The following is a 72,089-nucleotide window of genomic DNA, read 5'->3' on the forward strand; positions in this document are numbered from 1 at the left end:
GAGGAGCTATGGAGGAGGAGGAAGCCTTGGATGCTTGGTTGCATGTTCTCTCTCTCTCTCTCTCTCTCTCTCTCTCTCTCTCTCTCTCTCTCTCTCTCTCTCTCTCTCTCTCTCTCTCTCTCTCTCTCTCTCTCTCTCTCTCTCTCTCTCTCTTCTTTTTCTCACGCCCAAGAAGGCTATGGCACTGTCAAGAAGGGGGATTCTTCTCTCTTGATAGACATGCTTGGATGTCTTTGTATGCTCCGTAGCGAGGACGAGACATGACCATGGGCAACTTCCCTTGCAGAGCCGCACGGACATGGCTGCGGGAATGCTCGCTTGCAAGGAAGAGAGGTTCGCAGTCAAACTGCACAGAATCGCTCGCAGTTAGGCTCAATGGGTTCACGCTATGATGGGGAAGGTTTTTGGACACAGGGCTTTATGCCCTCGCGGTTTGCAGACCCGCCATGGACCAAGTCTTGCTTCCCTGCGCTGCAGCCCGCCATCGCTATGTAAGTTTTTTAGCATTAACCCTAAGAAAGGGTGCATGCCCACCCCGGGCACACACTCCTCCATATTTCGGCCCCTTGGTTATGCCAAGCTCAGAGAACCGAGGTCGATGACCTCCCGAGTTTCATGACTATGTCCCAGCAGCATAACCTGCATATGCAATGGTGGCCGTTCATAGCAAGGAGTACAACCAAAAACTCCGATGATAGAATTCACAGATGAAGTAGAAGGTATAAGACATAGTTGTGCCATGCAAGAGCATCTAGGTAGGCATGCAATCCTATTGGTGCAACTCGAGCAAGGCCCTCTGCAGCAGCAGGAAGTAAGGCATCTAAACACGATCAGGTATGTTGAGGTTAGTTTTTCACCATGACATATGCAGCAGACCATCCGACATCACATAAGGCATCGATAGTGAACAAAGTGCTTCACCTCTGATAGAGACAAACGGATTGTCAGGTTTGCAATTTCAACTTCTTGCAATTTTCATCATTGTATGTATCTAATTGTATTGCAAGACTATGTTCTTATGTTGATATCGGCCATGGTGTCTGAAGAAATTATCTACGGGTCTAGTAGGACCAAGGTCAACATATTACGTCAATATTGGTACTCATTACTATGATTTGGACTAAGCAGCATGGCGTCGATAGAGCTAACCTCTACACATGTTTTTATGAGGTACGATTGTCTAGTAATACACCCACCTCAAGCATGGCATGTGCCTTATAAGGCATCAGTGATTGGCAAGGCCGATCATTATTTCAATTCTAAGCAGCAGGTAACTCGAAATGGTGAAGTCGAATCCACTATTGACCATGTCTATTGAACCAAACATTAGTATCCAAAAAATCACTTCTTGATTTTCTTCCGACGGGTGACTCATTAAATTCTTCCAGCGGCGGCAAGCTTCGTCGGTAAGTATACTTAAGAAGGTACGCAGTTGATTTTTTATTATGAAGCGTCTGCTTGATAGCTACGATATGCGATAGACATGTAGACACTTTAGGCCTGCACATCACAAGAATGGCTTGTGAAAATTACTATAAGCACCACAAATTTGATTGGTTTAAAGATTATCTCAAGGAGACATGCATCACCTTTTCTTGCACCTGTTGAAGGAAGCGTTGCTCGGCCTGGTTGACTCTTAGTCACAATTTTTATACGTTGACGGAGGATTCTTATACAGCACAAAGATATTTATGTGCAGCAAGGCTTCAATCTCCGACTCTTAAATTGAGATTTTTACGGTTTGGGGTATGCTATGAGCACATGATTTTGGGGATATTTAAGGCCAACCTTCTCTCACACAATGGAAAGCTTTGAGCGAGTTTTTCTTCCCACATCTCAAGACAACTGGTTACATCAGGATGACCAAGTTAGACTATTCAGTATTGTTTATTTTTTCCATCTTTATACATTTACATTGGAAACTAATGCTTTTATACAAAGCAAAGTTCTTTGACATTTTTTCATGAAGCAAGGTGTTAGAAGCTGGACACACCCTACGGAAAATGACTGCTCGGTAGATTATTATTTTTTGTAATTATTCATTTATTGAGGAAACCAGACATTTTACCTTGTAAATATTGGGGCTTGCAGAAGTTTCCAGATTGTATCCCAGTTTTGACATTTAGATTGAGTAGATGGTTAAATTGGAACATTAGGGTTTGAGAATTGTAAGGTATTTATACCACTTTTTGACCTTAATGAAAAACCCTTTGTCATTTTAAAAAGTTTGAAGTCTATGAGTGAGCGTACTATGTATGAGAGAGAGTGAGATTCATCTTGACGCTACGTGCGCACCGGTGGTCGAAATCGAGTGCGAAGAAGTGCAGCGTGTTGCCCCCGACAAGAGCTACGCACCAATACCTACATTGCACGTGTACGGTCCGGTTTTGCAAGCTCTATCTACGAGATTCATCTGGTGATTCGGTGAGCATACGTTGTCCGATTTTGCATTGCAGCATATCCAAGTGTTCGCATTGAGTAGAGCTACACATTAGGCACTTTAGATTTTGGAAACGAAGACCTGAAAATTTCGGCCAGACATCCTACGTGATTTTGCACCGGGTGTTTTGGGTTGGGGTTTTGGTTCATAAACCTTAGGGAGAGCGACCTATTGGTGTTAGTAGGGTCTCCTTCAAGTTCTGTGGTGTTTCGAGATTGTTTGATGGGTGTTCGGCTCTAAAAAGTGTTGTGGGAAGTTTCCTCTTATGCACTCTTGAAGGCTATGACTTAGACATTGGGCAGAGACCTCTATAGGAATTAGTTAGGAGTCAGTTGAGTGTAGGTTGACACCCTATGCTTGCTTCCACGTGTCTGCAAATCGAGCTTTGTCCTTAGCTGAAAAATCTTGTTAGGTGAGTTCTCGTTGTGTTAACGTCCGTCGCAGCGTATCCTTCCAACATTGGCGCCACTGCTTGGGACGAAAACCTTAGGTAGGTGATCGAGACTAGTCCTTGAGGAGAGGGATTCTTCGGCTTTACAAGAGTCTCGTTTTACATTTAGTTAGGATCAGAGGGTGGAGGACTCTCTAGGTCTTAGAGGGAGTCTAGGGAGCGTGTGTTTGGCCTAGATCCTTTGATTTAGGTAGACTGAGATAGTTTTAGGTATTAGAGCTGAGTTGATGAGTAGGAGTTGCAGTGGTAGAAGTGGTGAGAGGAGAGCTTGAGAGTCCGGAGAGGCCAGGAAGCAACCAAAACACCATTATCACCATTTCACATGAGGAGTAGGAGTAGAGTAAGTAGGACATCATGATTTAGGATCTAGAGCACTTCATGTATGTATACTTGCTTGTTAGATTCATCACAAGGTTGCCAAAGATGCAAAGGTGTGTTTGAAAGCTAAAGTGAAGTCCAAAAGTTTCTGTGAGTGTTTTTGATAGACGTGCAGAGCATCAGGAGCATTTCTGTCAGGAAAAAAATTAATTTTAAGCCAAGAGACATCCTACGCGTAGGATGTCTACAGGCTAATGTGGTGGGAATTTTGGAATTTTGAGTTGACCAGTGTGTTCAGAAGGTAGGTTTAACCCTATTTTCACCTGGAAAGTGGAAATGTGACCATATCTTGACAGGATAAGGCCAGATGGACTGAAATTGCCAGACATCCTACCCAAATTGTGCCAAGGCATTATTTTAAGACCAAAACCATAGGATGGCGCATGAACATGATCTCTATGATATATTGAGTGACTGAGAGAGGTTTCATCTCATTTGGGTGAGAAAATTGGGTTCTAAGCAGACTTTAGCACTTTTGACTGAAAAAGGCTAGAACAGCTAAAATTGGGGACTTTTGAAATCCAAACCAAAATCTAAGCATACCACTGGATTGTTGACATCAAGGGGAAGCTGTGGGTCAAGTTTGGGGTCAAACAGGCCAAAAAGACATCCTATGCGTAGGTCATCTGTGTGATTTTGCACTCCAAACTTAATTTTGAGCATACCAAAGTGATCAGCACCTCAAGTAGAGTCCGTGATTTGCATTTGAAGCAATTCAGAGCAAAAAGACATCCTACGTGTAGGATGTCTAAAGAAAGAAATTGAAGCCAGAAACTGACTATAGGTATAGCAAGGTGAGGCAAGCCTCCTAGTCAATTTTGGTCCAAATTGGAGTTGAGTAGACTAATCAGACCAACAGCAAGCTGTCAGAACAGATTTCTGATCCATTGACCAGCTTATAGGTGTCCAAATCAAAAAGTAAAAACAGATGTGGACTCAGGACATCAAGGGGAATCTATAGTGCAAAAATCCAGGCAAAACAGAGCAAGAGACATCCTATGCGTGGATGTCTACTCGAGCTTAGTGAAGAGAAAATTTGATTGAGCTTATACAGTGAGGTTCCATTTGGATTAAGGGTTTCATAACTTCTTTGAGAAGTGAATTTGGACCTTGTTTAACCTTTTTGACGGAGTAAAGACTGAATTAAGACTTTTCACGTAAATTAACCAACATCCGAGGGAAGTATAGTTCCAGATTAGCAGACCTAATCCAGAACATCGGCAATGTATAAAATACAGTAGTGGTTAAGGTTAACTCTCCAATTATACTAATCATTACTAAGATAACCTCTAGTGGATTAAATGCTTTGATTCGATTGCCGAAATTAAACGCTTGTGTACAAGTATATTCAGCACAGCAAAGCAAGAAGTTGTGCGGAGGCTGATCCTTTGCCAGGTGAGTGGTTTGATTTGTGATAAATTGCATTGCTAATTTTGATGAATTTAAGATCAGGAAGATATATTTTTAGAGACCAAAAGGTGGCAGGTGACCAAGGTAGCTTAGTGTCCACCGAGGAGAGTGTAACTCAGGCAAGGCTAGATCCACTAGCACCGATTATTGAGGAGGGTAGTGATAATGACACTTCATCACACAAATCCTTCTTCATGCTGGGTAGTCAACAGCCACAAGGTTTCACCTATGACGGACCAATGCCAGGAGGAATAAATCCTTTGAATGATTCCAAGTTCACTGTGATCTTCTTAGAAGGAACAAACTCAAGGGGAGCCCTAGTCTATTCTGACTATCCAGGACGTAATTGTATTTGTATTGAAGAAATTCCAGCTCAGAGACTGGAGATAATTCGAGTCTATGATGATGGAGATAGATTCTGAGACGAAAAGGGAAACCACTATCTGATAGTTAGTAACCCTGAAGATTACAATAGATATGGAGATAACGTGGCGAAGGGGAAAATGGTTTCAGAAACTCAAGAACCGCCTCCAAACATCGATCGACCTGGAGCAATTTTTATGTATGATAAGAAAACAACCATGGTTTCAACTTATAATGAGAATGTGGGGATTTACAAGCATGAGAGCGAGGGAATAGTCTCTTACTTTCGCTGCAAAGAACCCTATTCAACTTATAATGAGAATGTGGGGATTTACAAGTGAGGGAATAGTCTCTTACTTTCACTGCAAAGAACCCTATCCAAACGAGTTAAGCAAAGACAAGGTTCTTTATTTCTCTTATGAAATTGCTATGGGGAAGGATATTGTTTTTGTTGATAGGTATGGGCGAGAATACCAACGTATTCTCCCAGAGGAGGTAGAAAAGGTAACAGTTCCAGGAGCATCAACATATGCCCCCGATGAAGTGCCAAGAGCCACCTACACCCCTAGCAAGTCGACAAATCCCTTTTCAGAGGAGTATGACGCGACCTCACATTCTACCTGACCGCAAACATTTAACAACCAAAACCAACCAGTAACCCAGCCATCATTGAAGGCATGGCTTCGACAAAGTGCAACATTAGAGGAAGACCGAAATCAAGATGGTTACCAAGTTGCATGAGGGCTAAGGGATTTACAAGAACCACCACTCTATTCAAGGTATCAAGGAGAAAGTAAGCCAAAGACACAAGGGTCAACAGAGCCTGGAAGACCACTCATAGAATGAGTTCGAAGAGATGAACCATCTCTTGCAAGAACTGCTAGAAATTATGGCTTAGGAGCACCATTGGGAGAGGAACCAGCCTACTACAAAAGATCAGAGGAGGTATATAGATTGGGACGAGTAGATCCAATGATGAGATTTGTAGACCATCGTAGAATTAGACCTTCTCAAGTGCAAAAATGGGTAAACAAGAAATACACAGGAAACAGAGATCCCAGAGATCATGTAGCTGCCTTTGTGCGTGTAATTAGAGCGGAAGAGGTTTTAGACTTCCCTACCCAATTTGGAGGGTTTGGACTAACCTTAGAGGATGATGTAGCTACTTGGTTTGACTCTATGGAGTGTAGAGACTTTGAGTCTATGGAGGAGGTGTTTGACGAATTTATCGAGGAATTCTCACAAAGGGGGATAGCTCATAATACCGTCTCACAAATCCATAAATTCAAACAGAAAGACGGAGAATCTGTGCAAAAGGCAGCCCTAAGACTAAAAAGATATGTTAAGTTCTGCCCTGTGGAAGAACTGCCAACTCAGTCCAGACTGATGCTTATATTTATCCAAGGACTAAGGAATGCACATCTCTAGAAGGACTTACACAAGAAGAGGATCACGACGTTAAATGAGTTAACTAAGGAGACTCTTTACCTTGTGGACAATTGTGCGGTCTACAAAGAGAGTGAGTTCAAGGATCTTGACGACGATTCATCCTCACAACAAAGTGGAAGCAAGTCTTCTAAGACGACACCGAAAGGAGAAGTAGCTATAAACTTGGAGAAGCTTGTAGAGGAAGTGCTAAAAAAGATTAACTTGTATGCCAAACCCTAGGCTAAATAGCCCAAGTGGTGTGCTATTGAACAAAAATGGATAAACCATGGGACGGAGGAATGTTATTATAACAAGGGATATGTGAGAGAGAGAGCTTATGCTCCCCAAGCTCAGGTAGCTTCTCCTCAAGTTCCACCGATGCCTAGGTATCAAGTAGGCAACCTACCAGGACCTGTAGGTGTAGAAAGACCACAACCAATGTTGGGGCAACAACCATCCCTACCAAGATTACGACCAGTTGGGATAAGGTACACACCAACCGTAACCGAATCAGAAGAGAAGGCTTTGGTGCCTATGCATGCATATTATGAAGATCCCAATGGATATGTGGAAAATCCTGTCTATTATCCACCGGAAGAACCCTCAACACCACAACCTTGGAGCATGATAGGAGGTGCAGGACCACCAAAAGCTGCACAGGCAGTAGGAGAAGGAAGATATAGCTTGGATGAATGAACATTGTTGTTCATAGCCAACGGAGGCATGAGCGGACAGAGACATGCATACCAACAAAGAGGAGCTCAAGGAGCACCTCAACAGCCTAAAGGACCCTGCTACAAGTGTGGTGGAGACCATTGGCTAAGAGACTACCCTCATGATGAAATCATTAGAGTCAACGCATATTGCACCGAGTGTGGAGTTACTCATTTGATTCCTGATTGCCCTAAGAACCCGAGCAAAGGAGCAAAAACTACCTTGAACATGCTGGAAGTAGTACCTTCCAGTGGAGGGTCAGAAATTGAGACAATCGTACCTATTCAGGCAGTGACACAAGCCCAAGCTCAAAGAATGACGAACGAACCCATAATTGAAGAACCAAAAACTAATGTCCCAAGTTCAAAAACATGAAATCAGAGAAGCACGTGGAAAGCTAGAAAGGCGCGTATGAAAGCCAATAAAGAATGAGAGTAAACGGCTCTGTCCAAGGAGTTAAAACACACAAAAGAGGATCTAGCTAGCCTAAGCTCACACACTGCGGCAACCATAGCACCCAAGGAAATAGAAAAACCCAAAAGTGCAGGATCAGGAGGATCTGTATTGGTGGCAGACAAGGTCAATGAGCAGTTAGATGCACTTCTCAAAGCTTATGAAGCCAGACTAAAAAGGAACCAAACCCAAGAGCAAAGATGGATGACTTATCCATATGCTGAAATAGAAAAATAGAGGTTGGAAATGTGTAGAAAGATGATTGAAACAACTCAATCTTTGATAGAAAACCCGCTTGGTAAACCTTCAAATTGGCATGAAGTACCGGCTCCAACCCCTATCAAACCAATTTTAGAGGAACAAGTAGAAATGAAGGAAAGACTTACGAATGCCTATGAGTCTAGGGGAGAGCCTATCATAGTGCAAAATACAACATACAAGGCAAGTGATGGGTTCCAGCCTAAAACATTGGTAGAAATGGGTAAGGATTGTAACGGTCTAGATGATCCGTGGAAGCAAATCCGTGAGGCCAACGAAGCTAACATGGCAAATTCCCACATGAACAACACGAGAAAAGAGAAAAATGAGATCTTACCTCCTATTGAAGAATTTGAGGAAAGATCACAAATGAACTTTGATATACATTCACAAGGGGGAGACCAGGGATCAATAAGTTCGGGGCACAGCCAACCAGACTCGCTTAAAACTCTACCCTCTTACCTAGGAGAGTATGAAGCCAAGTCTGAGGTGAGAGAAATCCCATCTCAAAGACTTTCTTCTAAAAAAGTGATGGATTCACAAGGGTTGATTGAGTTATTGTCCACCCTAGTGGCATGCACAATCACATTAGCCGAACTCCTAAGGTTACGACCAAACATCTGGACCACAGTAGGCAAATGCCTAAAACAATTTGAAGTGAGACCCCACCTCGAAGCTTCAGGAAGGGATCAAAGAATTGGACATGCCTCAACTAAACACTAGGCCAGTACCATTAAACAAGATTGGAGAGTATTGTGAGGTAGAAGATGGAAACACCATGCTACCGGTAGAATTCCAAGGAGTAGTTTCCAAAGCTATTCTTGACAGAGCGGAGCAGGAGTTGCTATCGCCACCAAGGAAATTTGGAAAAAATAGGGAAAACCAGCTTTGAGAGCTACCAGAGTGAAATTGCAATTGGCAGATGGGTTCATGGAGAAGCCTCTAGGACTCTTAGAAAACGTGATTGTCACCTCATGCGGAATCAAGTATGAGCATACATTTGCAATAGTCAATTTTGACAAAAAGAACAATTATGAGATCATCTTGGGAAGACCATTCATGAGACAATTGAAGATGGTCCAGGACTGGGGTTAGGACCACATATACCTCAGACATGACGAGACAACAACCAAAATACACATGAAAGACCATAGTTACAAAGACCTAGTCATTCATGCTTCTGCACATGGTTGCAATTGCGACTAGGTGTTTTGGTGCTAGAATGACAGGAGCATATGTTTGAAAGAAGTCACCGTGCATGGATGCACTGGCACATGGTTGCAATTGTGGCTAGGTGTGTCATTGCAAAAACGCAAGATGACTATGTTTTATGTTGCTTCTCGTTGAGGCAGTCCGGGGGGCGGACAACAAGAAGAGTGGTCTCTAAGCACCCTTCTAGGCTCCCGTGCTGCTCAATTGCGTTGGGGTTGGAAAAAACAACAAACACACACACAAACCCGCAACCTAACCCTACACAAATTTGGGGCACCACCTAGTTTTGGATGCGAACTAGGACGCGTAAAGACAGAGAGAGAGAGAGAGAGAGAGAGAGAGAGAGAGAGAGAGAGAGAGAGAGAGAGAGAGAGAGAGAGAGAGAGAGAGAGAGATAGACAGAGAGATAGTACTCAGGATGCTTTGAAATGTATCGGCAATGATAAAGAAAACACAATTATATATGTAAGAAAGAGAGAGAAGGGGGAGGGGGTGCTTTTTGCATTAATACCTTCTTACAAATCTGTCATGACCAATCAAAGTGAGATTAGTATTTGTTCAACATAGCTTGAGTAAATTACACCACAACACATCACAAGAAAAGACACCCCAATCAGTGTCTTAAGGCCAGAGGAGTCCTCTCCACCCTGTCGCCCTCTTACAGTATGTGGGATTTATGGCTAAATTGATGACAACACCCAGAGACAAGTTGTCAAGAACTTAACGAAAACACCAAGACACTTACACATCATTGTTGTTCATTACTTCACGTTGGAAGAGAGACAAAGTATCCAAGCTTAGTCCAAATCCACCCTCCTTGATTCAGCAAATGTTGGGCTTACACTAGTAGGAGAAATGATAGATTTCCTACTCTCAATTGAATGATCACTCTCTCTTACAATGTCATAGAGCTCCCTTGCTAATCACCCCTAATACAATACATGCATATGCATAAGACAATAAGATTCCACTCAAGAGCTCCTTCTAGAGAGGTTGAGCTTGGCTTCTCAAGCTATAGCATAGTGCTCTTGCTTATGGCTCCCCCCTTTTGTGCTAGCTACACCCTCCTTTTATAGAAATTTTGGGGGCTAGGGTTACTCCTCTAACCATGGTTGGGTTAGATTTTCAGCACTTCTCTAATTTCTTTTGCTTGGAATTATCAAGAAGTTGGTGTGGATAGATGAAGAAGAGAGAGAGGAGAGAAGTGGAGGTGATAGGACTTTTCATAGTAGGTTAGTGTTAGTAAATTAGTAGAGTTAGTATTTTGATTTACAAATGGAATTGGATATTTACAATGGGAGTATCTAAGTAGGATACAAATAAGGAAGAAAAAACTCTTAATAGGTAAGGAAATATGGATTTCTTACAATGTTGATGCTCCAAGTGTCTTGAGTAGGGTCAATTTTGACACTTGTTGACGGTCCACTAGCTTTGATGGTACGTTTTTTCTCCACTCTTGACCTCCCTTGGGAGCCAAGGTAAGTGAACATGAGTAATCAATCACCATGATGCTATCTTTCAAGAGATGAGGCTGAATTTTGCGGTTTTTTGATAGATATAGGTCACTAGGAAAAGTTTGGACTAAAAAATGGGCCTTGTAAGAATTGTTGATGTGGCATAGCTTTCAAAAAGTGGGGATTGGTAAATTTTTTTCAGATAAGATCCAAACTTGTCAGAGGTTGGATATTTAGAATCTACTCTTCAAATGCTATCTATTGATATATAGCATGCATGTATCAGACATTTCCTTCATGTAGATCTAGAAAAAGGTGATTTTAGATTACCGTTACGGTAACAAAACCTGGCTGATTGGAAAAAAATGGCATAACTTTCATAGAAGTCATCCAGCCTTTTTGGACCTTGGCTCTTTAGAATCCATTTTTCAAGAACTGTCCAATGATAGGTCATATCATGGGGTTCTAAGCAATATTTAGAGGGGTCTACCGGGTTGCTTTCTTTTGTACAACTTTGATGATGTGGCACTCAAGGCCCAAAAATGAGTTCAAAATTTTTCTAATGAATATGGATGAGGAAAAATGAGACTAGGTGGTCAATTTTGGAATGGAAGTGTGTGTAGGAGACATGAGTTCACCATGGTTTCTCTTATTCTTCAAGGTTGAGAAGAAGGTGAGTAGGGTGCAGAGAGGAGTGGTGAGAGAGGTGGGGATGATGAGTGGAGAAGTGTGTGTGAAAGAGGAAGTGTGGCTGCATAGCATGGGCAAACTAGGGTCCACCAATAAAAGCATAGCTCAGAGCTCGTAGCTCAAAAAAGTATGAAAAAATTTGAGGTAAAATTTCAACCCACGAGCTACAACTTTTGTTTGTATCACCTTTTCAAATTCAAGGAGCATGTGATCTTTAAAAATTCAGCAAAACCGACTGTCTTTTTCCACTGCACAAAGTCCTTGTGAGGTCCTTCTTTGGATGATTCTTTTGAATACCTCCAAAAGTGAGCCCCCCATAGTGCATGCATGCATGCCACATATCCTTGACATTATTTGGTAGGTCTATAATTGAAGATATTGTTGACATCATGATATAAGTGAATAGTACAACTAAGAAAATCAAATATTGAGGGGTCTAAAAAAATATGTACATGTCAAGTATAAATAATATAGGTGGAAAAAATATAAAGGGGTCAAAATAAATCTCCCTCATTATAATTCTACCATAAAAAGATGAAAAGGGGTCAGAACTAGTTTTTTTGGATTTTTGTTGGGATGGAGTTACACAAAAAATTAAGAGAATCTTGCATGAAATTATTTTTATATGGAACAAAGAGTATGCAAAATGGTAAGAAAAAATATAGTAATGGTGAGTCAATGTACATAGCATAAATAACACACCATAGGTAGAAATATTTAAATAAATTCCAAAATAATTATGAAAAATCCTTTTATTTAGGCCCTATATACAATGAAATATTTACACACAAATGGACCATAATATACTTTTTTTTTTTGGCTCAACTAACCCAGTGACTAGCTAATTGAGGGTGTTTAAGAAGATATGGGAAAAGTCCCTTAACTCACACACACCTATATATAGTGAAAGGGTGAGGGTAACCAGAGTGTTTGAGTGATTTGATAGGGTGAGGTAACTCGCTATGGAAATTACAGAGAGCCAAAAAACGGCTATCATTAGCCCTCCCCCAGGATGATGGTATATTCATGTACCATCATAAAGCATCTTATCCCAAGATTGTTTGGCCCCTTGGAATTTTGGTTTGAGTTACACTCATGCTTCACGGAACAATACTTACATGAGATAGCTGCCTTTTGACAGATCCTTTGGTAGAAGGCGACTCAAATAAGGCTTCAAGCGATACCCGTTTACCTTCCTGCTGGAGTGCTCTTTCCCATTCAAGTCCATAAGTTGATAGTAACTTGAATTGAAAGCCTTCTTGACTATGTATGGCCCTTCCCATCTAGTTTCAAACTTGGCATCAAAACGATTATCGAGTCGATTGTCATACCTTAGCACAAGATCTCCTTCATTGATGCCTTTGTCCTTCAGTTTCTTGTCAAGCTTTTCCTTCGTCTGTGTGGCTTTGCTCTTGTAGCACTTGTATGCTGCTTCTCTTTTCCACTCAAGCTCAGCTAAGGTAAGAAGTCAATCCATCCATGCTTCTTGATCATCTTGTGTTGCTTTGCCATGAAGTCGCATTGTTGGAATGTTGAGCTCAATTGGTTGTAAAGCCTCTTGACCATAGACCAAGTGAAATGGTGTGAACTCCGTGGCTTCCCTATATGTGGTTCGATACGCCCACAAGGCACCATCCAAGAAGTCATCCCACAACTTTGTCTTATTTTTCACCATCTTTCTAATGATGCCTCCAATGACACCATTAGCTTTTTCTACCAAACCATTTGATTCGGGATAGTAGGGTGTACTATGATGATGTATAATGTGAAGTTCTTCACAGACTTCTATGAGCAAGCCTTTTCTAAACCCTGGACCATTATCAGAAACAATCTCCAAAGGTGTACCAAATCTACAACAAATGTGAGTGTAGAAAAATTTGTTCATTGTCCTCTCATTTACCTTTGCCACACTTTGTGCTTCCACCCACCGAGTCATATAGTCTACAGCCACTAGAATGTAGAGTTTACCATTTTTTGTCCTAGGCAGAGGACCCATAGCATCAATGCCCCACTTTTCAAAGGGTCCATTTGCAAGCACGATTTGCCTTGGACCATAGACCAATCTTCTATTCCCATTTACCTGACAATTGTGACAACTTTTACACCAATGTTGGACATCCACATGCAGACTTGGCTAAACATACTTCTGCATGGCCAAACATACCCTGCAAGCAAAATCTTCTTCACAGTTAACTCTTGGGCAAAATGACCACTACATGCCTCTTCATGCAAACCTTTTAGAATGGTTGGAATCTCCTTGATAGTTGGTACTCTTCAGCACACTTTATCCTTCCCTCTTTGATAGAGGGATCCTTCTAGGCAGAGATACGTGCTTGCCTTCTTCATGAGTCTCCTCTTCTGAGCCTTCGTGAAGTCTTGTGGAAACTCACCCTCCAAAATGTAGCTAATAATGGGAGTCAATGACTCCAATCCATGGTATCTTGGTTGCTTGACAGTTGCTGCCACCATGATGACCTGCACTTCTTTCTCAACACATGTAACTGCTTGCTGTGCAAGTAAATCGACATCTTCATTCTGTTTCCTAGGAATATGATATAGTTGCACTTATTCAAATTGATTAAACAATCTACGAATGGCATGAACTTTTGTCCTTAGGATTTCATTCTTGCATGCCTAAATGCCTAAAATTTGCTTCACAATGAGAAGTGCATCCCCTTTTACCATGAGACGTTGTATACCTTGGCCAATGTATATCTTTAACCCATGAAGTAGTGTGTCGTATTCTGCTTCATTGCTGGTAGTTGAACCTGGTAGATTTACCGTCTCTTTCATGACCACCTCCCCACTTGGGTTGAGCAACACTAGCCCTCCCCCTGCTTTTCTTGTGGCTCGTCGAAAAGCTCCATCAAAGAACAAGGTAAAAACATTAGGAATACTTTTAGGTGGTGGCAATGGTAGGGTCTTTACTTCAGGCACCTTAATCTCCTTCTCATATACCCTATAAGTAAGGATCCCTGCCAATTGTGCACACACACTATCTTCTACCTTGAAAGAGTATTGGAACTCTTGCAATTCCATAATCCACTTTGAGATCCTAGTGCTAAGATTCATTTGAGATGACACCCAAGGAAACAATTTTTTTGCAGTGAGAATTACAAAAGGTTTTGGTAGAAAGTAGGATCTAAACTTTCTCACCGCAAACATGAGAGAAAGCATCATGAGTTCTGCCTCCGTGTAGCCTGTCTCCAAAGCATTCATGACCCTACTAGCAAAGTAGATGGGTCGCATCCTGGTACTGTGGGAATGTTGTTGTAATAAAACTACACCAATTGTTTCCTTCCCAACACTAGAGCTAACAAAGAATGTGTACTCCCAACAAGGAGGCATGAGTGTTGGTAGCTCTAACAAAATGAATTTAATGTTACAAAAGTACTCTTCAAGCTCATAAGACCATGCAAATTCTACTTGTTGTGTCAACTTTTGCAAAGGATGAAGCAACTCCGAAGCTAAGTGAATAAAGCGTGGCATATACCTAACCTTTTGAATAAATGAGATGACCTCTTTGAGATTCTTGGGTGATGGGAGCTCAATAAGAGACTTTTCCTTTGAAGGATCCACCTCAATGCCTTTATAGGAAACCTTGTGACCAAGCAAGATCACTTCATCATCACCTATGTGACACTTGTCGGGGTTGAGTTGACCTCCCATGTCGTAGAGCTTCTTTAAACCTTCTTCTACCCTTTGTAGATGCAATGATTTTGAGCTATAAATGCAAAAATCATCAATGAGCACCTTTATTGACTTTCCAAAGAATGCTTGAAACACCATGTTCATGAAACGTTGGAATGTTGCTGGAGCATTTGTCAAACCAAATGGCATGACTCTAAAAGCATAACAACCCCAAGGAGTGATAAAGGTTGTTTTCAATTGATCTTCCAATGCGATACCTATTTGAAAGTAACCTGAGTAGCCATCACACACAGTGTACTTCTCATGACCAGCTACCTCATTTAGTATCTCATCCTGAAATGGGAGGGGAAAGTGATCTCTTTTTGTTGCCTCATTGAGTGGACGGTAATCCACACACACCCTCCACTTGCCGTTTTTCTTAGGAGTGACAACAATGAGAGAGACCCACTTTGAATTCTCCACTGGATAAATGAAACCTGTTGCTAGAAGCTTTCTTACCTCCTTGAGTAAAGCCTGCTCCTTGATGACTCCTAGCCTTCGTAGCTTCTGAGTCTTAGGTGTGGCGTCTGGCTTCAACTCAATCTTGTGTTGAACAACATCTACTCCACGCACATCGGTGTAGTCTTTAGAAAAAAGCCTCGGAAATTTCCTTAGGACACATTTGAACTCCTCTCTTTCGTCCTTTGTAAGTGTTGTAGACAACATACCTTCTAACATTCCTTCATCTTGCACATTTTGGTTCTCTTGAGTACCTACCTCTTCCAAACCTCGAGAAGAGGTCTCCTAGTTGTTTGGATTAAACCTTACCCCCATGACTTCGATGGAAGACTCCTCTTCAGTAATGGTGCCGCTACTTTCTTCTTCTGAAGTGTTATCAGTCCAATCTTATTCCGTCTCACTTTGAGATGATTCTTCATTGAGCTCCTCTTGGCGTTGCTCCTTCATGTCGAAGACAACCTTCTTATGATTGTCATTCCTGCAAATTAGCTTTACACTCTCCCAATCCTGCAAAGCTCGCATTTTCATTGGCCGTGGTCTTCCTAGGATAAATGGGTAACCATTTCCTTTGGTAGACATGACATAGAAATCCAATGCCTTCTTAATGCCAAAGGCCTCCACAAAAACATTTTTACAAATGCCTATGCACCTAGCCTTGCTATTGTTTGCCATCTTGACTTTAATTTCAGGTGTCTCATAGATGTGGATGCCTAGTCTTTGCATGAGCCCCTCTGTCATGATGCAAATTTGTGCACCCCCATCCACTAGACCTTTCCTAACCAATCTTCCTTTGATGTAACAATCTAGCATAGTTGTAATATCCTCGTTCATTTCAGCATGTGCAATTTTTACAATAGGAACACTCTCTTTTACCTTTCTCCTAGTGCTAATTGCCTTTGTTAAATCCGTGCTAACTTGTGGGCATAATGCAAGAAACTGAGGCCATGAGATATCAGGACCCTTACCTCGCATGTCTTCCAACAGGTTGTATGGAGCCATACCATGTCCAAGAGGGAAGTCTTGAAGATTGATATGACGTCGAGTCGTCTTAGATTACTTGGTCTCCTTTGCCTTCTTGCCTCGTTCATGGTCACTCTGTGATGTGACACCTTCTTTCTCTTTACCTTTTCCTCGGCCACGCTTAATGCCATTTTCTTCCATGTCAACCTCATTTGAGTTTGTCACCTATACCACATGCACATTTGGAGATGGCAAAGGTGGAACTCCTTCTACCCCTTGTGGAGGTGGTATTGGTCCATTTGGTCTTTGTAGAATCCTTGGTTGTTGACCAGTTCCTTCACCTGCATTCATCACTGGGTAATTCAAGTTAGGTCTCCTTGGCTCCCCACGGGGCCAAGGAAAATTATACATCCCATGTCCATACTCTCCGCAATTCCAACATTGCAAGACTCTCCTAGGTCATGGATCTCTCTCTTCAGACTTCTTTGCTTGTCCCTTTGGACCTACAGCTTGTGCAAGGTGAATTGATAGGCTGCTTAAAGATTCATTTAACTTCTCAATCACTTCCGCCGTTACCTTAGGAAGCTCCCTAGATGTTGATGCTTGTGACTTACCTTTGGGTCTAAGACCTTCTATTGGAACCTCTCTCCTTAGGCACTTGAGTTTCCTATACTTATTGGAAGCTCTAATTTCAGCTGCATCATAGGTTGCAGGTGCATCCACCTCCACCTTTACCTTAAGATCAGGAAAGAGTCCAGCTATGAATCTCTCCTTCTTTAGAAATTATGCACCATCACCAGGGTTAGCAACATTTTGCATCCATAGAGCCCAAAGACGTAGAAACTCTTGCTTGTACAAGTAGTAGTCAGCTAAATCTTTTCGCTTATGAGAAACAATGTCTTGCCATTGTTTTTGAGTGTTTTGGGGATCAAAGAAGTATCTCTTGAAATGATTCAAAAATTCTGTGTAATTCCCCTTAACTTCCTCACGCAAAGAGTCAAACCAAGTGCTAGCATCTTTCCTAAGGACCACCTCAAACATTTCTATGCGCTCTTGATCAGTTACTATCCTCTTGATACAGCAAGACATCTTGAAATTTGCTAAAAATAATTCTGCATCCTCTCCAGGCTCTCCAAAGAAAAGAGGGTATCTGAACATTTGGCGTTGGCTTTCCATTATTATGAAATATTACAACACGAGTTGCAACAAGGGATACAATAGAAATTTAGAACCACTCGCCTGCAAATGAAGAAGTAAGAAAGTACCACTCTAGGTTTTCTTCTTCAGCTATCCAAGCTTCAATGAGGTCTCGATTTGTTTGATCAAAACAAAAGGGTAGACTATTTATGAGCTATAAGAAGGGTTGAAATTATTCAAAGCTAAGGCGATATACAGAAATATCTAAAACTTCATTTTCTGCATCTAGAAGAACAACCACATCCCAAGTAATGAATTGCACTTGCTCTACAATTCCCAATGCACAAGCGGTTTGTACAAAAACTAGATTTTCATACTCGTCGAAGGCCGTGAGAAAGTAGCAATTGACTAGGAGCTCCTTCCTTCGAATTCCACATAGTCGGAATGAGGCAACCTTCTCACAAATTCATAAAGAACATCCTCCTCAAGTCCAATCAAGCTTGCAAGATTTAAAGACTCCACTTGTGCTACAAAACTCCTGGACAAAAACTCCTTAGGATTATGGTTAAATCATTCATAAGAATCAAGAGATTTACAATGTCTCTATGAACAAAGTGTCATAGAAAGTAGAGAAGGATGAGAATTTATAAAAATTTGCAATCTTCTCTATGCTCTCTTTATTAAGACAAGCCCTAAATAGCTCCCTATCTCCTTTGTTGAAAGTGAAAGGAAGACTATTAATAAGACGCAAATGAGGAAAAAAATTCACCAAATGTGAGTCTATGAAGCATGAACTCTGGGCGTAAGTTTCCTCAAGAGTCTTCGTCAATGGTGCAATGCACTCGCCAAACACCAATTTCACTCTATTTACCAATCTTAGGGCACACAATATTTGGATGAATGTAAGGTCTTCCTTAGTGTCCAACGTCAAAAGAAAAATGGAATCCACACGCAGGACCTTTCGTCTTAGCTTCACCACCCTCTTGTTATGAGGGAGACGCTTTACTACCTGCTCCTACAACTCAATCGGTAATAGAGCTAGATCTCTAAGGATTGAATTTTCACTGCACACACACTCCTTGTTAGAACAAATGATCGTTTTTTTGTTTTTGTAACAAACGTGGACAAAGAGAAAGCCAACATACACACTATTTTGTTTGGTTGCACTTCATTTTAAAATAAAATGAACACATGTACATCAAAAGAAGTGTGGTAGTTGATGAGAGGTAGAATGGCAGGTTGTGGAGATGCAAGAATTTCCCCTGTTCTTTCAGCCCCAAACATAAACACCATACGCTGCTGAAAATGTATCTTTCTACTGAGTGCAATATTTATCCTAATATGTGGTGTGAAGTAAAAAGGAAAAATTTATGGGCCATTATCCATGCTCTATACATAACCTAATGCTTAAAATAGAACAAAGATATATACATCAAAACTAAGATCGTACCTAATGACAGGCAAAATAAAAGGATTTACCGAAGCGTTTATTTCGGCTAACCTAAGAGAACCTAAAATTCTACGAATTACGCGTTGAAATTGCAACTTAGTACTAACAATTATGTGTACCTTTTGCCTTGCAATCGGAATGAAAGGATCATACAACTTCTCGTGATTCATGCAAACTACTTGACTATTCTTAAAGATTGATCCTACACAAAAACCATACACGAGTTGGTTCCTCCGTGGGGGCACCAATTTGAGGCGGTCCAGGGCGGGCAACAAGAAGAGTGGCCTCTAAGCACCCTTCTAGCCTCCCGTGCTGCTCAATGCGGGTGGGGCTGGAAAAAACAACAAACACACACACAAACCCACAACCTAGACCTACACAAATTTGGGGCATCACCTAGTTTTGGATGCGAACTAGGATGCGTAAAGAGAGAGAGAGAGAGAGAGAGAGAGAGAGAGAGAGAGAGAGAGAGAGAGAGAGAGAGTGCTCGGGCTGCTTTGAAATGTATCGGCAATGATAAAGAAAACACAATTATATATGTAAGAAAGAGAGAGAAGGGGGAGGGGGTGCTTGTTGCATTAATACCTTCTTACAAATTTTTCATGACCAATCAAAGTGAGATTAGTATTTGTTCAACATAGCTTGAGTAAATTACACCACAACACATCACAAGAAAAGCCACCCAATCACTGTCTTAAGGCCAGAGGAGTCCTCCCCACCCTGTCGCCCTCTTACAGTATGTGGGATTTATGGCTAAATTGATGACAACACCCAGAGACAAGCTGTCAAGAACTTAAAGAAAACACCAAGACACTTACACATCATTATTGTCCATTACTTCACTTTGGAAGAGAGACAAAGTATCCAAGCTTAGTCTAAATCCACGCTCCTTGATTCAGCAAATGTTGGGCTTACACTAGTAGGAGAAATGATAGATTTCCTACTCTCAATTGAATGATCACTCTCTCTTACAATGTCATAGAGCTCCCTTGCTAATCACCCCTAATACAATACATGCATATGCATAAGAAAACGAGCTTCCACTCAAGAGCTCCTTCTAGAGAGGTTGAGCTTGCCTTCTCAAGCTATAGCATAGTGCTCTTGCTTATGGCTCCCCCCTTTTGTGCTAGCTACACCCTCCTTTTATAGAAATTTTGGGGGCTAGGGTTACTCCTCTAACCATGGTTGGGTTAGATTTTCAGCACTTATCTAATTTCTTTTGCTTGGAATTATCAAGAAGTTGGTGTGGATAGATGAAGAAGAGAGAGAGGAGAGAAGTGGAGGTAATAGAACTTTTCATAGTAGGTTAGTGTTAGTAAATTAGGAGAGTTAGTATTTTTATTGATTTACAAATGGAATTGGATATTTACAATGGGAGTATCCAAGTAGGATACAAATAAGGAAGAAAAAACTAGTAATAGGTAAGGAAATAAGGATTTCTTACAATGTTGATGCTCCAAGTGTCTTGAGTAGGGTCAATTTTGACACTTGTTGATAGTCCACTAGCTTTGATGGTACGTTTTTTCTCCACTCTTCACCTCCGTTGGTATCCAAGGTAAGAGAACATGAGTAATCAATCACCATGATGCTGTATTTCAAGAGAAGAGGCTGAATTTTGTGGTTTTTTGATAGATATGGGTAATATAGATGAGGAAAAATGAGACTAGGTGGTCAATTTTGGAATGGAAGTGTGTGTAGGAGACATGAGTTCACCATGGTTTCTCTTATTCTTCAAGGTTGAGAAGAAGGTGAGTAGGGTGCAGAGAGGAGTGGTGAGAGAGGTGGGGATGATGAGTGGAGAAGTGTGTGTGAAAGAGGAAAATGATAAAGTGAAAGAGGGAGTGTGGTTGCATAGCATGGGCAAACTGGGGTCCACCAATAAAATCATAGCTCAGAGCTCGTAGCTCAAAAAATAATGAAAACATTTGAGGTAAAAGTTCAACCCACGAGATACAACGTTTGTTTGTATCAGCTTTTCAAATTCGAAGAGCATGTGATCTTTAAAAATTCAGCAAAACCGACTGCTTTTTTCCACTGCACAAACTCCTTATGAGGTCCTTCTTTGGATGATTCTTTTGAATACCTCCAAGAGTGAGCCCCCCATAGTGCATGCATGCATGCCACATACCCTTGACTTTATTTGGTAGGTCTATAATTGAAGATATTGTTGAGATCATGATATAAGTGAATAGTACAACTAAGAAAATCAAATATTGAGGGGTCTAAAAAAATATGTACATGTCAAATATAAATAATATAGGTGGAAAAAATATAAAGGGGTCAAAATAAATCTCCCTCATTATAATTCTACCATAAAAAGATGAATATTTTTGGTGGTCTAATTTATGAGAGTAATAGAGAATAGATGTAGGATGGAAAAAATCACAATAGTGAAAAAATATACACATAAATAGAACTAGTTTTTTTGGATTTTTGTTGGTATGGAGTTACACCAAAAATAAGAGAATCTTCCATGAAATTATTTTTATATGGAATAAAGAGTATGCAAAATGGTAAGAAAAAATATAGTAATGGTGAGTCAATGTACATAGCATAAATAACACACCATAGGTAGAAATATTTAAATAAATTCCAAAATAATTATGAAAAATCCTTTTATTTAGGCCCTATATACAATGAAATATTCACACACAAATGGGCCATAATATACTTATAATTTTTTATTTTTTGGCTCAACTAACCCAGTGACTAGCTAATTGAGGATTTTTAAGAAGATATGGAAAAAGTCCCTTAACTCACACACACCTATATACAGTGAAAGGGTGACGGTAACCATCGTGTTTGAGTGATTTGATAGGGTGAGGTAACTCGCTATGGAAATTACAACGAGCCGAAAAACGGCTATCACCGTCATTCATGCTTCGGCACAAGGTTGCAATTGCGACTAGGTGTGTTGCTACTAGATTGATGATAGCATCTAATGCATGAATGTGTGCTCAAATAATTTCATAATGCTTCATATGCTTGAATCTTGAAAGAAGACATCATGCGTGGATGAACTGGCACATGGTTGCAATTGCGATTAGGTGTGTTATTGCAAAAGCGTAGAATGACTATGTTTTATGTTGCTCCCAGTCATTCATGTTCCGGCACATGGTTGCAATTGTGACTAGGTGTGTTGCTGCTAGAATGACAGGAGCATTTGTTTGAAAGAAGTCACCGTGTGTGGATTCACTGGCACATGGTTGCAATTGCGGCCAGGTGTCATTGCAAAAGCGTAGGATGACTATATTTTATGCTGCTCCCAGTCATTCATGCTTCGGCACATGGTTGCTATTGCAACTAGGTGTCTCCTCTTTGTAGTTCTCAACTTGCACTCTTGCCAATAGCCGATGGTTGCAGTACATATACACCAATTTTTCAGCTCTTGAATTTAGAAGGCAATTTCTGATGGTGGAATGTACATATTTATATGTACTCCAGTTTCTCTCAGAACTTGAATTGGATGCACATTCGGCTAGGATTCTAACAGCTAGGCGTTTAAGGGTGGGTGCACTACCACCATTCATCATCCACCACTTCCACGATGGTTGCTCCGTGGAAAGTTTCTGCACAAATTCTGTACCAAAGTTACCCTCTTTGAGTTTAAACTTTGTAAGATCAATAACAGCTGATGCATGCTCATCAGGATCAGCATAAAACCTGCCTATCACATCATAAAAGTCTTCCAGCACCTCCTCATGAAGTTTATTTATTTCCATTGCCCAATACTCTGGATGCAATAAGAAAGCTACGTTGTGTAGTGGACTATGTGCTCCAACCCATCGACCATGCACATACTTTCTCACAATTTCTCTCCTCTTTTGAGTGAATGGTGTCTTCCAAGGCTTCACAATGGGCTTCTGGGGCTCCTCTGTATTTGCAAGGCTTTCTTGAACACTCCACCAATCCATCCACACCTTACCTATGTTAGGCAAGGAAAAATCCAGTTGGCGTAATGCGAGCATAATTGGCATCATGACATTGTGCACATCCACCACATCATCCCAGAAGTGGCGATCAGCTAGTAGATCTCGGATCACCCCTATTTTTCTTTTTATCTTCTCCCTTTGACCGACCTCCCATTCTAAAAAAGTGGCACAAACAAATGTCTCCATCACAACATTCTTATTTTTTATTAGTGATTCTACTGTATAGTAGTTGGTGCAAAATCTAGTTTCCCACGACAGTTTTAACATAGTAGACATCCTCTGACGGTACATGTCAAGAACCCTCTGACGCTTCAAAACAAACTTGACTATTAAGAGAGCATTGTCTACTATCCATTTGAACCACTCTGTCTCATTTCTTGTACCAATCTTGCAATACCAAGTTCAAGCTGTGTGTACTGCAACTAGCACTATATAGGTGAGAGAAGCGACTTTCAAGTATCCTACCTGCAGCCCTGCAATTTTTGGCATTGTCCATGATTACTTGGACAACATTTTCTTTTTCAAGTTCCTCAACTGCTCGCCAATGATGTTAGCTATAAAACTGCCAGACTTTATTTGACCAGAGCTATCCACATCTTTGATAAAACATTCACCACGAGGACATACAAGCATGATGTTGATCAATGGCCGCCTTTGAACATTGCACCAACCATCACTAACTATGGTGTATCCAGATTGTTATGTTGCATTTAATATTACCCTTTGAATATCATGTTGTGTGCTTGTGTAACATTTATCCAGCAGTTGGTTTCTCATATGGTGATCTGTTGGAGGGGTAAATCCAGCACCATACTCCCCAATGCATTTCCAAGCTGACTTCCATGCATCACGGGTGAAAATGGCCAATGATCTCTCAGTGAAATAGACGGCTTTAGCTAGTGCAAGTTGTGCTTCTTCTAAGGCAATCGTTTTGAAGCTCGTCTGTAAGCTAACCTGTCTACTTTTTGACGATCCTACCATTGGTGGGCGTTACACCCAATGATCCCTCGTACTGGTTTGATCTTATCGATACCGGGTTGTGATGGTCGAAAGTAGAGAGTTTTGATCTTTTGCTCGTGGAATTTATCTTACCAATTAAAGCTTTTAAGCGCATAGCTGCTTATTTTGCACCTAAGCCCTTGCACTTTCCTCCTTGGATGGTGGTATTTCCACCTAGCAAATGATCCCTTATTCTTGGTGCTCCTCCAGATTTCTCTTCGCCACAAAAGTTACATTTCCAATCTTGATACTTATTTAAATTTGTGGCAAAATTCCACTCGGGTCCTGGACTTTTTCCACCCGCCTTTCACTTGCCCTGCGAAGTGGTGCCCTGCGAAGCAAGACCTGGCATCGAGGTAGGAGGTCTCCTCAAGGAAGCCAGGCTTGAGACACCAACATCACTGCTCACATTCCCGGTGGAAGACATACTTATTGGATGCCTGCAATACCAATAAACATAGATCAGTATGCTATCTCTTCTTTCAAGTATTATTCAAACCAAATATTAGTGTTATAATCAATATCACACACAAGCATAGTAGTGAAGCCTGAAGGGAATAAACCTCAATCTACTCAAACATGAGCAAGCAAATACAACGGTGAATCAAATATGTGATCAGTCCATCCCAAAAGTAGAGATATCGACCCAAAGATTCACCTTCCTACCTCCTTTCATAAATCAATCCAGTCCAAAAAAGAACTAATGACCCATGATTGGAGCTCTAATCGAAATAGCAAGCAAATACAACGGTGAATAAAACATGTGATCAGTCCATCCCAAAAGTAGAGATATCGACCCAAAGATTCACCTTCCTACCTCCTTTCATGAATCAGTCCAGTCCAAAAAAGAACTAATGACCCATGATTGGAGCTCTAATTGGAGTAGCAAGAAAATACAGCGGTGAATCAAACATGTGATCAGTCCATCCCAAAAGTAGAGATATCAACCCAAAGATTAACCTTTCTACCTCCTTTCATGAATCAGTCCAATCCAAAAAAGAACTAATGAGCCATGACTGGAGCTCTAATAGGAATAGCAAGCAAATACCTCGGTGAATCAAACATGTGATCAGTCCATCCCAAAAGTAGAGATATCGACCCAAAGATTCACCTTTCTATCTCTTTTCAAAAATCAATTCAGTCCAAAAAAGAACTAATGACCCATGATAGAAGTTCTAATCAATATAGCAATCACTTTAGCAAATATAATGGTGAACCAAACATGAGATCAGTCCATCCCAAATGTAGAGATACCGACCCAAAGATTCACCTTTCTACCTTCTTTCAAGAATCAGTTCAGTCCAAAAAAGAACTAATGATCCATGAACAGAGTTACATTAAGTTTTATTTTTTTTTAAAGACTATTCATTTTTTTACCTTTAGTTTTTCTTCTAAATTTTAAAGGATGACCAAATTTAGAGAAAGAGGTGATGTGATGTGATGTCTATAAAGGGGTTATATAGATCTGCCAAATATGGAGGGGATACACGACGGGCCCGGCGGGATTCTTGCTTGTCCCGCCGGGCCTGCCGGGTTTCATATTAAACCCACCAGGCTTGCCGGGATTGTTGGTTGTTCCGCCGGTTCTACAGTTTCTACCGGTTTTTGTAGGTCATGACATTAGATATGTTATTAACATGAAAAAAATATTGATAATAACAACAATAATTAACATTTAATAAAATGCGTCATTGCATAATTAAAATCCCTGATGGTAAGCCTTATACGAGGAGGAGATGAGATGGTAGAACCACCAGAACAAGAAGAGTTTTATAACTCCTCTGAGCATCTGGAGGTAAATAATGATGCAAATAATGAGTGTTCAGACAACTCAAGTGAGCGTGGGGAGAAAAAAGAGAAGATCAAGTTTTATGATTTTGCTAATCAGCACCCTAGACGCCAGGAACACTATAGGAGGAAACGAGCAGAAAACAAAGTGAGAGAAAACCTGATGGCCAAGATAAAAGATAAAACTCACTATCTAATGCTTGTAAAAGCAGAGGATTGTGTAAAAGATCAAATATCAGGAAGATTATGGGGCCAAACGCCAAATCAAGCCCCTAGGTGTGTGTATATAAGTAAAAATAGTCATTTTTCGAGCAAAATATTGGTAAAATGGAGAAATTCGGCCATAAAAATTACATGTGAGTGTATATAATGTTTTGAGGTGATGTTTTTGATTTATTATGATTTTTGGGGATTTTCTGGGTTTGAATTGCTATTTTCCTTTTAATTTTTCTAATTTTCGGCAAAAAAAATCAAAAATACAAAAAGCAGGTGAAAAACGGTCGTAACGAAAAACAAAAAAAATGGGGATGATCAGTGACTATAGGACAACCTATGGTACAGTGGGGGTACAATTATGAGACTGGAGCGGAAAGCGTGATTTGGCCAGATTTTGACCGAAATGTCAAACTTCTTGCAAACTGGGCAAATAGAGTCCAAATCAAGAAATTTTTGAGCCTAAACCACATCTCACAAGAAATTGGGAGCATATGTCAAATTTTGGAAAAAGTGGTTCGGGGACCCCCATTATACGAAATTTTCACTTCATTTTAAGCTCATTAATTCCACTATTGACCTTTGAGAGAGAGCTTCTGCCACCTAGAGCGAACAGAACTTCTAGGCGCTTCTACGATGCGCACGACTACCCGACACACTTCATACATGAGAGGTAGGCTCATCACCTTGAGCTTTTCGCGCATGTTTGTCGTTTTGTCGCGAAAACTAGCGTAGGGTTCACACGGAAAGCGGGCAGTAGAGACCTACAAGTAGAAGTGGCCACCTAACGGCCAACCCAAAAGCAACAAGACTCCATCAACAACTTATCCTAGCATAGGAGACCAGTCTTGGATGTCCAAAGGCAGTAGAAAACCATCGGAAGAAACCCTAATTTCTAGAACCCCGCAAGAGGCCACCAAATGGGAAATCGACGGAGAGGCGCCCAAATGCTACCAAAGTTCATGGTTAGGAGCATCTCAACATGCTCAACAAGTCTATGTAGCCCACATGACCAAAAGGTGACCTAAAGTGGCACTAAAATTCACAAACGGCATCAGACACACAAAGCGTCAAATAGCTCTCGCGGCCACACCGCATGTCCGTTCGCCACCAAACTTGACGAGCGGCTTTCCTAGACCATCGAAAACCAAGACCTATGGTGGTAGACCACCACAAGTCATCGAAGACATGTAAACGCAACCATAGGTTCTTCTAGAGAGACAAATTGCAAATGGAGCTCCAGTGAAGCCAAAGTCGACAGAAACCATACGACAAGGATCCCCAAGGGATCGGGAAGCTATGGAGACCAACATCAAGAAATTTCATCGCCAAAAAGCACTCCAAAAGTCAAAAAATGGCTTGGAGGCTCTGAAATCTACACAGGGAGTTATTTTCTATCCATTTGACTTTTTATTGAAATTAGGCTTAAAAGGGACTCAGGGAGACTAAGGGCAGGCACTAGTAGAGCAGTTTCCATAAAAAAATCATTAGGAGACATCCTACGCGTAGGATTTCTCAAAGCCAATTCTAGGCACAAAACCCAACATCTCTCATCACACACATTTTCTGAATAGCCTTTACACGCTAGCCACCAAGTTTCATCACATTTGGACCAAAATTGACCTCATATGCATAAAAAAATGCAAAGTTAGGGCACAGAGGCAATAATGGGCCATAGACCTACCAAAACTTGTCCAAATCATATGAAACTTGCACAATACATTCATGGGCACATTGCCAACCAATCTGTGCGGTCACCTGCAAGAAATGATGAAGTAGACATCCTACGCGTAGGATGTCTATTTGATATTTTTGGCCTACAGAGGGAGTTTTTCTATTCCAGATCTATTCATATCATCTTCAAGAGCTCAGATCTCAAGTTTGAAGCCATTCTAATCATTTTTGACCCCCAACACATCCAAGATACACATTCTGAGCCCAAAAACACTACACATGGTCTTACCAACACCAAATCTTGTCCAAATCAAAATCCAAGAACACGGCCATGTTCCACAGGCCAAGAGCTACCCACAAAACAAATCTCAAGCTATTTTGATGAAATATCTCCAGCATGTTTTTGACCTTCTGTGCAAAGAATGACATCATGGGAGCCATTACCATGGTGTAAGGAGCCCATATATCAATTTTCAACCCATTTGGATATCATTGGCTACCTGTTGTGGACTTTCTACCCAATTTGTGAGCCTAAAGCGTGAATCTGCCCAAAAATGCACTTTTTGATGCCCAAACCCAATTCCAAGCACATAACCTTGTTGTACAGGCCAAGGACCACTAGCATGCCAAGTATCACCAAAATCTGATGAAAAAGACATCCTACGCGTAGGATGTCTAAATGATAAAATTTTGCTAGAATTGTACTGTGAGCACATGCATAGTTTCACAAGTTTCTTTTAAGTTCTATTTTCAAATTTCAAGTCATTTGGATAGTTAAAACTCAGTTTCTTAGAGCTGATATGGAAAAAACGCTAACTTCAGACTACTGAATGCAACAGGATCTATGGAAGCAGCAAAGTCACCGGCAAAGAAGAAGAGGATGACCATAAAAGATTACTTGGAAGAAGTAGAGACTTTTGTCATACCAGAAGGAACTCTAAAGCCAACCATCACGTGGATCCAAAAGGACCTGCTAGAGTCAAATGATCTAAAGATCTACCAAGGCGTGTTCAAAGACACCGAAGGAAATGTAATAGAGCTACCCATGCTACCGCGGGAGCTCAATGAGTTTGTCAGAAGCAAGATGGTAGAGTACGTGGAGAAGCTTGATCTACACAATTTTTTGAAGATGTGCCGGCAGGAATCGACATAAAAAGAGTATGGGAATTTGTGACGACAATCAAAGAAGATGGAGTGGCCCAAGTTACGGATCTGCAGGGCAAGCCAGACATGGAGATTATAATCACGAAGAAAGTAGTGGCAACTGCACTAGACCTCTCCAACAAAGGGGATAGTGTAACCAAAAGAAGAGACGAAGTAAAGGTGTACACAGAAAAGAAAGGCAACTACACCTTTGAAGACATTGCCAACCCTAAAGTGGCAATCATGAGTCAGCTGTACAACTAGTACTTCCATATGTGTACAAAGCGGCCACAAAAGTACAGAATGCCGTTGGAGCAATTTCCACAACCTTCACCTAGGCAATGCAAAACAACAAGCCGAAGGTGATCAACTACGTTGCTTATACACATGATAATCTCGTAAAGATGGGCAACAAGAACCCCACATACATTGTGCCGGGCGAGCTAATCACGAAAGTGATTTATGGGGCATTGCACGCCAAGGGAAGATGGCCCGACCCTCCATCACAAAATGACTGGCTAAGGCTCAAGGAAGATAAGGAAGAGGAACAACCCAAAGCACCAATGTTGCCACAAGGTTGAAACGCCAGTTAGAGACCGTGCACGAGGAGTAGCCAGAGTTGAAGAAAGGAAAGAAGGAATATGTACAAGTGCCCATCAAAGAAACGAAATCACAAAGGCGGCACAGCTAGAGCGGCTGATGGAAAGTTTCAGAGCCGAAAGAGCCCTCAAAGGAGATTTGAGTGAGCTCTGGAAGCCGTCACTAGAAGCAATGTCGGGATCATCCCGAAGGGTGCACAGAGACAGATTTGAAGACTATGTTAAGAATTTTGAGATTCTGGATGCCACGGTGGAAAATATCCCACATGTACCATTTACAGAAGCAGAAGTGGAGGAAGTCCAACGGCAACTACTAGAGGAGCGGGAAGGCCAAGAGAGAGAGAGGAAGACAAAGGCGGACAAAGATTTTAAGAAAAATCCGACAACTCCACCGTCCATCCCTGAGTCCAGCCCACCGCCCTCACCACCTCGTCGTAGCCCTCCACAAACTCAACATAAGGAGGAGCTAGACGAACTTGAACATCAAGAAGATTCAAAGCAAGAACAGAGCCAAGAGCAAGGACAAAAAGAAGAAGCTAAGCCTAAAAGTGAGAAACCAGAGCCAAGTGAAGCAAGGTATAGCACATGTCTAGACCTACTAGCTGCTGGATATTCAAAAGAAGAGGCTGCCACAGTTGCATTTGACTTGGCAAGCACAGGGCCCAAAGAGCAGATGCAGTGCATGCGGTTAGTGGAGCTAAAAGAGATGGCCACTGATACAGTGTACCTGCACCCACCCACCAATGATTGGGATGTGGTGATGACCAAGCTAAAAGAGATGGCCACTGATACAGTGGACCTGCACCCACCCACCAATGATTGGGATGTGGTGATGACTAAGCTAATCGGGCTAAGGGCACAGTCGATGTCCATAGAAAGTGAAATGGCTCTCAAAGCCACTGAAGTGTAGATCAAGCTTGAAGTCGACACTTTACAAAAACAAAGCCAAAGGCAGATAGAGAGAGAACCTGAGATGCAAGACAATCTGGCAAAGGCATTGCAAAGATGCCAAGAGATGGAAAGAGAGAATCAGGAGGCAGCTCAAAGACTGCAAGGAGATGAAGAGGAATATAGAAAACTCAGCAAGTCATTGACAGATGTAGAGAGGGAAAGGGATAACCTAACCCTACAACTTACTGAGGAGTCCAAGGAAGTGGAGGCCATGCGGAATGCCAAAGAGAAGGAAAAAATAGAGCAGGAGGCTAGCCAGGACGAGGTCATTGAGCTCAAGGACCAGCTTAAAGTTGAAGATCAAACCATCCAGCGGCTACGGGCATCTCCTGCCAGAGTCAGAGCTACTAGCTCTACTCACACCACTTCAGAGAGCCAGCTTTATGAAGAACAAATGAAAGAGCTCCAGAAGGAGTTGACCTTAGATAAGAAGCAAAGGCTGATGATGGCCGAGGGGTCAGTGGTCATGCAAACACGCATGGAAGAAGAGCACAAGGCAATGCAGGATGAGATGGAAAACATCAAGAGAAAGCTTGAGGAGGTGGAGAAGATCAATGCCGATTTGAACGACCTTCTCGTGAATATGGGAGAACAAGCTGAAGCAAAGAAAGAGACATTCCAAAAGCAGATAGAAGAGCTGAGAGGCCAGTAGGCAGAAGAGCAGCAAGCACAGGGCCAGCAGCCATGGAAGGAATAGACCTAGAAAATGTGGCAGATCCTCTGGACACACCCATGCGAGAGGAAATCCTCTCAAGAGACACAAGATCTGACACAAGAAGAAGAAGAGAAGCTGCGAAAGGCAATAGAAGTGGAAATCAGAGAAACGGCCAAAGAAGCCTTGGAATGGGAGGCGAGGGTCTTTAAATCCATGACCATTCAGAAGATAGACGCCAACAACCTTCAGCGTGAATGGCTACATCCCTCTCTCCCATATCCTTTGCTAAAGTACGAAGCCGCCACAATCAACAAGAGAATCAGAGAAGAGCCAATAGTGCCACTGTACACAATAGACATCTCCAAGCGTGAGGGGGTAAAGTTGATAGTTGAGTGTCCCAGCCCAGGTGGAGAAAGGAATGGCTGACGAAGTATCCACAGTATCTAATCCATTTGGTAGAGGCACCAAAAATCATCAGAGATAACTTAAGTTTATGCCCTCTACAAGGATACGGACGTGGAAGGCCCATGAGCTACTGCAAATAAGCCAACCCACTTGGCTAAACTATCCGAAGCTGCCAGGCTTGAAGGTAGGCAAGAGAATAAGTGTTCAATACATGGTAAAAACCCTAACGGGTGCCATCAAATTGTCCACTGGCTCGCGTGACCTATCTTGCATTATGATGAGAAAGATCTGCAAAACCCTTTTGGCAGTCTTCGAGACGTTCAAACCTGGCCAGGCGGCAGATAGTATCTTTTTCTTTCAAGATACTTACAGATGTTCATACGATTTGTCTGGTCAGCCTTCCAAGGAGGTGATACATGCATTGTATCAAAGGATCATTTTTTTGCCATCCTATCACCTCCAGGCCTTTGAAGAAGCTTTCTACACCGGCTTCTTCACAATCAGCACTGACATATTCGGCCCAACTCTACTGGCTCAACATGCAAGATACGAGTCACTGCTCAAGATGCGAGAAACCCTAACATGAAGAAGCAGATCAACAACCATGTCGGGGACGACATGAGCAAGGAGGGAGGGAGTGTTATAAGCTAGACACACCCTATGGAAAATGACTGCTCGGCAGATTATTATTTTTTGTAATTTCATTTATTGAGGAAACCAGACATTTTACCTTGTAAATATTGGGGCTTGCATAAGTTTCCAGATTGTATCCCAGTTTTGACATTTAGATTGAGTAGATGGTTAAATTGGAACGTTAGGGTTTGAGAATTGTAAGGTATTTATACCACTTTTTGACCTTAATGAAGAACCTTTTGTCATTTTAAAAAGTTTGAAGTCTGTGAGTGAGCATACTGTGAACAAGAGAGAGTGAGAGCTTCATCTTGATGCTGCGTACGTAACGGTGGTCAGAATCAAGTGCAAAGAAGTGCAGCGTGTTCCCCCTGATGAGAGCTATGCACCAATACCTACATTGCGGGCGTACGGTCCGGTTTTGCAAGCTCCATCTACGAGCTTCATCTGGTGATTTGGTGAGCATACGTTGTCTGATTTTGCATTGCAGCATATCCACACGTTCGCATTGAGTAGGGATACACATTAGGCACTTTAGATTTTGGAAATGAAGACCTGCAAATTTCGGCCAGACATCCTACGTGATTTTGCACCCAGTGTTTTGGGTTGGGGTTTTGGTTTATAGACCTTAGGGAGAGCGACCCATTGGTGTTAGTAGGGTCTCCTTCAAGTTCTGTGGTGTTTTGAGATTGTTTGATGGGTGTTCGGCTCTAGAAAGCGTTGTGGGAAGTTTCCTCTTATGCACTCTTGAAGGCTGTGACTTAGACATTGGGAAGAGACCTTTGTAGTAATTAGTTAGGAGTCGGTCGAGTGTAGGTTGACACCTTATGATTGCTTCCACGCGCCTGCAGGTCGATCTTCGTCCTTAGCTGACAAATCTTATTAGGTGAGTTCTCACTGTGCTGAAGCCCGTCGCGGCATATCCGTCCAACACAAGGCTTCTCCCTTGTGCCAAGGTACTGCCCAATGACTTGGAATCACGAGCAATGGCACACAAGATTGAAAAACTGACAAAATAGGGAATACCACTTCACAAAATCCCAACCAGTTTCAACTGTGCAAGGCACTAATGGTTTTGGCTCTCACGTTTGAGGCCATCACTCTCGCCAAAGGCTTCACAATCTGTATGCATGGCATGCTAACTAGGTGGCATAAATTCCACCGCTTCAAAGATTACGCTTCCTCTATCACACAAGACTCTATCCCAGATTGCTATCAACGCACACTACCACTAAATGGAACCTAAATCTATGACATATTTCACAGAAAAAGTGCTATTTTAAGTCATTTTTCTAAAGTCACGACCCCATACATGGTAAGAGGGTCAAGCTGTGGCTTGTGTTTTCTATCCCCTCTCTGGATGAGAGCATTATACAGGCAAATGGTTGCATGTTCATAGGATAAGATGCAAATCAGGCATAAGATGCCTAAGAGCACACATTCTAGGCACACACTCTCAAAATTGAAGGAAAGTTCCTGAGCCCAGCATGCTATTCTTCTCTCTCTTTATCTTATTTCTGTCAAGAATAATTAAAACTTCCTAAGAAGCTTTTCATACATGTTTTGTTTGGAAGTCAGCATGAGCCAAGGTGCTCTAACTCTCAGCTAGATGGGCCGAGATGCCATTCACATTAGTTTTCATCGGTTTATTAATTGAACACTAACTATCGTAAGAGCTAGGACCTACACACAGGCTGCCTAAGAGCCATTGGCAGATCTTGGGTAAGATCCAACTACTGCCATTCCTTGGGTTATTGTTTTGAGGATCGAACATATTTGCCCAGTGGATACACATCAAAAATCTTGACGTTAATTTAAGAGTAAGAGTTTTGTCATTTCGGAGGATTTCTTGCTCTATAGCACTACGAGTGTCTATGGAATCACAATTTTGGGGTATGACCCAACGGGTGCTTTCTAAATCACCCCATAGCCATTAAGGATCACAGTTTGATCTGCATTGAGGATCACAATTGATCTCTCCCATTTATACTTTCAAGGAAAGAATTCCGCAATCTACCAAACGCGGTAGTGGACGAACACACTTTTCAAGTTGCTTCCAATCATTCTGGACACGGTGGACTATGTTGGTTACCGTTATTTGCTAGTTGAGTCATTTCTACAAAGAGTCTTAACACGGGGTTTGGCTACATAGATTCTAATCAAAGGACTTGGATTGCAAAGGAAACACCCAGGGTTCCCAGTGAAATGCTGTTTGTTTTTTCAGGTAGGGGATGTGCTCCTCTCCATTTGAATAATAGGTAAGTGTACATTACGTTCAAATCTCCAGGTACGCATCTATTGATTTGGTGTTACTCCATTATTAGTATGCTTTGCTTGGTTTTTCAAGACGTCTACGTACGCTTGAATGTTACAGAGCCATGCCAAGGGCATGTCGGCACAAAGAACTTTGAGCCAACGAAGTCCCTACGTTCTGGTCGCATCCGTTTATTAGACCATTTGGAGCACACCGTATCAGGAACAATTTCAGTGGCCAGAAATTGTCGGGTACTCAGTACAGATTTGTTGAGATGACAACTGTTGTGAAACCACCTTAACGGAGGTTCATTTCGACATATAGCCAAGTATGCTACGTTATTGAGAATGTCTCATGGTTGGTACCTAGGTGTGACTGATCTTCCACATTCTGTTATGGTCCGACTCTTGTTGAAAGGCTTTCACTTACGTACCGTGGAAAGTCTCGTCATGGAATTGCAGTTTGGATAAATTTGTGTTAAATGCATGCACACGAGGTGTTATGGGCCCTAGTGTTTAACACTGATTTATTTGGAGCGGCATGCCAATTCATGGACTTTTATTCTCTCTGCATCTTTTTTCACTGCATGTGCAATCTCTCCTATAGATTTATTATGAGTTTACACCCTGCCATACAAGGTGCTGGCTTAGGATGGGTGTCTATGGTTGGATGGTCTAAACTCCAAGAGCTAACTCCAGTACACCCACTTCAACCTAGTTGGTTGTCTTCACTCCATATAAAACGTATGGCTGGATACTCAATGATTGAGTCCTAGTTTACCGACAGTCAGGGAAGACTGTTTGTAAGTGGTTGGGGAACAACACCTCACTATTACTGTTGCTATTCATCTCGTGTTGGATGGGCAACTTACACATATTTCTTTTGCTAAAGGATCTGCTAAGAGCATGCGTTAGCACAACGCATTTCTGAATAAATGATTTTCTCCCTATTCTAGAATTTTCTTAAGTACGGTTTTCAACTTTGAACACCTGTTGTAGTGGGGTTGGAGATTGTTTCAATAGTTTCATACGTCAAGGACTTACCAGGTGTGCTGAAAAAATTATGTTGGAAAGTAACCTTCATTAGGGATGAACAAGTAGTTCTTTTTGTTCCAAACTATTTAGAATTCCAACAAGAGGACACTCCCTATCTATGAAATTTTCAAGATACTCACGCGAGTAGGAAATCTGGCTCACAACTGCATGGAAAGTTACGCCACAGTTTCCTTGCATTATTCCAGTATCTTCAAAAGATCTGAAAACTGGTTATGCCTTTGGACAACTCTTAGTTGTGGTTACTCCTTTACAGTACTCAAGTGAGTTATAAATGGAGTTACCATTTAAACCCAAGTGGTTGCAAAAGGACAACAATGTTGAAAAATCACGATGTTGCATTTCATTGAACCTCCTCACTACACGAATTATCGGTCATACAGCCAACTGGCTCATGTATGGGATGTGAATAAAGGAAACAACAGTATCCTTAAGAAGATATTACTACTTGTGTTTTCGAGGACAAAAACTCTTCCTTAAGGGGGGAGTAATGTTAGGACAAGGGTCCTACGGGGCAAGGCCAACCTAGGGGGTCAGGGACCTAGACCAAGGGCTTGGACTGGACCACTGTGGACTGAGGATCCACTTAGGGAAAGAGCTACGAGCTAGGCCTATATATAGGGCGGTAGGGAGGAGGATCCTAGGTCTCCTTTCCCTAGGTCTTATAATTTAAGACAAGAGTTATGCTAGTTAGAACTAGCAGCTGGGTTGGGTATGCTAGTTAGCATATCCAGTATGCTAGTTAGCATGCCTTGTGTTCTACCTAGCATGCAGAGTTAGTTAGTTAGCCACAAGATGTATTCTAATTAACATAATTTCTTCTAGTTTACACCTAGTATGCTCAACAGCATGATGGGTGTCCTAATAAGTATGCTAGTTAGCATATGGTCTGTGCTAGTTAGCATGCCTTGTGCTCTACCTAGCATACAGAGTTATCTGCTGGTAAACACAAGTTATATGCTAAATAACACTCTTTATGCTAGTTAACATACACTATTTCATGAACATTATGATGTTTATTGTGCTATTTAACACTATGATTTGTTTTCATGAAAATACTAGGTGTCCTAGTTATAGCAATCTGAATATTGATCATCATTTGGATGTTGCAGGTTGAGTTGTTGTTTAGATTCAAGGAAAACATCCAGATTGCAAGATTGGCATGAGAATGTTTGAGATGTTGAAGCCATTCTTTTGTAGGAGTTTGAAGGATAGATACACATGCTTTTGCAAATACCATGTTCAAATGTCCTTTTTGAAGGACACACTAAATCTCTTGTGCTCTTGTGTTTCTGGGTTGCATAGAGCAGGTTGTGACTTTATATGAAATATCTATGCCCCAGATGAGACCATTAGCAAGGGTTGCTTGGATTCACATCACACGTTCAAAGGTGTCACACATATGTGGGAGTCTGTTCTCTATCCAAAGCCCACAGATGCAGTTTTCCATAGAAGGGAATGCCTGATGGGAGAGTGTCTGACATGTGGAGTGAATAGGTTGGAATTATGCTGCTTGGAGACACCAAAGCCAGGTAATAGTATTAATGTGAAATTATTTGCATATATACATGCTCAAGACAACCAGGGAATTAGTAACAAAAGAAAAGATCTTTTGCACAAATAAATGGAGTGCTGGGAGTTTCTTCAACTCTTGAAGACCAAGTTGGAGCTCTTTATCACTCATAACTATGTGGCTCAATGGCAAGGACAACAATTCGAGGACTTCCTTCTTCGGTTTTCGGATGATTCCATCCTATCAGTTGTTGATTTTGTAGAGAATTATGCCTTCAAGGAACAAAATGAGATCCAGTCAATGCATTGGAACTCTAGTCAAGTAGCCATTTTTGTACAGATAACGTACTACCACAGGGCAGGGGAGGTAGTCAAAACCATCCACTTCTTCATATCAAATGACAAGGTTCATGACATGTTGTTCATGCAACACTGCTTCATGCTACACCATGACTAGTTACAAAAAGAGGGTGTCACTCCTAAGAAACATTGGGTGTGGTCTAATGGTGCGGCCTCATAGTTCAAGGGAGCCAGGCCTTTTTACTTTGTTTTTGCAAGATATGGTGGAATCACAGAGATGGGGATGAGTTGGTTCTTGTTTGGATTAGGGCATGGCAAGGGATAACATGATGGTGCAGGAGCAGTTGTTGTGAAAAGAACATTGACCCATGAACAACTAAAACCTAATGGAGCTATTTTGGGGTTTGCCCCGTTGATGTGGTTGCTTTTTTCCAATCCAACTTGTCTCGCAGGGAGCACCTTCACATTATCCTTCAAAAGGAAGGGAATGTGCCTGTGTGTTCTAGGAGGTTAAAGAGGGGGAAGTGAACGGGAGGTGAAGTGGAATTGTGCCACTATGGCAAAAACTTGCTCTCTGTATGCTTTTTGTGGTCACAACCCTGGGGATCCAGCTGCCCTTGCTACAAGAGCCTTGGCATGCTTCTATGATGCATGCATGCATGGAAGATGGAATCATTGCATCAATAAAGCTCACGTATAGACTTGGGATTATCATACTCTACTGCCATTACCTAATGAGACTGTGTTAGATTTTGAGCCAGAAGATAAAGCAATCACCTACGATGACTTCAGGTACGAAGGTCATCATGATGTGTTGAGTAGTGCTCTATGTGCTGGCGACACATTTGTTGTAAATCCAGATGCTTTGACCAACGTCGAGGATGTGGATTTCTACCTAGTCAAGTGTGTTGTAGCAAAGGAGAAGGTGAAGAAGGGGTACCTCGATGAGTGGGGTAATGCAATTGATAGAGGCTCATATGTTGTGCAAGGTCTGAATTACGAGCAATTGGATGCATACACGTTCAAGCTAGACCACAAGCTGCCCATCCTCCACGTACTTTTACATCTAGTACGATGTATCAAAATACCCACGGAGCACATCCCAAGGAGACGGCATGTGTATACAATCAACCCAAAAAGCTATGAAGCAATCTATAATAGCATGCATGTTAGCAGCAAGCTAACTTGGATACCATTTTTTGGAGCTCTCGTTGTAAAAACTCTCATTATTTTGATAAATCGAGAACATTGTAACTCCTATTTTATGGATAAACTTTGTAATTGATGAGCCGGGGCTACAAGCTTCCAGATTGTATCAAACTATCTTTACCCATCCTTAGTTAGAGCTCCTAAATTATTAGTTTTGAACACCAAAAACCTTGGCTAATGTATAAAATCCAGTTTTTGTAAGTTATTTTTAAGTTTTGGATAATGTATTACAGAGCGTGAGCTAACGGTGCTCACTTCTCTCCTTCACGCGCTTCCTACTCCCTCCTCGAATGTCACATTGCAGTCATGTTTGTTGCATTGCAACCATAGGTAAGAGCTCTATGCATTGACGTAAGCATTTCATGGTATTTTGTAGATTTTGGCATCGTCGACCTACGGCCTAATTTCATCATAAGTAGAAATTTGCACTATAAAATAAAAAACTTAGTATAGGCAGGGTATTGGGGCATCATTGCTAAGCATTTAGATACATTCTGGGTCAAAAACGACTAGGTCAAAAATCCATGACTGTTAATAATCGCAATTTTTACACTTGACCTAAAGTGGGATTTAAGACCATAATCATGTGAGCTTAGGTATTATAAACTTGTCTTAGAATTTTCGTTACATTTGGATGTCATTTGATGCTGTAACGGATGTGATTTGTTATTGGCTTTTGGTGATTTCAGTCACTTGAGTGTAGCTTGAGTTAGATGCGAGTTGTTTGTTGTTTTCCAAGAGATTGACAACCTCTTGTAGCCTCTATGCACTAGTCAAGTCAGCTTCGTCCCATGGATTGACAATTTAATCGTGGTTCTCGCTAAATCTGCAATAAGATAGGAGTGAGATTAGATACCCGTCCCACATTTGGCACCGTTGTCGGGGATGAAGAGACCTAAACTAGGGAAAAACACGAGCGTCTTGTGAAGTTATCCTTTAACTTCCTCTAGGATCTCTTAGAGTAGAAGATTTCTTTTTAGAAACCGCATAGCTTAAGATTGTCGTCTTTTGTTGTGTAGAGGTAGATTGGAAGTAATCGTACTTGCTGAGTGCCTTTAGGATGGTAGAGCTAGATTAGGATTTTGACAATGATTGATGGACGAGACAGGTCATAAGATCAAGGCTCAAAAAACCATAAAAAACAAGAAAACGAGTGTTTATGGACATTTTCCACAACCCCATTGCAGTAGAACCTAGGAGTAGGGTAAGTAGAATCCGAGGTGGATTTCAGAACATTGCTCTCTGAAGGAATCATTGTAAGTTGTTATTTGAAGTTGCAAAATTTCAGGTCTACGGCTAGAAATAGCATGAAAAGATTGCCAATCACTCAATCTGACTGGAGAGTATGCTTAAAAGTTGTATGAACCAGTGGGTAAGCTCAAGGACACATTGAGGTAAAAATTTAAAGACTTTGCAAAAACTCAAATTATTTACTTTTTCTTGACATTTTAGGCAAAAATTAAGTTTTGACTTGATTCATGGGCTTAAAATAGGAAAAGACTATCCATTGAAAAAGTGCAAAAAAGTGTTCATTTTGGGCCTAAAGTAAATAATCACGATTATTTACTTTCAGCTCAAAATTGACCAAGGTTGATACCCGTGACTCATTGCATGTGTACAAACAAACTTTGTAAAAATACATAGAATTTTGAGGGATACGATCAAGTTGATTTGAAGCCTTTGAAACGGATTAGTACAAATAATCCTAGGATCGGAGTCTATTGTTGGGAGGATAGAAACGTCAAGGATCTTCTATGGACTTTGCAAGACAAATCAAGACAATTAAGACCCATGAAGATCATCCATATCTTTAAGATCAAAGATAAGGGTTCAATAGATCTAGATCTACCAACTTACCTGTTTAGGGATTGTTATAACAAAAAAATTCTTATGATGACTCTGAGGAGGTGGAACAAACCAAATACCAAGGGTATTCCATAAGGGATTGGATATTGGGCCAAAGACTAGAAACTATTCCAAGAGAAGAATACCATGAGAGATCTTCTGAGAGTAATGTTAAGAAACCAAAAACCACCTCATCACAAACAAAATAGGGTGACACTAAAGCTAGTCCAAGGCTACATGAGTCACTATTTCCAATAGAGTAGTTTGAAGGACTTGAAACGGGACCAAGTGCCAGGAGATCGGGGGTTGAACCAAATAGATGTGTCAGATCAGTTGATTTTAAAAAATGCGTTAAAAAATATAGTGGATCGGGTGATCCCTATGATGACTTAGAAATCTTTAAGCAAGTGCTAAGAGAAGAACACATATTCCACTTCCATAATCAATTCAAGGGGTTTAGAATGATATTAGAAGGAAAAGAATTAACATGGATCCAAAACATTTCACCAAGTTCAATCATGGACTTGAACACATTAGCTCAAGGATTTGTAGCTGCTTGTTTCAAAACGGGGATCAAACACAATACGGTAGCTCAAATCTACAGTTTCAAACAGAAACAAGGTGAGTCTGTTAGGGATTGTGCAGCTCAAATGAAACAATACATTGCCAGATCCCCAGAGCTAGAGATGTCATTGTTTCTAGAGGGACTGCTAAACAAAGAACTTCATGCTATATTGTATAGCAAGAAGTATACAACCCTAGATAGGTAGAATGAGATTGGTATAATTCACATCCACCACCAATCGAAGCACCTGTAACTTATGCTACACCAGAGCTTGCACCAATGTACTATGTGGCTAATCAAGCTGTCAGACCTCCTATGGTAAGACCCATGATTAAGCCAAGAACTGGAAATTGTCATAACTATGGTGCGGATGATCATTGGAAAAAGAAATGCCCAGAGCCTGGCAAGAACCTCAAGCCAATTGAAGCTTATTGCATACAATGTTGCAAAAAGGGAGGATGCTTCCAGGAAGATTGTCCAAAAAATTATTTAAACAAGAGAAACAATAGTGAATGTAGTTCAGGTGATACCTAGTAGCTCATCTAAGAGTGAACCAATTGTTCCAATCAAGGTAATCACTAGAGCCCAGGCTAAGAAAAAGAAATATAACTCCTCTGATGATTCACAAAATACAAAAATTTCCTCTCAAAAGACCAAACAAAGCATGAAAAAAGGTATGAGATGAGGAAGTAGAAACAAAGAGTTGAAATCAAGGAGAAAGCAAAGAAGCTATTCCAAGAAAAGGTGAAAGAAATTGGAAGCAAAATCAAGGAGACCACCGTGAAATCTGGAGGATCAATTTTGGTTGACAAATTTTTTGAGCCTATTAATGCAGCCTTGGAAGCCTACCAAGTGGGACTTAAAGTAGGCCAAAATTTGGAAAACAAATGGAAAAACTATCCTTCTCCAAACATGGAAGCAGCTAAGCTTGAAGTTTATCAAAGAAAAATTAAAATCACGTTAGAGATGATGGAAAAACAAAAACCCAAGCTTGAAAATATGGAAAAACCTGAGGAGCTTGTGGTAAGAGCCAATAAAGAAAAATCCAAAATGGTGGTATAACCCCACCTTGAAACAAAAGAGCCAAAACTTATAGTGCCAGACAACGAATATGCCTTAGATGGAATTCTATTCGTAGAAGAAGACTGGCCAAGACACTTATGGGAAAAAGTTAGAGAGATCAATGATGGGAGCCTAACTTTGAAGTCAGCTCCTATAGAGGAAGTATGGTTAGACAATCTACCTCCCGTTATGGACATGGATGTACAATCCTTGTATGGGGATTGCGAATCTGAAGCTTCAGGGATGTCTAAACCATTGACCTTGAGAACACTACTCTCTTACTTGGGAGATAACGAAGATGAGTCCATAGTGTGTAAAACCTGTGAGGTCCCCAACCCTGAGAAGATTGGGGCGACTTGATAGATGGCCTTCGTTTATTCTCCTTTTCCATTGACGACACCCTAATCCGTTTCCACAAAGTAGAGATATGAGCAACAGAAGAGAGGAAATCCTCTATCCATCGTTTACGTGGTTATAAGGGTCATACACCACAAGCCAGGTCGATAACTCTAGGATTTTAATGAATCTTTTTCCTAACATAAAGATGAAATCCCATTGATATATTTAGAATCCATAAACAACGCCTTTTTCCCCATGTTTAAGAGGCACACCCGCCATCCATAAACCATGAATATGATATGAGACTTAGTCTAAACTAAATAGTAATCTTGTGTCACGCTAATTTGGGTCATCTCGACTCTTGGCACAATGAGTCCTTAATTTCACTTCTCTTAATAAGAGGGAGTGGAGAGTTTCTCGACTAATCGAGACCACCCATCCTTGACTGGAAACCTGAGCGAGCCCCCACTTTCCACCCCACACTTACACTTTTTACCACACTGTTTTACATATACAAACAATGTTCCTTAATTAATTCCAAACACATGTTCTTTTATACAACCCGTCAAACAATACCAAAACAATTCAAACAAGGCCTAATGAAGACAACCCTATATTTCAACAAAAACAACTTTTTCAAATTCTCATGAGTTGCTGCTACCCGCGGACTTTCTCTGTCTAACCAATAGAGCCTTTGTAAAGGATTTATTTGCTAGCCGCGAATTGCGTAACCTTCCCATCCCGCTAATCGCGAGGCATCTTGCTAACCGCCAGGCATCCCGCTACCCGCGAGGAACATAAGATATTCTTTCAACAATTCTTCTCTTTAAATGATTTTTCAAACATGGTCAACTAATTCTTCGTATCTATCAGAATCCACTTATTAAACAATAACAATTTATTAAGCAATAACAATTCAACAAACAGTAATAATTTATCAAATAGTTCTTTCACTAATCTATAAAAACATATGCTTTTTTCTTGTGATAGAATCACGTTTCTCGGATAGTTTAAGGGGTTCCCTATGCTTAGCTTCCCAAGTCAAACATGAATAGCAATGCAGAGTTATAAATTTGTCTTACCGAATTTCGAACGCGTGCGGCTAACTCCTATGCTGGAGGTTGGACGACTTTGACTTCTTCTTCGGTTGATGCTTCTGCATGAGATACATTCGGAGTAGACACCTTTCTTCCCACCTTCCTTGGTGGTACAACGGCATGGACATCCTTAGAACTTCACGTTACACGCTTCGGAGCCATAGCTTTGGAATAGAGAAAAGAAAAGTGTGTTGTGAGAGAGAGAGAGAGAGAGAGTTCACAAATAAGATGACGGCACGTCGACGATTGGAGATGGAGATGGCTTGAAGGTGAGAAGTTAAGGGAGAGAGGCTTCCTTCGGCGCGTCGTTGCAAGAAAGCTTCCACTTCTGTAGATGTATGTGTTCAAAGTGAGAGGAGAAGGGTCCTTTATATAGGCCCTAGGGGGGTTGTTTAAGACACAGAAATTCAGAATAGGCAAAACACAGAAATCAGAATGGAACTAGAGCTGAAACAGAACACTGAAACTGACAACAGACTAAATCCGCCATAACTTCTGCTTTCACATTCCCAAAAAGATATTGATCGACAGTTACATACTTCGATAAGACTACCTTTCCCAAGAACACCCCTTGGAATCCCAAAAGTACAAAAGTTAACATTCCAACTTCTACTAAGGTAAAACATCCCAAAATTCATAGGCTTAACACCTGTCACACAACCCGATCGCTAGAGCCACAGGCTGACCTGGACCCACAATCCGTTGATCAAACAACTTGCTCCCCAAAATCCCCTTCTGCATCTGCCTTTTTTGCTGCAACATTCGAATCCGTCTGCTTTTCCCCCTCTACTTCCACCTACTTATCCACTTCTGATTCCACTCCTCCTGCTACAATCCGATCTGGTCCCAAAACATCACTGCTCAGCTCTACCGTCCACTTACTCAGTCCCCCTGCATTCACTTCAATCTCCTTACTTTTTTCCTTCAACTCCTGCATCTCTGCCACTAATTTCTCATTTTCCACCTTCAATTCCTCATTCTCCCTCCTAACACTCTCTTTACCAGCTAGCTGAAACCAATTTTTGAATCTGTCCGTTGACACCTCCATGTGTTCCCTCCAAAGCCTAGTAGATTTATTCCACATCTCTTGTGTATACTCTAGCACTTCCTACTTCAGAACATCCGCATCCAAATCTACAACCAGAATACCTGTCATTCCTTGGTTCTGCAATGCGGCCTTCTCCATATACATCAACGGAGTCAATCTATTAATCAGGAAAATATTCTCGGTGTCAACTCAGCCACTTTGTCTCCGAGTTCTTTGAATTGTTCATCCACTGCAGCTTTTAGTCCGTCTGCCCACTCAGTAAAATCCTCAACTACATTGAGAACTTCAGCATTTCTCACCAAAGCCTCTCCTATAATCCATTTAACTTCCTCCTGTAGTCTTTCTTTATCTGACCTCTCCTAAAACAACTGCATCCGAACTTTCTGCATTTCCCACTCCGAGATAACACTGCATTTATGTTCCATTTTCTCAGCTCCCATTATCCTCAGAGCTGCATCTTGATTCTGCATAAACTCATTTAGTTGATTCAAACTGTTAGTTGCCTCTTCCACAAAAAAAATTCCCTTGTTCTCATAACTCTCACTGCTCCCCGCTTTTACTTTCAAACTTTCCAGAGCAATCTTCTCCACCACTCCACCCATTCCTTTCATAAACAGCGTTACCTTTTTGCCTTTGGACTCCGATATCTTTGATTTTGATTCCATTGTGAAACTGTTCGGCTTTGATTCCAATTCTTCCAAACCCTTCCAAGAGACTTTGAAAGGTGATTTACCTTTTTCAACTGTTGGAGAGCCCAACAACAAATTCCTTCTCTTACTTCCATATGCTATTCCCTCTTCTTTTTCCACATCTACCACTGGTGTCTTCAAACCTGTTGCTACTGTTGGAACCTTCAGCACATACTTGAAAATTGGAGCCAAATAAGGTGCTACTCTGCCCGCTATTGGTGTCTGACGTCGGTCTCTTTTTCCTGTTAACTACATCCGATCATACAGAAATGATGCCCAATCCACCTTAATGCCTCTCTCCGCCTGAAACAAAGGTGCAAAAGCCTCCTTTGACATGTAGGCAGTCTTTTTCAAGATACACACTTTTTCCAGATACCAAAACAAATTTGAAGCTCTGTTTCCACCCGCATTCTTCACCATGTAGTATGCCTTCATTCCTACCGGATTTCCAAATTCCCCTTTCATCTGGGAATCTATCAGCTTCCTCGTCTTAGCCGGCATAGTTAGACAGGGAACCTTGAAGACTTTGGACACCAACTTTGGTATCAAGCGCACATCCATTGTAATCATTCCATCACTTTCCTTTATCATATTCCACTACTGCTCAGCGAAGTCATTCTCTGCCCATGTATCCCAAGGTAGACATGCAAATTCATAAAGACCTATACGCTTGATCCATACCTGGGTTTCCACCTCATTAGGGTCAAACGCTACCACCGCCATCTCCACACTGCCCTGATCACTCAAAGATTCAGCCTCATCGCTTTCCACTTCCATATGCTCTTCATGTTGCCGCGCTTTGAATAGCTCCTCCATCGCCATCTTCATTGACTTGGTATTCGGCATCGCTTCTGACGCATCCTCTTGCATACCCGCCATTAGCTTTCCCTTAATATTCTCGAAAAACATTTTTCCCTTCTTGCCCAACTTAACACTCACTAAACTGCGACGTTCACACACTTGGATGTGATCCCCAACTCGTCTCACCACCTTACTCTTATGATGATGAATTTTTTCCTCAATTCGGGAACGCCGTGCAGGATTCGCCCAAAAAATATTCGTCCTTAATTGAGTCACATCAACACTAAGTGAATTTTTTGCCTTGAAATGAGAACCCCACTTATTAGTACATCTGTACCCTTTGCAACTTTCCACTTTCGAGACTTCAAATTTGACAGTCCGATTTTCGACTTCCAGTCCGCAATCCGAATTCCGAATTCTAGATCCCTTTTCAAGTTTTGAATTGCTAGAACAAATTGGCAATTCTGCCTCTGAACATTCCACTGCAACTCCTAGAACACCAATTGTTAACAATTTACTGCCAATATCCTTAGCCTTATTGACCAACCACATGGGAACCTCAGGCACCTTTCCATAAAATTTCTTCAATGTGAATCCATTCACTGGTTTCAAAATCTTTGTTTTAAAGACATCTTTCAACAAAAATGTTCCTTGACCCTGTTCTGATTCAATCTGATAAGGTCCCAAATATCTCAGCTTCAACTTACCCGGATGTGGTCCAAATTTAGAATTATATAACATCACCCAATCCCCTTTCTGGAAAATTTTGAATTTCACCTGCCTAGACATCCATGCTTGTCTTCTCTTCAACCCAATTTCCACCAAATAGGCACTCTAAATTCTATCCTCTTCCAATTTAAGCAGTTCCTTTTGTCTATAAGATATTGATTCCTTCGGACTTAACTTATGCTAAACAAAGTGGTTAGTTAGAGAAGGACACACTGGGAAATGAATCTCCATGCAGTTCTATGGGCTTATTGAGTTTCATTCAAAACGACTTTAAATGCTACACCCTTTAACCTTGTTTATGGTCTTGATGCCATACTGCCAATAGAGTTTCTATTGCTGACACAAAGGGTAGCTAAGGATCTTCAGTGGATTGGACATGAGTTGTCAGAGAGACTTGAAGATTTAAAAAATCTAGATGAGCAAAGGCTAACTGCTATAGCTCACATCTATGCACAAAAGAAAAATTAAAAACAGTTTTTTGATTCCCATCTAATTACAAAAATCTTCAAAAAAGGATACTTAGTTTTAGTCTATTCCCTTAAGCAACACATTCCCAAGTTTAAGAAAAGGAAAACTGATTGTTTATCATTGAAGAAGTATCTCCCAGTGGAGCAGTTAAGCTGTCCACCCTAGATGGCGAACCAATGACTTGAACCAATGGCTAACTGGATTAGAGTCGATTAAAGAATTATAATGTGCCACTAACCAACGAATTGCTAGAAAGGATGCATGCAGCTAAGCAAAGGAAGATAAAATGATAGCAAGTTATTGATGAAGCGCAAGAAGAAGATTTGCTTTAAGTGCTCAAAAGAAAAGATGCTCTTAAGAATCAACAAATACCTATTCCCATCAACTCTCTGGAAACAAATGAGCGACAATGGGAATTGCCGAAAGATGCAGTGTCAAACAGGTGAGGAATGGCTAGATGGAATGGACCTTCACATCAAAGTACAACTCAACAATCATAGTATAAATGCACTGGTCAATATAAGAGCTCGAGTAAATGCAATCATTTATTCCACATACAATAAAGAAACCAATTAGAATTTGACAGCATGAATAGCGACTATCAAAGGATGCAACAAGAGCCCAACACCAACATTGGAAGTAGTCAACTTAAATGTGATAGTACATGGATGTTCATCTCCTCGTCAGTTTTTATGCTTACCAGATGAACACATGAATGAGACAGTGATTCTTGCAATCTCATGGATGCGAATGTACAAGGCAGTACAAGATTGGGATACAAATCAGCTCAAGCTATCAACTATAGGTGGACAACTCATTTTTCCAATTGCACCGAAGCAAAGAGGAATGGATAGTAGGTTACCAATAGAGCAGACCACGAAGCAATAAATCTTCACCATCCTATCGACAAGTAAGTGCTCCAAGTAGCATACAAGGAGTTAGAGAAATTTGGGTACCAAAAGCACATCTTAAGGACAAGCCAATTCAAATCTGGGTGCACAAAACATCATCGACAATACCAAAGATGGTTCCAAAGATCACAAAATAGAGACAAGCATCTCCGAACAAGGAACCTTACACAAAATGGATTTGGGAGAAAAAGGATCAGTTATCTTCTCCACAAATTGGAAAATTGATCAAGCAATGGAGAGTTAAGTCTCAGAAAACTCAACCACACCATTCTGACCAGGACGAACCAAGATATCAATGGTGGGTAAAAGCTCGATAATAGTCAAAAGTGATACCAACAGCTCAAGCAATCAAGCATGTTAAATCATCATGATGGTACAATCAAGCAGAGAGCACACAAGCTAAAAGATTTTCTCTTTGGAAGACAACATCAGCAAGCCTCGACATCAGAAACCCTTCAGTTAATTATTCAAGACCCAAATCATGCACAACATAATGGTTTGAACTGCATTGATCTTCAAAGCATAGTAGAGCCAGCCAAGGCTATGCATAGACACGATTGTTCAACCCATGCACATAGGTATCCCGAAGTACGCCATCTAGGAGGGGTGGAAAGGCACTCAGTAATTAAGGGCAATGTTTGAAGAGAGAGGAAAAAGTTTGATGTTAACGTGTGATGTTTATAAATCATCAATAGGGAATTTAACTAATAATATGTGTGAATCTATCGCACATGTCAATGCAAGGGACTTACCAATACATTAGTGTGGGAGCCACAAATGGTTCCAAGCACACAACTAGACTAATCTAGCAATCTCAAGAGAGCAAGGGTGTGTCACTCGCACACTCGCCTTCATGGAGGATTCCTCACCACAAAGAAGAAGGAGCTACCGCCGTGCCACGCTCAACCGCATCGTCGCTCACCGCCGTGCCATCGTTACAATGTTCGATTGCACACTCTCTCTCTCTCTCTCACGCATACACATACACACAGGGAGATAAAGAAGAAGAAGATGAAGATGGAGCAAGAGCATTCTTCAATTGCACACATGAGAGAATGAGTGTTTTTTAGGTTTAGGTGACTTTTATATGAGCTTTCCCCATTCACACTTGCGCACCCACACTTAGCAAAATAACCCTTGATTGTTCTTCTTAGAGTGCACCTCTCATCGGCGATCACTCTTACCCTTTTCCCATTGGATCGACAAGCCCAACCCATGAATCAAATAAATGTAATGCTCGTGGATGTGCTGACCCCTATTTGCCAAGGTCAGCACTAAGCAATAGGTGGTGTTGGGTAGTCCCCAAGCCTCCTAGCCGCCTGGTGTTGACTTCACTGTTGCATATCATGTCTTCTTCACCAAGGTCAACACCAAGCGATGGGTGGCGTTTGGCAATTCTCAAGCCTCATATTTGCCTAGTATTGACTCTTCTGCCTCTTGTAATGTCTTTAACCCCAAGGTAAACACAAAGAGATAGGTAGCATTGGGCAGTACCCAAGCTTCCTATTCGCCCAATATTAACTCCTTTGCATGAATTGTAATCACATCACCAAAAGGTTCTCCATCACCTGTTAAACCAACATCAACACCAAGCAATAGTTGGCGTTGGGCAGTCCCCAAGACTCCAATTCACCTAGTGCTGACTCACTGTCTGACTTTTCGGTTAACATGCCCCCCTTCCTGATGTAGATCCCATGAAATCTATTGAGTTGAAGCGTGTTATCAAGGTGGAAGAGCATTTGAAATGAATGTCCTTAGCTTCTTCAGTCACTCAAAATCAAGCAAAATTGGCATAGTAATTGCACTCTTATATACAATTAAAAAGCATATGCTATTGTAGGCAGTCAAATTGATTGGTAATAGAATTTTAATCCATTTTGTTAGCAATAAACATTAAATTGTAATATAATTAAACCCATAAACAATTGTGAAGGTCAAAAAATAAATAAGTCTAGGGTCGCTAATTTAACGGTCAAAAGGCACTAGAGATCGACTATTAATACCATGGGTAAGCTTCTCAATTTTCTCTGGTCAATTAAGTTGTTTAATCGCAAGAGCCAAGTATTTCATGTCCGAGGGCTGACTAGAGGCTATACCTAGAAGACCTTGTAGTTAAGCTACAATAAAAGGAATTGCTCATGAAATCATTGCCTGACTTATTTCCTTTTCTTTGACCCCCCAAAATCTCTTCACAGTGATTCCATTTTGATGTGTGTGCTTATTTTGTATGCCTTGGTTTTTTTTCTTTTCAAGGAAAAGCACCCACACTGGGAGCCTCTTGGCCTCTAGTACCACAGGCGATATATATGAGTGAAGTACCAAATCAAGCTGAGATTTCTCTTTCTGCTTTAGATTTTACATTGTGGCACTTTGATTTTTTTGTTTGTTCGTTTTCAACATTTTAATTTTGTAACTTTGGGGGATCATATAACACTGTTACCCTCCCCAGGCTCATCACACTAGTAAACTCCCTTTATAATACTTAAGCTAAAGGTCAATAGGGACTAAGCCCACTAGAAAGCCCTAGTACATTGCACACAGTGCTGCCTAAATCAGATTAAGAACCTAAGTAACCATTGATTATTAGGAAGTCATTCCCCATGGTATTAAGAGATTATCTCTAACGTCTAGCTTGGTTAAACTAGCTTAGTCGAACTACTTGATTTTTAAACATAGACAAGTGATTATGACAAAAAATTACATTGAATTTAATGTTTGATACTAAGCAAATGCGTTGAATATTATGATACCAATCACAATTAAAGCAGACAAACATGGATGCAAAAGAGATAAGTGGCAATTCTAAATGGAAAAGAAACACCTGTTTGTGTTGATGGTCGCACTTGATTTGAAGGGTGAACGAGAGAAAGATACCATGAAGGTCCATATTCTAACAACAGCAACTATTCCTGTACACACTATGAAACACAAACAATACCTCTAGGAGGCACATCAGTGGGAAGAAAGAACTTTGCTAATCACTAAACTCTAAAACAAAAACACTCATATCATACTAATCTCACCTACCCTCCATCACTCGAGTGATGAGGATCAAAGGTGTTTGATGACATAGGTTTCTGTTTCAGTGTATCAAATGTGAATGTGTAGGTCTGGTCAATGTTTTGACTTTTATTGTGTATACTCGTTTGCTAATTGCTCTTCCACTTTACTTTTTTTATTTTTTTGTGAGTATAAGGCTTAATATATACATTCCCTAAGATTCGTAATTGAGAGTTCAGGCAAAGAAGGGTAAGAGGGAAATAATTCAATAGGCTGACGTGAATGAAGACATCCCCCCTTCCTTGGGTAGGTCATCGCCACCCTTTGGAACCAATTGTTCTAGTTGGTAATAGGTGAAGATTTTTGCCAGTATTTTTCTACTACCTTAGTTGCCTCATGGAGTTGCAAGGGTGGTAAGGTACTCTCCCAGGATCGAACTTGAAGTGGCTCATCAGGTGATTCTTGAACACTGGGAGGTAGGGATTCCTTTGTAGCTTTATGGAGGTCCACTATTGTAGGTGGAGGCTGTGGAGAAGTCTTTACCTCTATGGATGCATTACATGAGGAGCTAGAAGCTTCATGGGACTTCCCCCTTCTTTGATACCCAAACTAGCTCTAGAGCGGGTGTGTAGCATTCAGTGATATTTTTCTTTTCACGATCGTCAATTCATTTTGGAGCTACAGGATCGGACTCACATGGGTCTGGTGGGTGACAGGTAAGAACACAATCTACATTTTGGCACCCAAAATTGATCATTTCCTTGATAGTAGCCTTGGGCTTCCAATAGTCATTTAGGAATCCACCACCACGTTTTCTTTACTTTTCTTGGAGCGAGTGGTATGTTTTCTTCATTATATTATGATGAGTCTTGCCAGAAGCTATATGTATTGCTTCTAGAATATTTAAGGGTACGAGTGGTGGCATTTCATCCCCCTCAAGTGTTACCCAGGTCATCTCCCTATTTCCTCAAGTGTCTATGGTTGGCTGCTAGGTGGACCCAATCCTCGTCTCAGTCATCCCAGGTAGTACATCCATATAAGGAGAATCTTCCCCAACATCACTGTCCACTTTACACATGTAACAATACTGCAATGGGGCCGAGTGAACTGTGGTGTCAGATCTATGATCAATTATAAACCTCTTTCCTATGGGATGTGCTCGACCAATTACAAGATCCACTCAAATGACAAAATCTTGGAGCTATAAGTAGACATGGTTTTTAGACCATTCATGCACCATTTTTTCTTCCCTCATGAAAGGACATCCTATGATCATCTTCGATGCCATAGTGTGATTGGAGGAATCCATAACAATGAAGGTAATTCTTATTTTAATGTCCAAAGACCTTGATCTTGAGATCTTCTAGCATCCGAATAGGTTTTAACAATAGACCCATTTTCCATCTTCACTACTATGGTTGTGGTCGCGCAAGGTGAGGTCTTCCCATAGTTTCCCATTAATTTTTAGTCACAATGCTAACCTAGTGCCACCATCAAGGATTCCCTTCACATTTAATCCATTAGTAGTGATTGGTATGCTTGCATTGAATTCATTAACCTCAAAGTATTGTCCCAACTTGTTAACAGGTATTTCTACCACAAGGTTCTCATCTAGGATGGGTTGTGGATCTAAGTGTTCCTCCTCTATTGGAATCTCCCCATCTCCATCCATCTGTGCAAATTGTGGTAGCCCAAACTTTAGTTCTCCATTGAGGAAGGCTGGAAGAGCTGAGACTAGCTCAGGGTCTTTATATAGTTTGGACATGATGGTGGTTCTAACTTCTAAAGACATGAAATCCATCAATTTGGCAATGTTTAACGGCACCTTTTGGGCTTCAGTCCCTTGACGTGGAGAATATGGGATCTCCATTTTTTTTATAGGATCAGGTAGTCCCTCTGTAAACATTCTTTCCATCAAGAAGTGAGTATGCCCACTTTCCCATGACTCTAAGTCACTTTCTTCTTGGATGACACTAGGTATGGCTAAGGGTCTATGGACTTGATGACATTGTTGTTGCATAGGGAATACGGTGTCTATAATCTGGATCTGGCTAGGTGCTGGTTCTAGATCCATTTGGGTATCTTCTACCAAACTCCTTAATTGCTTGACTCACTCGATCTCCTTTGTAGGGTTTGGATAAGTTCCTATCTTCTTCTTGGATCCTAGCCATTGTGGCTCATGAAGATCTTCCTTGTTGGTTTCTATCTTAGTGGTCATTTTGGTCTCCATGGTTTCTCCTGAATCAGAATCCTCTTCAGCGTTGTTCATATATACGGGGTGGTCACTAGTCCCTATGTTGGTCTTTGAATTGGGGTTTGACTTTGCTTCTTTTTGCAATCTCTTCCTTCATGTTTTCTTCTTTTTTTGAGATTGGAAAATTGATGCCGTGTCTCTCTCCTCAAGAATATAATTTTGTTTTTGGAGCATCAATCGTGTGAGTACGTTTACTGGTACTACAGGTGTACTTTGTGATGGCTCCTCGGTAACCTCAATCAAGTTTAATGGCGTGATCTTTGGTTCATTTGGATTATTTGGACATTGGGCAATCAAATGATCTATGCCACATCAATTACACATGAGTACCAACATTGTAGACGTGCTTGCTTGATTGGTTTGCATTAGTGTGGCATTCTTTTGTAGCATAATAGGACACTCGGCCACACGATGTGGACCTCCACACTCATAGCATTGAAGAGGTGGTCTTTTAGCAGTGTAATTTATATTTTGGCATCTTGCAGCAAGAGCATCTACTTGATAGACAGGTTTGACTTGTCCCCAATAGTCCTCCATGTAGTATTGTGGACTTTCTTCAAGCGCATCCATCACATAGGCAATATTAGGCTCCACATCGTGTGGAAGAGTGTCCTATTAGGTTTGCATTAGTGTGGTTTTATTTTGTAGCCTAATAGGACACTCGGCCACACGATGTGGACCTCCACACTCATAGCATTGAAGAGGTGGTCTTTTAGCAGTGTAATTTATATTTTGGCATCTTGCAGCAAGAGCAGCTACTTGATAGTAGACATGTTTGACTTGTCCCCAATAGGCCTCCATGTAGTATTGTGAAATTTCTTCAAGCGCATCCATCACATAGGCAATATTAGGGTCTATATCTTCCTCACAGCCTTCCAAACAAGCAGTAGATGACTCACAAACCACTTGGTTCACAGAAGTGATTCTCAGATGTGGTGGTTGCAGTCCTAGCACTGGAGGTGGTAAGGGTGTTGTTTTAACAACATTTTGGACCCTAGGGACCATGTGTTGTGACGGTTTTTCAAGAGGTGGGTCCGGCTTCAATGCAGGCACTCAAGGTGTGTCTGTCCATGCTAATGTTGGCCTATTGGCCATAACGCGCTTAAATACTATGCAATCCTTAGCTTTACGACCATACCTCCCACAGGCATTGTAGTTCCCATTGAATTTTACTCTAAAAGTAGGCATTCACTGGTACTATGTAGTCCATAGCATACTGAGCACCATTGTTGCTCCCTTCTTGGATACATATGATTGTTTTGTGGAGCACGATTGTCTCTAAGACTCTCGTGAATGGCCTTGGTGAGATCTGCTAAAGTCATCTCAGATATCTTTGGCTTCTTAGCAATAGGCTTTAGGGTCATTGGCTGATGCCCCGATGCTTGCGACCTAATTTATTTAGGCTCAACAGACACTCTTTCTCCTTGAATCATTAAATTATCCTCCAATTGGATCGCATTGGTGGTGACTGCTTCCCAAGTGGTGATACCTCTAATGACTAGGCCATTATAGATATCCTCATGTTGTAATCCCCTAATGAATCTATCAAGAAATTGATTAATATTGAAGCGCTCATTTGGATTAGAACGAGAATTCAAATGCTTCAAGCGACTAATAAAGTCTCTCACCGACTCTCCTTCCTCTCGTTGGGATTTTTGGAGCTGAGAGGCTACACCCCAAAGCACTCCCTCTTGTATGTATTCTTTTAAGAAAAATATCCTAAGAGTAGGGTAAATCATTTTTTCTTCCACCCTTAGGGTGTCTATACCAATCCCCTGCCTTCCCACTTAAGGTTAGGCTTAAATCATTACTCTTATGCAGGTCATTGTGTTCTCCTAGAGAATCACATATTTGTTCAAACACTTCGATATGCTTTCTCACATCCTCGTCTCTACTAAAGTTTTGTGTAAGCTTGGCTATTTGTATTGCTTTACTTCTAGGCTCTCTATCAAGCATGTTATGCATATTATCTGCAATAGATCGATCGATAGCTTGAGAAAATGTTGCCAAGTCACCTAAGTGAGTAGGCACGGTGGGTGGAGGTGATCCAGAGACTACATGTGGAGTAGGTATTGGCATTGGGCTTGGCGCATAGGAAGCCCTTGGGCTCCACATTTGGTACGGTGTTGTGCGATGTGGCAGCCCAAAGTTTATATGTGTGGCCTTAGGCATAGCATACGTTGGATGTGACATGCTAATGCTAGCTGGTATGGTCCCGTGGAAATAAGAACTTGGGTGTTGTGGTTATTGAGCATAGGTTGTTGAAACAATGGGAGGGGTAGGGGCTACATGAGTGCTATGACCCATAGCTGCATATGATTGGTACAAACTTGTAGGGGCCATTGTCGGCATTGAGCTACCATTTAGAGGTGTTGTACTAACAAATGAGGTCCATGGCATGTTTCTTGGCATGCCCATCATTAGAATAGGCATGGTAGCCATGGTATCATCAAGGTAAAGATGAGATAGACTTGGAAAAGTAAAGCTATCATTTGTAGGCTCAGATTGCACTGAGACACCTAGCAAAACAACATATGGCAGATCCATCAGACTTACCGAGGAGTCTCCATTTGCGATCAGGTTGGTTGTTTAGCCTTCCCTATATCCAAGAATCTCATGAGACCCATTGAAGGAATATGGATCCCCTTGTTCTATCTCTCAAGCTCAATAACCCTATGGACCTCACAAACTCTTTGTTGTTGATCCTCCACACTAGTAGCACCCGTTGTGGATTGTAGGACATCTAACCAACCCACGTGATAGGTGTGACCTATGTAGAGGTTGGTTAGAGTTTCCGTTTGTAGTCTGTAAGGTCCCCAACCCACCAATACCTAGATCGGGATGGGATCCTTGGCAGGTCCCTAGGTCTTATAAAAGTCAGAGTCTCTAAATAAGAAAAATCCAAGGAATAGACCTTTACCATTGGCAATGGCTTGGGTCTATAGCCTTAGAAGCAAACCTAGTCCTGTCTCACAGCAGAAACGGGACAACGTATTCAAACGGCCTACAAAAAAATTTCTTATTCCGGCTCTATAACTTCATCATTCAGATTATGGTTTCCTTAGCCAACGCTTTTTTCCCCCTAACATATGTGAGGGCACAACCGTTGCTGGATTCCTCTTCCAAGCGAAGAAGTTTCTAAGACGTTTTAGTGCGCGGGAATGGATATTTACCTGACTAATCAGGTCCACCCGTCCATGATTGACAACCTTAGTCAATCCCCACTTACCACCCCGCACTCACACATTATTCTTTTGTTATTTAATTACTACCACGTTCTTATCACAATTAAAATAATAATTCCTTTTATCCTTCATAAGAGAATTTTATTAAAATATCCCTTGAAAACAGTATTAAAAATATTCTTTTAAAAAAACAGACATCTTTAAACTTAAGACAGGGTATTGTCAATCAAAACATTATCCATAATAACCATGACCAATACTCTTCTTGTCTCAAGACCACCTAAGGGTGAAAAAAACGGCACACATTTCTTATTCACAATCCAGAGTGGATAAACCCCCACCCAAGGTTCCGGGTGCCCATACACCAAACCAGTTGCCCATACAACTGGGTGGCTCCCCTAGGATAAAAAATGGTATCCTAAATTATGTAGAAACATCAAGACATGACACGGAGTAGAAACTCAACGTTCATGGGGGTAACCGACTTATCCGTGTTCGGAGGTGTCTTGAGACAATCTGTCTTAAGGATGATCAATCATATCTCTCCTAATTCAAGAAGTTTTAACCCAAAAAAATCTTTCCTATATTATAAATAATTGCACGTTGGAAGTTACCTTCAGTTTTCAGCTAGTTTATCCTTCCTAACTTTACGTATGTAATGCTAACTTAAAAACGAGCTTAAACTAAAAAAACTTAATTGAATAATGCGAAACCCACCTGTGACTGCTCGTCCATGTGCTGTGGGGCGGGTGCCCGTAGACTCTCCTCTGTTGGCCTATGGCTAGGCCCAGCCTCATGGTCATTTGTGGCTTTTTTTCCCTTGTTGCTAACATCCTCTTCCTCAGTAAGAGAATTTCCCCTAGTTCTCTTGGGAGCCATGTCAGCAGCCTTGTAAAAAGACTTAATCCATTAGAAGCTTAATTGAATAGTCTTCTTTTTCCTTGTTTACCCAAAAAGAAGGATTTTTGGAATAAATAGGTATCTTTAATAGTCGATTTGATGAGATAATCCTTCTATAACTTATTTATGCTATAAGTAATTTTCCCCACTCTTCAATAATGGTTTTGGACCTCGTCTATTTATTTGGAAATTAGACAAATTCATTTCCTAATTTCCCTTGTCCATTTTATACAAGAATTGGTTATTTTTATTAAAGACACATACCTAGACGATTTATCTAAGATTGGGATATTTATCATGTATTCCTCAAAGTGTGTTCTTCCTCTGATATTGATATCAAAGGTTTTTGGGTCAATTTACTATATTTCCCCTTTTATTTTTCCCTAAAAATAATGTAATTTTATTGGGATATTTAGTTAAACTAATTTTCTAATGGTAACATAATTATCATGGGTTTCGCAAAGTCTAATTAACATTTGATAAATAGTTCAATTTAATTTGAATATATTTGGTAATTTCCCCTATTTAATTTGTCTTAAAAACAAGGTAATTCAGCTAAAGTAATTAAGTAGATTACTTCTTTGATCTTTTTGTAATTATCACGGGTTCCCTGACATCTAATTAACCTCTAATAAATAAATCAATTCAATTTGAATCTATTTGTTAATTTTTCCTTTTTAAAGTGTCTAAAAAATAGAGTATTCCTGCTAATGTAATTAGCTAGATTACTTATTTAAGCTTCTCTTAATTATCATGGGTTTAATAATATCTATTTTATCTTTGATAAATAAATGAATTCAATTTGAATCTATTTGATAATTTCCCCTATTTAAATTGTCCCAAAAATAGAGTATTTCTGCTAAAGTAATTACCTAGATTACTCATTTAAACTTATCCTAACTACAATAGGTTTTCTAGCATCTTATTAACCTCTTATAAATAACTTAATTCAATTTGAATCTATTTGCTAATTTCACTTATTTAAATTGTCCAGAAAACAGAGTATTTCTGCTAAAGTAATTAGCTAGATTACTCATTTGAGCTTTCTCTAATTATCACAAATTCTCTAACATCTAATTCCCCTCTAATAAATAACTCGATTCAATCTAAATCTTTTTTCTAATTTCCCCTATTTAAATGGCCCAAAAAATAGAATATTTTTGCTAAAGTAATTAGCTAGATTAGCTATCCGCGCTTTCCCTAAATGAAATAAGGATTATACCCTATCATCAATTGTTTAGCTTAATCATTAGGTAGCTGCCATCAAAAATCTTTGAATCAAAGGTTTCTTTACACCTAATTAACCACTGATAAATAACTCAAAGCATTTGAAATTATTTTACTAATTTCCCCTATTTAATTAGTCCTAAAAAAAGAGTATTTCTCCTAAAGTAATTAGCTAGACTAATTATCTAAGCTTCTCCTAATTATCATGGGTTTTCCAACACCTAATTAACCACTAATAAATAACTCAAAGAATTTGAAAATAGTTTACTAAATTCCCCTATTTAATTAGTCCTAAGAACAGAGTATTTCTGCTAAAGTAATTATCTAAATTAATTATCTGAGCTTTTCCTAATTATCACAAATTCTTTAACACCTAAGTAACCACTGGTAATTTGAAATCATTTTACTAATTTTCCCTATTTAATTAGTCCTAAAACAGACTATTTTTGCTAAAGTAATTAGCTAAATTAATCATCTGAGCTTCTTCTAATTATCACGGTTTCCTTAACGTAATTAACCATTGATAAATAACTCAAAATATTTGGGATGAATTTGATTATTTTCCCCTTTAATTTTCTTTAAAAAACAGTGTAATTTTGCCTAATTTATTAGGAAAATTCTGCTTAATGACTGTCTAATTCAGCTCTGATAATTACCTCAACTCAATCTAAGCTTAATTAATATATTTCTCATTAATTCATGGTTAATTTGGCTAATTTGAGCCCTAATATGATAGGATAATTAATTAGCTTAACATTACCAAGCTTAATTACAACAATCAGCAGAGAATAATTAATTAAGAGAGGGTTTATGAGTATACATAGGCTTAATCTTTGATTCATTAACAAAATAGCTTAATCTAACCTTGCTAAATAAGAAATATTAGACTAATTATCGTTTAGGTTAATCAATTAGAGATTAATCTCTAATGATTTCTACGTAGTGTTCTCTCTAGATGAGAGAGAGAGAGTATCAAGGCTCCGAGTCTCTCGAATTTGTGAAGCAAGGGGTCCTATTTATAGTTTTGTGGCACTCACAAGCTCTCACAGGCTATAAAAGGCAATTGCTTGTAGTTCAAGCAGTCCCGAGCAAGTCAAAAAATGCTCCCTGCTACTAAATGAGTCCCTCGCAGGTCAGTGATGACCCTCCCATTACCTGCCAGCTTTTAAAATGTCAATTCTGCTATATTTTGACCTATTTTTTCTTAATTGGCAAAATATCTTGTAAATATGTGGGAGGCCTTTAATAAAGTCTATGGTTAAATGATTACTGCAACCCTTTAATTTTTCTTAATAATTGTATTTACATTGAATCTTCCGGAAGGACTAGCGGGGTTAGGTTTTGTCTGAATTTAAATCTGAAAATTTCTAGCCCGGGGTTTCTTGTGCTTAAGATTCCAAAAATACCAATATTGGCCATGGTCGGGCAATTCTACATTGCTTTTTCAATAATAATATCAGTTTGATTAAGCTTTATATAATCTTTAAGGTTTCAGAAATTAGAAACCTTACAATCACCCCAACTTAAGAATTTGAGATGCCCTCATCTCAACCGAGATTGGAAAATCTTTTAGAAGAGAAATTCATCCTCCCAAGTGGCATCTTCGAAAGGATAACCTTTCCACTTTACCAAATGTTATTGATTACTCTAAGAGTTCTTTCTAGTTTCTGGTTGGAGTTGCTTGTTAGTCAATTTTTCCTCAAGAAACTCTTAGTGTTGAGTCCATCTTAAAAACCTTTACAAACCATTCGTATCATCTCAAAAACCAGGTTAAATCAATTCCATAAAAGATCCATATATCCACCTTGTCAACATGAACACGCTCGGTCTCACTGACCATTCAGAGCAATCAACATTCGACAAGTATCATGTATTTCAGCTTTGCCAATCTGAATGCGCTCGGTGTGTTCTTGCCATTCTAAGCACTGTGCGTTCGGCACAAGCTTCCACCATTGCACCAGAGGTTGCCCCTCCGTGCTTGACCAACAATATGTAAAGGGTTTTAAGAAGTATCATACCAAGAGTTCTTTTGGGCTTCCTATTAGTCTCGTACCTTCATACTTTCAATCTAGGTCATTTTTCCAAGGGAGGCTATCGTGTGCACAAGGAATGTGAGTTGGTTGCTTAATAACTATCTCAATCTCAAGATTCAATTTCTTTTCATACTATCGAGAAACTCTCCCTCATTTGCTAGATCAACCCTTGATTTCTTGATTAAATACCAACTTAACTTTAGATTCCTTAAATAATTTTGGAAAAGAAACTCGTGTATACCCTTATAAGTAACTCAAAGTTTTACATTATCTACTTATAGTGGTTCACAAAACTGTCTATTGTTGTTGAGCTCTAGGATTACTAATTGTAGCCAAGCAAGGGGCTCTTTCATCCTCCTCCTTTATTAAGGTTGGTTTTCTCATGATCGTATAGGCTCTGGCTCCTCTTGCTCTTCCTCTACCTCGTCCTCCATTTCTACCTCCTCTTAGATTATCTCCTTGATTTTGAGGAATGTCTTTAGCAATAATTCGAGGGTTTTGTTCTTCTGGACAGTTATTTCTATAGTGCCCTTGCATCCATAGCACCTAACGTTTGGGAAGGTCTGCTCTAAGTTCACTGCTACAGCTACTCCACGTTGTTGATATCTTTGGTTGGAATTTTTCCTGGCTCTTTCCCTAAGTTACTAAATCCATTATAGTTCTTAGCAGACTTGGTTCCTTTGGCTGCAAGAGGCTTAGCCTTGAGAAGGGCATCCTATATGGATGTATGCCTCATGGCTTTGATCCATACCTCTGCATCTCGTTCCACGTTGACCCCTTTACCTTTGAAATTGGGAGGTTTGCGCTTGTTTGAGAAGAACAAGTACGGTATAAAGAACAAAAGAAGTTATCTACATGATTTCGTAAGATCAATAGAATGACAATTTAAAGACTTATGACACAGCTAAGATTTAACTTCAGAATAGACACAAGATCAAGATACTCAATTCAAAAGAAGTTATCTACATGATTTCGTAAGATCAATAGAATGACAATTTAAAGACTTATGACACGGCTAAGATTTAACTTCAGAATAGACACAAGATCAAGATACTCAATTCAAAAGACTTGGTTCTTTATTCATAAGGTGAATATTTAGAAGGATAGCCTTGAAAAAGAGCTTAGGATTTCTCATCCTAACTTGTTGTAAATTTTTGCAGCCTTTAAAGAATCCGCATAGCTGGCTGATTTGGAATATGGTGATCCAAACGATATGTGTTTGTAGTCATATTTTTACAATCTTCTAACTGATTGGTATAATAGTTCTTATACTCATTGAAAATCGGCAAGTAAATTATAAGATCTAAATTGTTTGGGGTATTCTGAGAAAAAGTTCAAATTCTTCGATATGGAATTATCTCCACGACTTTATCCCATACCCATTCGTTCAGGGTTTCCCCGTGCCTCCTGGATAAGTGGGAAAAGTGATACTTGAGCTTGTACCCAAGAAGTAGTATAACTGAACCACTCTCAGTTCCTCAGCTCATCGCAGTTTCTTTAAATCCGTGGTAAGACATCCCAGCTTCCAAGCATTGATGTAATAGATCCTGCCTTCATTGCTCCATTTGAGCTCCCAGCCTTTATCTATCCAAGTCGTATGAGGAGTGTGAGCCTTCATTAGTAGCTCCATCACGCTCCGTCGAAAAAAATAGTTTGGAGAACGACAAGCACTCTCATAAATAAGCTCAAAGACTTGGAACTTGCGATATTCAACCACAGGATCTTCCTGAATTATCGACGCATAAGTGTTAGATTAGCCAATCAATTTTTCTTGTTTCTTTTTAAATTTTCAGATAGTACGAAATTTTTCCAAACTAACCCAGGCTCTGAAACCTAGGCTCTTATAGCACTTGTAAGGTCCCCAACCCGACAATACCAAGATCGGGATGGGATCCTTGACAGGTCTCTAGGTCTTATAAAAGTCAGAGTCTCTCAATAAGAAAAATCCAAGGAATAGACCTTTACAATTGGCAATGGCTTGGGTCTATAACCTTAGAAACAGACCTAGTCCTGTCTCGCAGAGCAGAAACAGGACAATGTATTCAAACAACCTACAAAAAAAATTCTTATTCCGGCCCTATAACTTCATCATTCAGATTATGGTTTCCTTAGCCACTTTTTTTACCCCCTAACATATGTGAGGGCACAGCCGTTGGTGGATTCCTCTTCCAAGTAAAGAAGTTTCTAAGACATTTTAGTGCACGGGAATGGATATTTACCTGACTAATCAGGTCCACCCATCCATGATTCACAACCTTAGTCAATCCCCACTTACCACCCCGCACTCACACATGATTCTTTTGTTATTTAATTACTACCACGTTCTTATCACAATTAAAATAATGATTCCTTTTATCCTTCATAACAGAATTTTATTAAAACATCCCTTAAAAACAATATTAAAAACATTCTTTTAAAAAAACAGACATCTTTAAACTTAAGACAGGGTACTGTCAATCAAAACATTATCCATAATAACCATGACCAATGCTCTTCTTGTCTCAAGACCACCTAAGGGTGAAAAAAACGGCACTCATTCCTTATTCACAATCTGGATGTGGATAAACCCCCACCCAAGGTTCCGGGTGCCCATACACCAAATCAGTTGCCCATACAAACGGGCGGCTCCCCTGGATAAAAAATGGTATCCTAACTTATGTAGAAACATCAAGACATAACACGTAGTAGAAACTGAACGTTCATGGGTGTAACTGACTTATCCGTGGCTGGAAAGCCAATCATTATCATCAAAATATAACAAGGAGTCGAAGGTGTCTTGAGACAAGCTCTCTTAAGGATGATCAATCATATCTTTTCTAATTCAACCAGTTTTAACCCAAACAATTCTTTCCTACAATATAAACAATTGCACGTTGGAAGTTACCTTTCGTTTTCAGCCAGTTTATACTTCCTAACTTTACGTATGTAATGCTAACTTAAAAATGAACTTAAACTAAAAAAACTTAATTGAATAATGCGAAACCCACCTGGGACTGCTCGTCCATGTGCTGTGAGGCAGGTTCCCATAGACTCTCCTCTGTTGGCCTATGGCTAGGCCCAGCCTCATGGTCATTTGTGGCTTTGTTACCCTTGTTGCTATTATCCTCTTCCTCAGTAAGAGAATTTCCCCTGGTTCTCTTGGGAGCCATGTCGGCAACCTTTTAAAAAGACTTAATCTATTAGAAGCTTAATTGAATAGTCTTCTTTTTCTTTGTTTACCCAAAAATAAGGATTTTTGGAATAAATAGGTATCTTTAACAGTCGATTTGATGAGATATTCCTTTTATAACTTATTTATGCTATAAGTAATTTGTCCCACTCTTCAATACTGATTTTGGACCTCGGTTATTTATTTGGCAATTAGATAAATTCATTTCCTAATTTCCCTTGTCTATTTTATACAAGAATTGGTTATTTTTATCGAAGACACATACCTAAACGATTTATCTAAGATTGGGATATTTCTCATGTATTCCTCAAGGTGTGTTCTTCCTCTGATAGTGATATCAAAGGTTTTTGGGTTAATTTACTATATTTCCCCTTTTATTTTCCCCAAAAAATAATGTAATTTTATTGGGATATTTAGTTAAACTAATTTTCTGATGGTAACATAATTATCACGGGTTTCACAAAGTCTAATCAACGTTTGATAAATAGTTCAATTTAATTTTAATCTATTCGGTAATTTCCCCTATTTAATTTGTCTTTAAAATAAGATAATTCGGCTAAAGTAATTAAGAAGATTACTACTTTGAGATTGTACTAATTATCACGGGTTCTCTAACATCTAATTAACCTTTGATAAATAACTCAATTCAATTTGAATCTATTTGCTAATTTCCTCTATTTAAGTTATCCAAGAAACAAAGTATTCCTGCTAAAGTAATTAGCTAGAATACTCATTTAAGATTATTCTAATTATCACGGATATCCTAGCATCTAATTAACCTCTAATACATAACGGAATTCAATTTGAATCTATTTGCTAATTTTCCCTATTTAAATTGTCCAAAAACAGAGTATTTCTGCTAAAGTTATTATTTATATTACTCATTTAAGCTTGTCCTAGTTATTACGCGTTTCCTAGCATCTAATTAACCTCTGATAAATAGCTCAATTTAATTTGAATCTATTTGCTAATTTCTCTTATTTAAATTATCCCAAAAATAGAGTATTTCTGCTAAAGTAATTAGCTAGATTACTCATTTCAACTTTTTCTAATCATCACAGATTTCCTAACATTTAATTAACCTCTGATAAATAACTCAATTTGAATCTATTTGCTAATTTTTTCTATTTAAATTGTTCAAAAAACAGAGTATTTCTGCTAAAGTAACAATCTAGATTAATTATCTGAGATTTTCCTAATTATCACGCGTTCCTTACCACTTGATTAATCACTAATAAATAACTTAAAGCATTTGAAATTATTTTACTAATTTCCCCTATTTAATTAGTCCTAAAAATAGAGTATTTCTACTAAAGTAATTAGCTAGATTAATTTTTTGAGCTTCTCCTAATTATCATAAGTTTTTTAACACCCAATTAACGACTAATAAATAACTCAAACCATTTGAAATCAGTTGACTAATTTACCCTATTTAATTAGTCCTAAAAACAGAGTATTTCTGCTAAATTAATTAGCTAAATTAGTTCCCTGAGTTTGTCCTAATTATCATGGATTCCTTAACACCTAGTTAACCACTAATAAATCACTCACATCATTTTAAATCAGTTTACTAATTTTTCCTATTTAATTAGTCCTAAAAATAGAGTATTTCCTTTAAAGTAATTAGCTAGATTAATTATCTGAACTTCTCCTAATTATCACTATTTTTTTTAACACCTAATTAACCACACTGATAAATACCTCAAAACATTTGGGATCAATTTGATTATTTTCCCCTTTAACTTTCTCTAAAAAATAGTGTAATTCTACCTAACTAATTAGGAAAATTACTCAAAAAATTATAGGATAATTTTCCTACCTTAATGGTTGTCTAATTAAACTCTGATAATTACCTCAACTTAATCTAAGATTAATTAATATATTTCTCATTAATTCATGGTTAGTTTGGCTAATTATAGTTCTAATATGATAGGATAATTAATTAGCTTAACATTACCAAGATTAATTACAACAATCAGAAGAGAATAATTAATTAAGAGAGGGTTTATGAGTATACATAGACCTAATCTTTGATTTATTAACAAAATAGCTTAATCTAACCTTACTAATTAAGAAAGATTAGACTAATTACCGTTTAGGTTAATCAATTAGAGATTAATCTCTAATGATTTCTGCGTGGTGTTCTCTCTAGATGAGAGAGAGAGTATCAAGGCCGGGTCGGGAAATTCTACATTGCTTTTTCAATAATAATATCAGTTTGATTAAGCCTTATACAATCTTTAAGGTTTCAGAAACTGGAAACCTTACAATTTTGTACTCCTAGTTCTCATTTAAGAATGCTCCATCTAGGATTGAGGTGCTAGGGGTGTCTTTTGAACTAGATGCAATGTGGCTCTCTATGGATTGACCCTTAGTGGTTGCTAATACAAGAGCACTTGATTTCTCTCTTAGCAAAGACATTGACATAGGGGCTTTCGCTTTTTACTCTCTTTGTTGCTCCACCTTGTGTAAGCTCTCAATTTCCTTTTCCCTAGCCGCGATGATATACCGCTCAACTGCTTGTACTTCGGCAAGGCTTCTACCATCAGGTAGTATAACCTCAGAGGGGAAGAGCTCTGAAGATTTAGGGGGTGCAGTGAATGGAGTATTCATGTGCACATTCTCTAAGGGAAAAGGGTCTATGTTGGTCATAAATGGCAAATTTACTTCCCCACCCTCCTCATTTACATCATTAGCTCCATGTTCTGAGCGAGTGGCTATACTAAAGGTTTCCTTCAAGCGGTCAAGCACGCTCGGCCCGGATCGTGGACCCATGGAATGCATATCTTGGCTTGAGCTATCGGGATTAGGCATTGGGAAACCCTCCATGCATCGTAGTTAGAGGGAGAGTCACTAGCCACTATGTTTGGGTCTTGGTTTGTACTACCTTGGGTCCCCGCCAAGGGCCCGGAACCCAAGGTAGGTAGATATTGAGAACTCGCGTAAGTCAAAATGCTCTCTAGTTGCTCAACCTCTAGCACACAACCAGAGTGTATATGCATGTATCTTTGGCACCCTACAAGTGTTGGCGAATAACCTTAAAGGTTAACCGCTTACTTTTTTAGGCATCCGTTTTTACTCATTTTTTGATGTTTTTTAATGATCGGTTTTTGGATTCGAGTGTGTGATAGCTCAAAACAAGCGAATCACTTAGGGGGTCCTGGTGTGCTTTACAGCACAGCGTTCAGTTATTGGAAGCTCTATTGGTCCTCAAAAAGGTTGTTTTTTACCTATGCGTGAGACTAAAATACGTAATTTTAAAGGGGGACTGAGGCCTGAGCCTGAGCATGGGCTTGGGCTTGGGCCTGGGAAATTCCCGAGCCCGATCCTATCTTTAATTTATTTTATTTTTTTGGGGATAAGGTCGTCGTGGCCGCGCTGTGCGCGCGAGATTACACACACCTAACCTACTTACTTACAACTAATCGAGCTACTATTACACACTAACACACTACTACAACAACTCGTTAGCTAATAGAACTACTTATTGTACTTTACATAGAACTAACATTATGGATCTACAACCTTAATTCTAACACCTTATCACAAAGAAAACACAGTACCTTTCAACACCTTTTTAACAAAACAATACATTGCAGCAAAACAAACTCCTTCTCAACACACACACACCTTCCTTCTCTACCTTTCCTACATTTCAAAATGCACCACAAAGCAGCGGTGCCAAAAATGTGTGTGTCTGTCGCACGTGTCAATGCATGGGATTTGCCGATACACTATGTGTGAGCCACAAATGGCTCTAAGCACACAACTAGACTAATCTAGCAAGCTCAAGAGAGCAAGGGTGCGTCACTCATTGCCCTACGCTCGCCTTCATCGAGGTTTCCTAACCGCGAAGAAGAAGGAGTTACCGCCGTGCCGTGCTCAACCACCTCGCCGCCGCCGTGCCGTCATCATAATGCTCTCTCTCTCTCTCTCTCTCTCTCTCTCTCTCATGCATACACACACACACAAGGAGATGAAGAAGAAGAAGATGAAGATGGAGCAAGAGCACTCTTCAATTGCACAAATAAGAGAATGACTGTTTTTTAGGTTTAGGTGAATTTTATATGAGACCGCCCCATTCACACTTGGGCAGCCATACTTAGCCAACTAAACCTTGATTGTTCCTGTTAGAGTACGCCTCTCATCAGCGATCACTCCTACCCTTTTCCCATTAGACCAACAAGCCTGGCCCATGACTCAAACCAATGTAATGTCCGTGGATGTGTTGATGCCTATTTGCCAAGGTCATCACCAAGCGATAGGTGGCGTTGGGTAGTCCCCAAGCCTCCTAGTCGCGCACTTTTTACTTCATTGTCGCATATCATGTCTTCGTCACCAAGGTCAACACCAAGTGATGGGTGGCATTTGGCAATTCCCAAGCCTCATATTTGCCTAGTATTGACTCTATTGCCTCTTGTAATGTCTTTAACCCCAAGGTCAACACCAAGCGATAGGTAGCATCGGGTAGTCCCCAAGCTTCCTATTCGCCCAGTATTGACTCCTCTGCATAAATTGTAATCACCTCACCAAAAGGGTCTCCATCATCTGTTACACCAAGGTCAACACTAAGCGATAGGTGGCATTGGGCAGTCCCCAAGTATCCTATTCACCTAGTGCTGACTAGCTGTATGGCTTGTCGGTTAACATAATATCTCTCTGATGAGTGTAAATAGTGTATATACTATCAGAAAATCATTAAAAAACAATCATTTTTTGTTATTTTTCATCATTTTTCTTAATATTGAGATTTAAAATGGAAAATTCCAACAACAAACACTCAAGGTGTGTTCTCCAATGGATTCTCTTAATTATTGGATTTTTACTTTGCTTTTTTAGCGCATTTTGTTATTTTCTTTGATTTTTGCAAAAAACAAGTAAAAAATTAATAATAAATAGCAAAGGAGCTCAGATGGAAAAAGTGAAGATACGATGATGATCAAAAAGACAAGGTGGACAGGCACTAAAAATTTCAATCAAATCCTCAGATGAAGCGGGAAGCCTAAATTAGGCGGCCATACCTACTTTTGTAGAACTCTTACAGAATGAGCTACAGGAATCCGATTGAGAAATTTTTTGAGTCTAACATAGATTTCATGGCCTAGTAGGACTAACAGAGGAATTTAGAGAAAAATGGTTCGGGAAGTCCGAGTATAGATACCCAAGGTAGGCTAAAATCACCTCGTTTCCACTTGTTGCCTTTGAAGAGAGAGCTTTTCGACATTCTTCGCACGCATTTTTTGGAGTCCACAATTTCCTATTTTCAACGTCGTCTGGCACGAGACATGAGGGGTAAGTTCTATACTTATGAATGATCCATTCTGTATGGTCGGCAGCTAGTCTAAACCCCTGTAAAAAACCCTAGAATCCAAGCGCCGCACGAAGACCTACGACCAAAATTCGACCATAGCGGCATGTTAGCTCAACTAAATTAGATGAGACTTGAACTGTAGCATGCCCCAACATAATAGAACACATCTATATCAACATTTGACCATTCGGCAAGGGTCGAGGGGGTTTCAAGTAAAAAAGCTAGGTTTTTGGCAGATGCCAGAATTGGATTCTGACTCCACAGACAGCTTACATACGAGGTCTATACACAATGTATGTGATTGGTTTCATGAAATCAATCAAGGAAAGCCCTCGGAAAGCAAAAAATAGCTTGAAGCCTACAAAGCGTCAAAATTGACATACGCGGTCAAACTGACTCCAAGTGGGCCAAAATTGGAGAGTTGCTTCAGGACTATGTAACGGACAAGTCCATAGCCTCAAAAGTGACTAACCAACTCTACAGGCAATGTAGTCACAAAAATTAGTGATTTCAAAGTCAACAAAGCATGAAGCGATGCCGGCAAGACCAAATTTTACCAAATTCAATTTAGGACTTGTTTTAAGTATGTAGAATATGTTAGGTCAAAATTCTAAAGTTTTTCAGGAAAAAGTTGACTACTGTAAATAATCATGATTATTTATTTTTGCATTTTTTTTTTTGACTCACCTATCACTTGTACACACCTATTACATGCCACATTTCAAGTATGAGCCAAAATGATCATTTATAACTTGGAAAATTGCCAAAAAAATGCAAGGAAGTCCTTTCAAACCAATTTCTGAGTTATAAGTCACATTTTTTTATCCACGGGTAGCATCATTCTCTCATGAGCATAGGCAAAATTGTCATGGCCAAAATCATTCATATCTCTCTCCTCTTAACACATTTCCACCACTCTTGATGTATGCAAATATCCCATGTCATTGAATCAAAGTGCATGCCAACCCTCATTGATTATTTCCTTGCAATATACTAGATTAGGCAAAAATGTGATTATAGTTTGTATAAAACTAAACCGAATCCCATCCATAAACTCAAGTAAGATTTTCTGTGGCTTTGACATGTATGCTTTCGCTGGAGCTTCCCTAACAAAATAGTCATGATCGTATCCCAAGCTAGTAGCATAAGCATTAGCAAGATGATCACTCGAATTATTTCTTCTGTGAGAAATCATGAAGCAAGAAAAAAGTGGGTCCCAAAATCATTGTTGAAAACTCAGGCTCCTCACAAAGAAGAAAAAGTAAAGGTACAACAATGCGGCCTCCTTACGGAACATCCCGTGCAACAAAAGAAGCTAGAGGAGTCAAAGTATGCCAACTTACTTGAAAAGATGGTGGCATCCAAAGACCAACACAATAATAGAGGCCTTAATCTCAAGAACTTATGGCATTGGGTTTTAGGCCATGAACAGGTAAGTCCAAGTATCCATTAAAAATACATGGCATAAAAGAGTCGGGCAACTGAGCCACTAAATGAGCAAGGCATTAGTCCCAAAGCTTCAAGTAATATTCTCTGTGGTCTAAGAGTCTTAACTATTCTAGGTACTGCTCAAGGTGGAGGAGTTGAGCATATTTATGTTGTGTCGCTCATGCTAGTATAGGTGAGCATAAGAGTCCAAGTCTATGTATTTTAAATTTGGTAAAGTGAAGAAGAGATTTCAAAAGACACTCACGCACTATGAGTAGTGAGTAATGAGTGGATAAGCTTCAACACCAAAAACCCTTCTTGGAAATGTGGAAGCTATTGAGATGTCCTTGGATATCACATGTGCTACATTTGTTCCTTGAAGCACCCAACAACTCATTTTTCACATTGCATGATTTACTTGAAAGAAATCTTGTGTGCATATAGTGTCCCATAATTCGCACTTGCATTACGTACTCTTACTTTATTTCTCCCAAGCACTCACCTTCAATGAACAGGTACTAACCTCCCAAGTGTTCAACCCCAATAAGAGCGTCTACCAAAGGCAATTTTTTCCCACCGGGTTTTTTTCCCTTTGGTCATCCTGGTTTTAAGACCCTAATCCAGACCTCATCATCAAATTCTTGTATATATTCCTTCTACATCAACAATAAGGAAAGGGCTACCCAAATCAATCAACAACAACTTGGAGCAAAAGCAGCAGGTCTCCATATGCTTATCAAGAGCATCTATTATCTTCAAGGGTGACAACAAAGCTCCATCCAACAATGGCACGTCAAAGAATGGCCTACAACATCAAGCAATGAGAAATTTAGCAAGCGAGCTATCCACAACAATCAAAAGTAGCTCACACAATGCTTCAACATTGGTGACCTATTGCAGACAACTCAAATCGCAGTGGACCTTGAAAGAATATGCATCATAAAGTCCACGCCACAAAGAGGATCAGTTCTACATGATCAAACACTTCAACATCCATCTTTACGGCGGCTAAGATTGGCAACTAAGAGGCGAATGCACAACAAGAAGAAACGTTGCCTCGATAATCAAATCTCAAATCATGTATCAACAACATGACAACTATGCATCACTCAAGGAAGGGGGGAGCGTCATCAACGACAATGCGCTTCCCAAGATGAAGACCAACCTTGAAGACAAAGCTGAAGACAACCCTATGACAAGAGTGCACAAGGTCGTGTCAAGGGATGACACGAGCTAGGAAGGGGGGAGTGTTTGGAGGTGATAACAACATACAAGTGCCCACCTAGCCAAGGCGCGCGTTGGGTCATCCGGCCAAAGTTTTGATGTGGTCACATTATTTTGCCGATGTTTAATACAACAAACCCTATAAAAGCCTAATGTCAATCGTCTATGTCAAGTCTGAGTCAAAGATGTAATTTTTCCAGTGATGTATGTAAAGGCCCATGAGAAGTTGGCCGCCGGCCACTTTAGAAAGCCCTAGGTATATAATACACTAAGGTTAGTGGGAAAAGGAGAGATCATTTTTTGAAGATAAGTGACTATTGCGTTACGCACAGAGAGCTGCCTCTTTGCTCAAACTTGTAATCATCGCTTCTATGGCTACGGTAATCCAAATTCAGTTTTGTTTCTTGCATTGTGTTCCTCTTACTCTGCTCTTTCATTCAAGTATAAGCATTCAAGATTCGGTGAAGGTTTCAAACGCATCCGTTTAGGCCTTAAATTGTTGTTTTGAGTGTTTATATGCGTATTTTATGTTGTTTTGACC

This window comes from Adiantum capillus-veneris, chromosome 10 (genome assembly GCF_014529385.1).
Source record: "Adiantum capillus-veneris isolate H3 chromosome 10, ASM1452938v2, whole genome shotgun sequence".
NCBI lineage: Eukaryota > Viridiplantae > Streptophyta > Polypodiopsida > Polypodiales > Pteridaceae > Adiantum > Adiantum capillus-veneris.